At 35.2% G+C, this 70746-nt stretch overlaps 6 protein-coding genes and 2 pseudogenes across 29 annotated transcripts; 3 read left to right on the forward strand and 5 right to left on the reverse strand.

Annotated features, from left to right (window-relative positions):
- The first annotated feature begins 2601 nt into the window (after positions 1–2601).
- Positions 2602–9422, forward strand: LOC107642103 (protein VERNALIZATION 3-like). The gene is made up of 4 exons (XM_016345421.1): positions 2602–2802; positions 3610–3671; positions 3992–4032; positions 9196–9422. The coding sequence occupies exons 1-4, from the start codon at positions 2602–2604 to the stop codon at positions 9420–9422; spliced, it is 531 nt and encodes a 176-aa protein (XP_016200907.1).
- Positions 9423–12609: 3187 nt separating this feature from the next.
- Positions 12610–15864, reverse strand: LOC107644268 (LEAF RUST 10 DISEASE-RESISTANCE LOCUS RECEPTOR-LIKE PROTEIN KINASE-like 1.2). 3 transcript variants are annotated; one of them, XM_088487565.1, is made up of 3 exons: positions 15797–15864; positions 15003–15451; positions 12610–14159 (listed from the first exon to the last, which is right to left on the reverse strand). In XM_088487565.1, exons 2-3 carry the CDS (start codon positions 15388–15390, stop codon positions 13351–13353), a joined length of 1197 nt encoding a protein of 398 aa, XP_088343691.1. In that variant the 5' UTR covers positions 15391–15451; positions 15797–15864; the 3' UTR covers positions 12610–13350. The 3 variants fall into 3 exon arrangements, with proteins under 3 accessions (XP_088343691.1, XP_088343690.1, XP_016203572.1); XM_088487564.1 differs by having other exon boundaries at positions 15583–15803; XM_016348086.3 differs by lacking the exon at positions 15797–15864 and having other exon boundaries at positions 15003–15738.
- A 2598-nt stretch (positions 15865–18462) lies between these two features.
- On the reverse strand, positions 18463–22480 carry LOC107641188 (serine/threonine-protein phosphatase 7 long form homolog). The gene is made up of 4 exons (XM_088487364.1): positions 22371–22480; positions 22196–22277; positions 21543–22117; positions 18463–18553 (listed from the first exon to the last, which is right to left on the reverse strand). Exons 1-4 carry the CDS (start codon positions 22478–22480, stop codon positions 18463–18465), a joined length of 858 nt encoding a protein of 285 aa, XP_088343490.1.
- A 1418-nt stretch (positions 22481–23898) lies between these two features.
- Positions 23899–25658, forward strand: LOC148566076 (LEAF RUST 10 DISEASE-RESISTANCE LOCUS RECEPTOR-LIKE PROTEIN KINASE-like 1.4 pseudogene; annotated as a pseudogene).
- Positions 25659–26127: 469 nt separating this feature from the next.
- Positions 26128–30689, forward strand: LOC110262566 (uncharacterized; annotated as a pseudogene). The gene is made up of 5 exons (XR_015883401.1): positions 26128–26344; positions 26911–27125; positions 28131–28942; positions 29061–29153; positions 29445–30689. The product of XR_015883401.1 is annotated as an uncharacterized LOC110262566 (transcript).
- Positions 30690–30717: 28 nt separating this feature from the next.
- LOC107641190 (wall-associated receptor kinase 5-like) lies at positions 30718–34331 on the reverse strand. 3 transcript variants are annotated; one of them, XM_021102863.2, is made up of 6 exons: positions 33845–34331; positions 33362–33540; positions 32461–33285; positions 32138–32236; positions 31497–31712; positions 30718–31343 (listed from the first exon to the last, which is right to left on the reverse strand). In XM_021102863.2, the coding sequence occupies exons 2-6, from the start codon at positions 33528–33530 to the stop codon at positions 30904–30906; spliced, it is 1749 nt and encodes a 582-aa protein (XP_020958522.1). In that variant the 5' UTR covers positions 33531–33540; positions 33845–34331; the 3' UTR covers positions 30718–30903. The 3 variants fall into 3 exon arrangements, with proteins under 3 accessions (XP_020958522.1, XP_020958521.1, XP_020958520.1); XM_021102862.2 differs by having other exon boundaries at positions 30718–31349; XM_021102861.2 differs by having other exon boundaries at positions 30718–31712; positions 33845–34329.
- Positions 34332–34753: 422 nt separating this feature from the next.
- On the reverse strand, positions 34754–48730 carry LOC107644269 (LEAF RUST 10 DISEASE-RESISTANCE LOCUS RECEPTOR-LIKE PROTEIN KINASE-like 1.1). 19 transcript variants are annotated; one of them, XR_015883406.1, is made up of 9 exons: positions 48214–48730; positions 48002–48109; positions 43677–44168; positions 43001–43431; positions 41853–42867; positions 41593–41725; positions 41255–41454; positions 37516–37894; positions 37226–37430 (listed from the first exon to the last, which is right to left on the reverse strand). XR_015883406.1 is itself a non-coding variant. In XM_088487563.1 (7 exons), the coding sequence occupies exons 6-7, from the start codon at positions 36045–36047 to the stop codon at positions 34890–34892; spliced, it is 1053 nt and encodes a 350-aa protein (XP_088343689.1). In that variant the 5' UTR covers positions 36048–36067; positions 37404–37430; positions 37566–37894; positions 41255–41454; positions 41593–41725; positions 41853–42587; the 3' UTR covers positions 34754–34889. The 19 variants fall into 19 exon arrangements, 11 of the variants coding, with proteins under 11 accessions (XP_088343689.1, XP_088343688.1, XP_088343685.1 ...); XR_015883407.1 differs by having other exon boundaries at positions 41255–41473; XR_015883405.1 differs by having other exon boundaries at positions 37566–37894; positions 41593–42867.
- Positions 48731–53377: 4647 nt separating this feature from the next.
- Positions 53378–55722, reverse strand: LOC148566077 (uncharacterized). Its single transcript, XM_088487365.1, has 6 exons — positions 55243–55722; positions 55070–55155; positions 54799–54877; positions 54647–54706; positions 54322–54496; positions 53378–53814 (listed from the first exon to the last, which is right to left on the reverse strand). Exons 1-6 carry the CDS (start codon positions 55720–55722, stop codon positions 53378–53380), a joined length of 1317 nt encoding a protein of 438 aa, XP_088343491.1.
- Positions 55723–70746: the final 15024 nt, after the last annotated feature.

Genomic DNA, 70746 nt, shown 5'->3' on the forward strand with positions numbered 1-70746 from the left:
TCCAAACTTGACCTGCAAAACTAAGGCCGTACAGAGTATACAAACATATATATATAACCCAAAAGTCTAACTTAAATTTCAAAATAAACACTTATTTCTCTGATGAGCCAACCTCTAAGAAAGATAAAACATACAATATACAAAGCGGAGAATCTATTTACATATATGTACATAAATAAAACACAAACACTAAGTCCTTAAAATAGTTCTTCGCTTCCAAAAGGTCTCTAGTATCCTCAATAAGGTGTCTCACGACCTGCATCTGAAAAAAATAATATATGTATGGAATGAGAATCGAGAATACTCAGCATGGTAAATGTGTTTGCATAGTTAATATAAAAGGTCTCGCGAAAGGCAAAGGCAATCCTAAAATTCTGACACACAGAATTAAACTTAAAGGAATATACTAAACCAGTAGGAAATGCATTCATCATATGCATTTGTATGTTTTGTATGAGTGTGCATTTGTTTTGCCTTGTCTAATTGCTTATATGTGATTAACTACTATCTGATCTGTTTGCAGTAATTGTTATCTATACATGTACTTTCCTTATTTGACTTGTATGTCTTTGCAACTGAGAGACCTTTCGTTTGGCGGAGACGTGACGAGGGTGTTTCCATCGGTGTTTCGGAGGGTTGGAGGAGACAAAAAGTGAAGTGTTGAGTTAAAGTTAGATTTAGAACTTGAATATCTTAGCTAGTTTATCTAATTTCTGGTTCAGTATATTCCTTTAAGTTTAATTCTGAGTATCGGAGTTCTATGATTGCATCTGGCTTTCCTCAAACCTTTTATATTAACTATGCGGGCACCTTTACTATGCTGAAAACTCCCGGTTCTCATTCCATACATATATTATTGTTTTTCAAATACAGGTCGTGAGGCACCTCATTGAAGATACTAGAGACCTTCTGGAAGCGAAGAACTATTTTGAGGACTTAGTATTTGTGTTTTGTTTATGTACATATATGTAAATAGATTCTCCTCCTTGTATAGTTTATGTTTTATCCCTCTTAGAGGCTGACTTAAAGAAAAAAGTGTTTATTTTAGAATTTGAGTTAGACTTTTGAGTTATATATAGATATATATGTGTGTGTATGTATATTCTAGACGGTCTTAACTTCACAGATCGAGTCTGGAACTTGATATTTGTATCTTTTGAAACTCTGATCTTTATGTATATAGTTTATCCTTCTTTTTGATCTTCTTTATCCATTTACGCTTATCAGGACGAGTGTGGTGCGATTTTTGATATGCTTTTGATTAACTTCTTTTTCAAGGCTCCTAGTTATGATTTCTTTCGACTATATTTACATGCATATTTTTATTTTTAGAGGTCGTAGTACCTCGTAACCTCTGATTTACGTCCTAACGTAAAATTCTGTATGGTAGAATGTTACACAATGAGCTCAATAATAATAAGAAGAAGAAAAAGAAGAAGAAAGAGAAAGAGAGAGTTGGTCAAGGCCAAGTGCAACCAAACACTCCCGACACCATGCAAACAGAGACCCAAAACCCTACCCGACCCTAACCATGCCGACTTAGAACCTAACCTTATCATTTTTCCCATAGCTCGTGCTTCTCTTCTGTGACCTGCGTTCGCCGGAGCTAGCTAATACAATAGTTGCACTTTGACGAAGAGAACTTTAAGGACTAGAGAAGTCAGCGTTTTGACCCTCGTAGTTATCGTTGGTCACTCGTTGAGAGACCGAGATCGCGATGAAGAGGTCCACTTCCATGTATAATCTACCTCTATTGCCTGTGGCATCCTTGATTTTGCACTGCCTCTGCTTTTTCCTGGTTCTACTTGAACTCATAGCTTCTCGTTCTCCTTAGTGGTGCCGTTTTGATATGATACCGCTTCTGCTTCTCCTTCTCCTTCTCTCTTTTACTTCAAAGAAAGAGATTTGGTCGACGACGATGGCAACCCTCAATTCTGCTGACGTTGGCGCTGTCCCTTCTCGTCTTCTCTTTTTCTTCTTCTTTTATCATCTTTACTTCTCTCTTTTCTCTCTCTTTTTTTTTTTATATGAATGTGTGTGTGTGATTGTTAGTCTGATTATGTTGATAGAGATGAAGAGAGGGTTAGTAAGACAGAGGTAGTAAAATAAGGGTAAAATTATCAAAAAGATGATTTTAATACTAAATGAAACATTGAAGATGATTTCGAATTAAAATAAAATTAGAAACAATTTCGATTTTGACCCAAAACTATAGAAATCAAAATAGTGCTTATTCCAATTTAAAATTATTTTTTAGCTAAAGTATTTAAATATAAATTGATTGTCACATACTCAATTATTTAAAATATATATATACAAATAAAATTGTTGAAAGAAATTTCATTTTTCAGAATTTCCAAACACGAATAACATTGTTTCTTTTCTTTCTTTCGACCTTTTCTCCATAATTGGTATTCAATTAAAAAACTCAAAAGGAGAATGAATGGGGACCAACCCTACACCCCCCCCCCCCTTCTGAAACTATAAATAGTCCCATATATGTTATACCAAATATAATAAACTCGTAGAATAACACAAAAACAATTTAATTATTTGATAGTTAGTGTTAGTTTTGCACTATATCAAAATTCCAAGTTAGCCATGCCAATTGTTAGTAAGGACCCTCTTGTAGTTGGGCGCGTGATCGGGGATGTTTTAGACCCCTTTGAAAGTTGTATTCCAATTAGAGTTACTTACAATAATAGAGATGTTTGCAATGGCTGTGAGTTCAAGCCTTCTCAAGTTGTCCACCAACCCAGAGTAGCCATTGGTGGAGATGACCTCAGGATCCTCTACACTCTGGTAATATACTACCATTCATATTATGATGTTAAACAGTTTAATAAAAAATATTAAATTAGTTGACGCTTTTTAATTATTCACATAAAGATGAGATTTAACTTAAATATATATTATATTAAGTAATTTAGTCAAATATATTAAAATATTAATAATTTTTAATATTACCTTCACGTGAAAATATTTTTGTGTGAGCCGTTAATAATTTGTTTTATTTATTCGCTTAATCAAATGTCAAAAAATTTGAATTTTATTTTGTACTTACAGCAACTTGTTAGTTGTTAGACAAAGACCTACCAAAAAATAAGCAACATCATAACACAAACTAACATGGATCTCATGAAACTAGAAACTTAGAAAACCTCAGCTCCACTTCCAATGAACGTGGCTCTGCACCTCTACTCATGCTTTTCTATATACACATGCGCATGTAAGACTCAACATCTACAACAATAATAGACAAGACATTGTCACGAAAAAAGAAACCAAAAAAAAAAAATTTGTATAGATTATGTATCTCATTCCTCTTCTTTTGAATTTGGTATTTTATTTATTGAAAAAAAAGCAATATATCAAAACTTTTAGAATTAAAAATACTTCTCTCGTTTTTATCGTAATTATTGTTGAGTATATAATTATCTAATATAACATTTTCATTTGTTAGATATAAAATTACTAATATACTTAAACAATAGTTAAAGTTTGCCAAAACTTGAAAGAAAAATAGTTATGACACGGGATTATATATGTTTAAAACAAATTAAAGTGATTTTAATGACTTAATTAATTCTTATTTAATTTTACTTATAGGTTGCTGTGAACCCAGATGCCCCTAGCCCTAGTGACCCTAGTTTGAGGGAATATCTACATTGGTGAGTTACAATACTTCGCGCCTTAAATTATATTACAACAAGAGAAAGTTTAGGAGGCCAATAATTTTGTTAAAATTTGGCCAGCACTTAACCATCAAAAATAAAATGAATAATTCTATACTATTGAATGTAATTTCTTACCATTAAACACACTTATGATAACTAATTGATGGCTATATATCACCATTTCTGCTACCTCCTAACACTCCTCTTACAACAATTCACGTCTTATATATATATATATATATATATAGTTTTTTCTCTCCAGTTAATACTTTAATTTTACTTATGTAATATCTCTTTGTGTTGATTGACTTCAGGCTGATAACCGATATTCCCGCCACAACTGGACCTAGTTTTGGTACGTGTAATTATTGTGCATCTATCTGTTTATTTAGCATAATCTCGTCAAACATAAAAATTGGCCCTTTATGTATACTAACGGCTCAACAGTGTCAGTGTCTGTTACGTTACTTTTTTATTATTTTTAAGAGATTAATTTTTATATTTTTATTTTTAAAATTATAAATATAAATTTAAAATAATAATATTTAAAAATAAATATAAAAATTTATAAGTTATGTAAATTTTAAAACATATAAAATTTATAAATTTAAATTAAATAAAATATTAAAAAAATTTATTATATCATTATTATGGGTAACAAAATCAAGACAAACATTTATAAAGTAAATATTTATAAACATTATATAAATTTATTTATTTATTTAAGCAACAATTAGGTTTGATACTCCAATCCTAAACCTTTAAATAAGAATGGAAAGATTATGTCATTTGAGCTATGAAGTAAAAATAAAATATTATATTCAAAGTATTTTTTATTTTCATGAATAATTCTAAATTTTATATTCAATTTATTAAATTATTTTTAATTTTATTACTTTTTTTAAATTATTAATTTATACTTTTATTATATTCCTTCACTGTATCACACACTATTAGATATTAAACTATTTTACTTTATTTTTATGCATGATTTTAATTGATAAAAAATATTTTTTAAATTTTAATACCTATTAGATATCACACACTATTTCTAATATTATAAATTTAATATTAATAATTAAAAAATAAATTATAAAAAAATAAAATATTTTAAGTTATTTAATATATATAAAAAATATAAAATAAATAAATTTAAATTAAAAATTAAAAGAAAAGAATTTTGTTGTTATTATGTATAGCAAAGTCAAGATAAAAAATTATTAATATTATTTATAAATTAGTTATTTATATATTAAATTTATTTATTTTCTCAATCCTGTTTAATTTGAAATGAATTTAAAATTTTATATTCATATTCAAAACATTTTTTATACATAATTTTAATAGATAAAAAATTATTTCTTTAATCTTATATTGAACATTTTTAATTATCTTTAATTTTATTATTATTTTAAAATTATTAATTTTTATTTTGATTATATCATCTCATCATATTATACACTATTATTTTCTCGCTATCACTGTTATGTTGTCTTGTTTTATTCTCCTATTTTATTTTCTTCTTCTATTAACCCCGACCGCAATCAATTATCACCATATCATATTACTATTATCGCAACTCTCATTTTTGTTTATCACTTTGATCCATACATATCCATTGTATTAACTTTTGAGTTGTTAAAGATTTATTAAAAGAATTATTTTTTTTTGTTTGATTTAGATATCTAGATGTATAACTATTATAAAGATACTTATTTTTTATACTTACTTGTTAAGCCATATTTTATCATTTTAAAACAAATTAAGATATCAAGCATTCAAAAATTTTGTATAGAATAATTAAATAAAAAATACAAAAAAATTATTAATTATTTAATTTTTTTAATATATAGAATAATTGAATTTAAATTAATTTAGGTATAATACTAAAATCATTATGTTGTTACTATGTGTAACAATGAAGATAAAAATTTATAAATATTTGTAAATTTATTTATTTTTTAATTATATTTAATTTGAAACTGATATAAAGATTTATATTTAAATCACTCTTTCCCTCACATAATTTTAATAGCTAAAAAATTTTATTTTTTATAATTTTATATTCAACATTTTAAATTATCTTTAGTCTTATTATTCTTTTAGAATTTTTTATTTTTGTTTTCATTATTCTTTTTTCTTATCATTATTTATCTACATATGCCTCGCCACCACTCTTATGTTAGCTTGTTCTCTCTTTCTTCCTCCGTTTTTATTCTCTTTCTATCTTCTCTTCAATCGCAATTAGTTACCAACATATATTAGTTCATAATTATTACACTCAAAAGTGAATACTACTTTAAAAAATAAAAGTTAAAAAAAAACTCGTAACTTTTATGTGAATCATTTATACTCCTATAAATATCACGAATGAGTAAATTTAACTTTTTTCTTTATTTTGAATTTTTTTATAATCTAATACATTCAAAGTCACATATTTTTATTTATGATAAAAGTTAAAAATTAAAGTTAAATGACATTAGTACTTTTTGGTTTAATAAAATTAAAATAAAGTACAAAAATAAAGATAAAAACTAAAAAAATAGATGACTTTAGAAAAGGATAATGTATGTTAAATTTTATGTCATTATGTATGAGAACAGTGATTTATTTTATTATATTTATTTTTGTACAAAATAAAAAAAAATAAATTTCATGTCCGTTTTTTATTACTTATATTACTTATCTATAGTTGTTTAAATTATACTCTATCGTCATTGAGTCCTGTTTTCTTTCAACAAAAAAATAGTTATGAAGTTATTTTCATTTTTGATAGGAGTACATCTATTATATCATGATTTTAATAATTAATGTAAAATTTAAAAAATTAAATAAATATATATTTATTTTAATTATATTCAAGAGTGAATTATATATATTTCTATAGTCAATAAATAGACTTAACTTATTCTATAATAAATAATTTTTTAATCATCAAATTTATAAAAAAAATCTCATCTTTTTATTTATCCTAAAAGTTAAACATTAAAACTAATGTTAATAATTTTTTATTAATAGAACTAAAATAAAACATAAAAATAAAGCTTGAATAAAAATAAAAATACAAAATTTTGAATCTCAAAATATAAAATGGTTATAAGATAAAAAAATTACTTAAATATAATTTTTATAAGATATTCTATGAATGAACTCAGATGAATAAATAATTAAATATTATATGTCATAAAAAAAAAGATGAATAAATATTATATGTAAAATAAATTTTGATATATTGGTACAAAAATTATTCTGTGTAAATTTTTTTAAAAAATATTGTCCTGTTAAACTATTTTATTTTTATTCTCTTAAAAGCATATCCATAATAAAAAAATCCACATGAATAATTTATATCCAATAGAAAATTCTTGATAAAGTTGCTGTGAAAAATGTGTGAAAATTTTTTTATTCTGATGGATGGAAGAAATTTTTTTAATAATAAACTTCTCTAGGATAATATTAGAACTTAAATTTAGACGCCAATTGATATTATATATTGTGTAGGTACCTAGAGTATATTAGAAGAGTATGATAAGAGAAAAATTATTCTGTATAAATTTATTTTTTTAAAAATTGTCCCTATTGAACTATTTTATTTTTATTCTTTAAATATATATCCAAATAAAAAAAAATCTGCAACAATAATTTACATCCAATACAAAAATTTTAATGTGAAAAAATGGATAGAAAATTTTTTTATTTAACGTAACTGATGAAAGAATTTTTTAATAATAAACTTTTCTTTAGAAGCAATATTGGAACTTAAATTTAGATACCAATTATCCTTATATTAGGTTTTATGTTATATCTTAGTAAAGTGAGAAGGATGCAAGAGAAGATGAATAAGAAAAGAAAAAAGTTTTTCTATTATGTTAAGATGACAGAGAAAGAGATAATTATAGAAGTTCGGTGATTGTGAATTAATGAGATAAGAGAGAACGTGAATGTATGTGATAAGAGAGAAGATGAGGTAGTAAAAAATTTTTAATATGAAATAATTCACATATAGTGAGATAGATTATTAGGAAGGGCAAAATTGGAAAAGAATGTTGGACACCAAATATATGTATTGGCATTATATATTGTTATAGATATAATACAAAAATTCTAGTGGCAGTAATTTTTAATAATTTTGGTCATTATTTATTAGCACAAATATTAAATTGCCATAATAAATAAATTTTATTAATTTATATGTACAAATTTTAAAAAATATAGGTGCAAATTGTATTAACTCATATATAGGGTTAGAAGTGAACCGAGTTAAGTCGAGTTAGACCAAACTCAAACTCGACTCACGAAAATTAAATTTGACTCACGACTTGACTCATTAACAACTGAGCCTATTTTGTAAGTTCAAGCTCGACTCAATGAAAGCTCACGAGTTGGCTCAAATAATAAGAACATAATCTATAACTCTATTTCAATAAATTATAATATATATATATATATTAAAAAAGATAAATTTTATATATTGTCTATCTATTAATTATAAATTTTTTATTTATATCTTACATCAAAATTATATATAAAAAAATGACTATAAAATTTTAAATAATTAAAAGCATTAATATATATGTCAAAATTATATATATATATATATATATATATGCATTTAATCTATACTTTTAATATTATATATATAATGAAGCCAGCTCACGAGCTAACGAGCTGAGCTTATCCAAACTCAAACTCGACTCATTTAATTTATGAGCTCAATTCCAAGCTCAAACTCGACTCACTAACTCACAAATTCAGCTTATCGAGTTATTAACGAATTGAGCTCAAATTGGCTCATGAGCTGACTTGACTCACTTTCAATCCTACTTATATGTACAGACTCTGATAGATATATGTACAAATTATGAGCTTATTTGAAAAGTATTTAAGTATAAGAAAAGAATTTTATTTTCTTTAAAAAAAAATTCATTTCTATTTCAAATTCAATTCCATGATTTGGAATGACTTTAATATACTAATATAATAGAATTTAATTCTTTAGTTTAAAATAACTCTTATATGAGTTAAATTTTCTTCTTTTATAATTTTGATTTTAACAAAATTATTTTATTAAACATTCACTTATTTAAATAGGGATATTTTTAATATTTGACATCTTAAATTAAATTAGTGTGAGAATTGATTTTAAAATTAGACTTCTTTTAGTCTAATTTGTAAATAAGAAAAAAGTGAGAATTAGATTTTTTAAAAAAGTTTAAATTATTTTTTTTATTTGTTCTAAAATAAGAAAAAAAATCTAATTCTTAAATAAATTTTAATTTATAGATTTTCAAACAATCTCTATATATTTTTTGTGTATAAACACTTATAAATATGGATACAAATTATTGATAGTTATATATAATATATGGACTATGTCTTTTGAAAAATATATATACAAATTAAACGAGTTTGTCAGAGGAATATAATGTAATTAGTAACAATTTTACCAAAGTACAACAGGCAATTTATTTAGTTAATAAGGTTACTAATGAAATGGAATGAATACAATTATGAACAGGTAGCGAGGTGGTAGCATATGAAAGTCCACGACCAACTTTAGGAATTCATCGAATCGTGTTTGTGTTATTTCGTCAAATGGGTAGAGAGAAGATTTATGCCCCAGGTTGGCGCCAAAACTTTAACACAAGAGAATTTGCCGAACTATATAATCTTAGCTCGCCTGTTGCTGCTCTCTATTATAACATCCAGAGGGAGAATGGCTCTGGTGGCAGGAGGTTATATTGATCATTGTTCTTGCTGAGTTTGGTGGGTGTATAGCTCGTCTGTCTATAAATGTCTTCAAACTTTTCGTTGGGATGAGTTATACATCGACAAGAAGAGAATAAGGGAGTGTGTATCTACAAAAGACATTCTGACGCTCAAGTCAGTAAGTGTTTAAGAGGTATAAAAATAATTCTATGAATATAGAATGTAAGACATGAAATAGAAGTCATCATGTAATAATTCTATAAATATAGAATGTATATAGAATATATCTAGAATGTCTCTAGAATGTATATAGAAATTAGTGCCTTTTATAGGCATAGAGCTTGTTTGGGTGAGTTTTTAAGAAAAGATCTTTTTTTGAATTATCTTTTTTTAAAAGATCTTATGAAAAAGTAAAAGTAATTTTATATTTGGGTATCTCATGCAAAAAGATCTTTTTATTTATCAATTATGTTTGGGTATAACAATATAAAAATATTTTTTTGTTTATTTATTACATGAAAAACATCTTTTTTTAGGGAAAAAAGATCTTTTAAACAAAGATGTAAATTACAGTTTCTCAAAAAAATGTTTTTCTGATTTTTTTAGTGCTTTTACTTTTACTACTAGAAATTTGCCAAACACGCTAAAAAATAAAATAAGATATTTTTTCATTAAAAAAAGATCTTATTTTATCAAAATAATGACACCCAAACATGCACTAAGTCAGAACAATGGTCATTAAGTCGGATCATAACTTATAATGAATGATAATTAAGGCCGAGTTATAACTTATAATGCACGATAAAAACTGAGTTATAAGGTGACGGATCATAACCCCCAAACTTTGTGTGCCGATCATATGATTCAGGCTAAGCTTAGAAAATAAAATGATTTATAACTCGATTAGAAGATAAGTGAATAATGATATAGTGAACCCCTAAGCTTAGTCGGATTATTATGTCGGCACTTATTCCAAAAATAATTGAGTGATAAGAGTCATTCAATCAAGATAAAGACCGAATTATAAGGTGACGGATCAATCATCATCATAATTACATAAAAAATAATAATAATCAACAGTAATAAATGATTACTTTCTTTTCGGTTCGAACTCAAGATAGCCGTATGCATAAATTGAACCCAGCCTAGGCTACTGCACGGTTCATTCTTTACATGTTGTGTATTGGCAACAAAAGTTATAGTATGTTGTTTGTTCACAGTAATATAGCTATGCCGGATGTTTTGCATGTTCACAGTAAAACTTAAATTGGAGAGAATTTTGTTCTATATTAAAAAAGATTTAACGAGTTACGCTTATTTTGAAAATTGAAGGTGAAAATAAGAACAAATACTAGAGCTATATACCAGTTGTATATGTTGGCCGGATGATTTATAGTTTCCTTTGGCAATGTCGAAGCATCTGGTAAGATTTTGGGCTTGTCATTAAGGGATGTACCTGATGCTAAGAATGACATTGAGCTTTGAGCTTGAAGCTCCTTGGGGAGAGAAGGATCTCCATTGACGAAAAAACGAGAATCTATGTTTGTCTTTGGCGGTGCATCAGGTGCATCAATCTCTAACAAAATTCTATGAGAAGAACCTAAATAGGAAACAATATATGATTGTCAATATGGTAATTATTAAAAATTATTTTTAATTTAATTTATTAAATACAAATGTCACAATTTTTAACATCTTTTTCTAAAAGTTAACTTTTATAAATTATCTTTAAAAAATAAAGATTTTACCAAACTAATTTATGAGGGAATGATTATATAAAATTTATATTTTATCAAAATTATTTTCTTACTGACCTATGATTAACTACTTTGCATTGTGGATAAATATTATACAAATCAAAGGATGCATTTTAATAACATTTTAACCTAAGTTAAGAGAGTAAGAAGGTAAAATGTTCATAACTTTGTTTGTGAAATCCAAGATTTTCTTAACAATATGAGAGGAAAAAATAGAAAAAAAAATTCTAAATATACCATCATATTACATAATCAAATATTTTTGTTACTGTTCATATTTGGACCAAAGGATATAAATCCAGCCCATTAAATTACTTAATAATGATCAATTTTTAATTTAGGTCGCTACTTATAACTCGGCTCAACAACAAGAATTCCAGTCCATAAGGCCTCGTCCATATAGGTCGGATTTTGATTAAGAAACGGATCACCACAACTGATATTTGATCCGATTTGAAGAGTAAGATTTTTTTCTACTATTTCGGTTAATCACCTGAGACATGGGATAAGCAAATAACCATCTATGATCATTTGAAATTATTTTTAAAGGACGATTAAATTACATTTTTTATTTAATGAATACTTCAAAATTCAGATATTTTTTTCAATCTTATTAGTATCGGAGTTTTTTACAAATACTCCTACCACAGTAATCTCTCACAAAATGCATATAAATTTCGCATTTTCTCTTTCTTCTTCTTTTGAAAATAAAGCTTTAATATCTAAAAGCATTAATATATATTATTAAAGTGCATTTTGATCAAATAGACTAAAATATACATTATTCTAATTTTACAAGAGAGAAGAATTTATATTTCACAAATAATGAAAAAAAATATCATTTAATCATCTTAAAGAAAACAAAGCATTATTTTCTCTAGGAGTAAAAGTAAAAAATAAAAATTTAAGCATATTAATGTCGTCACCAAGTATGTTTGTGACCTTGAGCAAGGTCTCCTTCATATTTCTAGCGGATTGAGCTTGCATATCAATTATAAAGAACCTCAGTAGACAATATGACTGTGTATAAATAATATTTCTTTATAACAAGGTCATTTTTCTTATGAACGTAACATTGTTTAATAAATTAATGAATTAGTAGACATTTATGATTTAAATCAAGAAATCTAGTTTGTTAGAATTTTGTTATTTGGTCATCAGTTTGCTAGAAATTTGAATATTGAAGTTGTTTTTGGGTACTCAATCAAGCTTGACTCCATTCTGCTAGTTTTTTTTGGGCTGGGCAAGTTAATTAAACAAGCCCACAACTTCAATTTTAGTATCTTGAGTTTATAAAATTTGGGATAGTCTAACTAGCCTACAACTTGTTTATTTATCTTTAATCGTGTATGTTGTCAAATTCTCTTGTTATGGTGCAATTTAATCCTTCTTGGAACTGTAGGGAGTAGCTTGATTGATTATGATATTCAGTGGATACTTATAGTAACATTATTTTCTAAAAACTATTTTAACAGGAGAAATTGACTGATTAACTTATTTTCATAACAAATATACATTTGGTTTGGAGAAGCTCATAAAATATACATTGAGATATAGACACAAAAATTACCATTTTTATATCTTGTTTGACAGTAAACTAAATATATGATAAAATTAGTGTCATTTTGCCGTTATCATTTTTCCCCCTACCCCCTTTTACATCTGAGATCTATAAAACCAACACAATAACATCAACTTCAACAAATGGCAAGGGAGCTGATGATCTGATCATTTCCATGGCGGACAGTGGTGAAGGCTGAGGTGCAAAGCAGGGATTCAAGAGGCTGCTTCTCTCGCCACCGGGGGTAGAATCTATGTTGCCACTAGAGTTTCTTGCCGGAGAAGGCTGGAGTCTGAGTTTTGAGAGTATGAGAAGAAGAACAAATGTTTTGGTTGATTTTGGTTAGGGGTAAAAGTACCATTATAAAATATTGATAAGGGTAATCAAGGAAGTTTTTTTATCTAATCGGTGTCCCAATACACAATATCTTTTACAGATGAAAACAGAATGGTTTTGGTAGGAAGTATATAAGATATATATAAGACATGGTGTTTATTTATAGTCGGCAGAGGAAGTATAAGATATAAAAGTGATATTTTACTTTGGTTAAGCTATTTTCTTCTCAAAATAAATCACCATGCTAGCATGAGAGAATTTGAACAATCGTGACATTATTGTAACACCATATAAGAGCATTCTAAGAGCTTCAACAACTTTTAATTCTCACAAGGCTATTCAACACCTCTTCCATGGAAGGTCTCAATTTACTTTGGCTCTGAAGACACTTACACGCCAACTCTGCCACTGCGGTAATTGTTTTAGTATTCCAATCATCTGACTCAAATCCAAGATCTCGGTCAACAATACTCTGGAGTCTCCCACAGCTTATTCTAACCATGGCAAAGTTGGAAAGAAAAGGCTCTCTATCGTCCTCACTATATGCTGGCAGGGATGTTATCAGCTCAAGCAATATTACTCCGAAACTATACACATCGCTCTTCTCAGAAAGATGGCCATGCTCATAGTACTCTGGATCAACATAACCCGGAGTCCCAGCAGGATCAGTGGAAACATGAGTTACACCTTCTGGGAAAAGGCGCGATAATCCAAAGTCTGCAACTTTAGCATTCAAATTTATGTCAAGCAGAATGTTGCTAGTTTTCACATTGCGGTGGATTATGCTAGAACTGTGTAGATAAGCCAATGCTTCTGCAGTCTGTATGGCGATGTTTAGTCGCGTAGACCACGGAGGAGAGCTCCTGTTGAGAAGATGATCTGCAGCGGTTCCATTGGGAATGTACTCTTGCACAAGCAGTACTTCATGGCTCTGAGGAGAGGTGCAGCCATATAGCTGGACAAGATTTCCATGCTTCAAGTGAGATAAGATGGCAAATTCGTTTGAGAACTTGGTGACTCTATCATTGCTCTCGGAATTCTCGTCATGCAACCTTAAACTCCTCAGCATGTCTTTGTGCAACTGCTTTATTGCCACATGACGTCCATCTTTGAGTATTCCTGCATATAAACAAAAACTAGTAAATCTTGTTATATGATGTTGCAGGCAAGTAACTGTATAGAGTTAATAACATGATTCCAATTACTACAACACCAAGCTAAAATAAAAGCTCAGCCATACATGGCTACATTCTTGCCATCGCTTACTAGCAGCGCTGTACATGTGACAATGTAACTGCATCTTGTCATAAATCATCTCTTCTAAAAGGTTAGACCATTAGGCATAGGCATATGAATCATGAATGATTTTATATATTTAACAAGCCTCACACATAAGAGTCTCTTCTTTCGGAGGCTTAAAGTGTGGATAATGCACAAGTCTCTGTTTTGTCTGACGCTAAAATTATACTTTTATTTAGAGGAATGAGAGTAACAAGAATAGTATTCTAAATTTTTCTGTAATACCCTGATACCATGTCACAAACCATTGGTAACTAAAATTTATTTGCTTTTTCTTTCTGAATAATTTTTATTTTGAATGACCCAAGTTACATCTAATTTGAGTTTTGGTGACCATAATTGCAGTTATTCAGTTAGCTTTTCAAATTCTTTTTAAACACCGATTCATATTGTCATTCAAATAATAATCATTTTAGAGGGAGAAAATCGTTTGGATTGAAAGATCTATGGTAACATCTTGAATGATCAACTAACTCATGCTTAAGAAGGTATATAATAAGATGAACTGCAATATAATTATGTTGATGAAGCACACCATCATGCTACAATGTAGGATGCATGATTAGAACAATCAAAGTCCCTAACAACCTAAAATAACTTTATTATAACAAAGAGAATGAAACGACATACTAACTGAAATAGAAGGAATGTAAATGTTCTTACCAAAATAAACTGTCCCATATCCTCCAGATCCAAGTTCCCTACTAGGGTCAAAATTGTTGGTGGCTTCTTCAAGTTCAGAATACTCAAACACCTCATTTATGTGGCAGTACACAGAATCAACCAACAAAAGTGATTGATTTTGATCATGATCACTTGGTAACTCATCAGAGATCACAGGAACCACCGGTTCATCCCAGCTTGTTTGAACCTTAGAATCCAGAGGCTCATGTTGTTCATCATCACCACTGCTTGGTTCCTCAGAATCCAGAGGCACCAATTTGCTTCCCCCCTTCACCTCAGAATCAATAATTGGATGTGAAGCGTGGTGTTTACTTCCACTACCATTAGTGAAGAAGAAACACTGAGATACAAATGAGAGAACTGGCATCACTCACACACACTACTATGAATTATGATCTGTGATCACTGCCTCCAATATAGTCAAATCCCTAAGTTACACATTTAGCAAAGAAATACCTTAATCTTACCAGGGAAAACCGAAAAGAATTGTTAATCAAATTAATCAAGTGATCTAAGTAAAGTAAGAAACTAATTAAGAAAGAAAGAGAAAATTCTCAACTTGAGAACCAATCTTAAGGTTGGAGGGATCAAGAGAATTGGGTACATAGGTTCATACTGGAAAAACTAAAAGGATACCAATTAAATTTGTATCTTTTTTAATTAAAAAAAATGGAAATATGTGATTAAATCATTAAACGCTGATTGTACGCGTAAAAGAGTAGTAGTGTGGATAAAACTGGGAGGAGAGAGAGGGTAAAGAGAAAGTGAGTTACCTGGAAAGACTCATATTGCATGGTCCACCAATACCATTGACAAGTTGAGTGAAATTCAAATTAGTCAATATATGAAATGTTAGATAAGTTGACACCATATCTTATTTAAAATGAATAAATACATATAAATGGGGAAATAGAGTAAGAAAGAAAAGGAAGGAACAACGAAGTAGCATTCCTTTAAGTCTATAACCCGACTACTACTACTCACTCAAGTCTCAAGTCTCAACTCTTAACTGTGCTTGACCACTTGGAATTCCTTCTTGTGTTTTCTCTTTTAAGTTTTGATTTGTTCCATACTTCTTCCCTAGTGTTTTGCCTTGCTATTGATGTGCGTAGGATATGAAAAAGTGACTTGTAAAAATTAGGGGTGTCCATGGATCGGATCGAATCCGTAGATCCGCGGTAAATATGCGCATTCGATTCGAAAATTGCGGATACGATCCGATCTGCAAATTGATCGGATCGGATCGGATCGGATCCGCACCCTTTGCGGATCGGATCGCGGATATCTACTCTACATCCGCGTATCCGATCCGCGGATCCGCAGATCCGCACTATAATAATTAAAAAATTAATAATATATATATGTTTGGTATTATATTTACTTGTTTGTATGTTTTAGTTAGTAATTATTATTCATATATTGTATTATTTTATTTTTGTTATTTAGAGAGAGTTTGATTAAAAATATTTTAGGAATAAATAAGTTTAAAAGTATGAAAGAAATATTTTTATCGAATTCTTTTACATAGAAATATGATTAAAAAGAGAAGATTTAATTATGCGGATATATCCGATATCCGATCCAATCCGCAAATGTGCGGATTGGATCGGATCGGATCCAGCACTAAAAAGTGCGGATATCATATCCGATCCGATCCGATGAAAATTGTGCGGATCGGATCGAATTTTCAGCCATATCCGATCCGATCCGATCCGCGGACACCCCTAGTAGAAATAAATAAATAAACTAGAACGAGACCTGTGCGATGCGCGGAGCGATAAATTAATGATAATATAATAAATATTAAAAATGACTATGTTTTGTAAAATTAAATTAAATATGTGCAAACTAAAGCTAAATTTAAAAGGTGTTTTATTTAAAATAATTTGTAGTACAAAAAATTTAGATGTTAGAGTTATACAAAATGACATTTTTATTTGGTGGTTTGATTTTTGTATTTGTTTTAGTTAATGGAGTTAGTCTTCTTATGTGGTGCTCATCCTCCTTTTTCTTTATTGGTTATTGTTAGAGTTGTTGCTTTCTTCTTTCTGTCGTAGGTTCTTGTGAAGGCATGTTCTTTATAAATTATTGAGTTGTATGCACTTTCTATTGTGTTGTTTATTCCATCTTTGCATGTATATTCTTCTTCCGAAGATGTATCTTGAATTTGTATGGTTTTCTTTCTCCTTAATCTCTTGATGGGTATTTGATCTTCGTCTGATGATATTAGTGTTGGCAAAGTTGGTTTCTATAATCAATGAATAATTTAAATTGGAAATAAAAATGATGTCTTAAATAAGTAATTTTTTTTAGAGTATTACCTATTTTATTTGTTATAATGGGTGTTGAGGTTCAATATTTTTTGTTAGAACAAATGTCTTGGTAATACTGTATTGTTGAGAACCTTTTTTGAGATTAAAATAATTTACTTTGACTTCAAATATAAGTGTAAGGTTGCACAAATTTTTTAATTAGGGTGGTGTTTCAATGTCATTACTTTTCTGGAGTGTCGTTAGATTTAAAGCAGTTGTGCCTAACAATTTTTTTCTTTGCCATCAAATAGTAAAAAAGTTGTTATAGCACTTTGATCTGAAAACTTTAATTGATTTATGAACCTAAAATAAGTATTGGATTAGTAACTAATAATTTGATAGATGAGATTATGAAAAGTATATAGAGTTACCTTATTGTTGGATATTGTGGTGTTTGATTACATGTGTTACAAATATAGTTGTCTTCTTTTTTATGTAGTTTGAAAATAAATTTTTTGTGCTAAATTTGATATTATTTGAAGGAATAGTGATAAGAGACTTATATAAGTAGTTCAAATAGTATGAAATTTGAATATTTGTAACATAAAATTTATTATGATTAATAATATTATTATGACATTTGTAATATAGATGTTTATTACATTTAATGAGTTATTTATAGAAATTAATAAATTAATTATTGGGGTTATAAATTTATTGTATTATTTATAACGGTGAAATATAATAAACATAGGAATATGAATTCAATATCTCTGTAGGTTACAAATTTCGTTACAAATTTTTATATATTTTATTTTTTTGTTGATTTGGAAATAATAGATGATTTGACAAAAATTAAGTGGTTGATTCTAAAATTTTGCCAAGTAAGCAATGTTGCTGACATGTCATTAGTAGAAAGAGAAAGATGTCTTAAAAGTAATGTGGGTAAACTTATGAACTCAAGAATTTGGTTATGGGGTAAACAGTGGTGTATTGGCTGAGAATGGGGGAACATAGTGTATTTACACATGGGTGGACGTGTCAGGTAGAAGGTCAACACACGGGGGGCGTGGAACATGCAGCACCACGCCAGGGGCGTGGAGCACACGTGGCAGTGTCAACACAGCACGCCGGGGGCGTGGAGGCCACATGGCAGTGCTACACGCAGCATGTGGGGGCGTGCTGAGTCAGTACGCAGTGGGCGTGCTGACACGTGGCAGTTCCTGGTTGGCTAAGGCAGACTGCACGCGGTGGGCGTGCTGAGTCAACACGCGGGGGGCGTGCTGACACGTGGCAACACGTGATTGGATGAGACACGCAGCACGTGGGGGCGTGTTGAATGCTTCCCTCTATATAAGGCAGATCTTGGTACCATTTTCATTCAGAATAAGTGTGTGCCTTGAGTGTTCTTTGAGTGTGTTGGGGTATAATGGAGGGTACCGCAAATTTGGTGGTGTATCACAATGGTGAAATAGTACAGAATACTCATGAGAGAGTGAGGTTTGTGTGCCATAATCCGTTTTTATTTGTGGTTACGTGCACTATGACGTTAATAGAGCTTCAGAACGGTCTCTTTCAAAGCATGGAGAACGGTATGTCGATGCGAGTGAGCAGAATTATGTACCGGAATCCAGTTGTAGTTTTTGGTGGTCTAATACAATTTGATACCATACCGATCACTGACGAAGCGAGTATGCAGAATATGTTTCAAATTCACCGGCAGACTCAGATGTGACAGCCACAGATTGAGTTGTACGTTGAGTTTGAAGCCGTAGAGGAAACAGGGATTCAAAATGATTTAGATATAGAAGATGATAGAGTTGCAGTGTACGAAAGAATGCATAGTGACAGCGAAGAGGACTTTGAAGCCACTTATGAAGCTGGCGACGAAGACGAGGATGGTGATGTGTGAGTTGAGGCAGAAGCGGACAATGTAGTGGTTCATCCCTCGAGCAGTCAACCGATGTGCGTTCCACCTTTTATGCGTGAGTTAGATCTCGACGCCATCCATGCCCCAGAATTTTCGGAATATGCAAACATAGGTACGTGTTGACTGAATAATAAGTTTTTGCTAATTTATACTTTGGATTGATAAATGAATGATGATTTCGGCTTTCTGTAGGCATTGCTAATCCTGAGGACGGAGAGTTCCGGATTGGAATGGAATACAGTTCTAGAAAGTCAGTCGTCGCAGCAATTAGAAGTTACACTATCTCTAGAGGAGTTGACTATGATGTGTATGAGTCTGAACCACAGACGTTCTATGCAAAATGCAAGATGTATGGGCGTGGGTGCGACTGGCTTATCCAAGCCAGCTTGATACGGAAAAAAGGTTGCTGGGAGATACGCAGAAACAACGGTAGGCACATGTGTACAATGGGAATGATTTCACAAGATCATTCCAAGTTGGACTCGGATACAGTTGCTGAGGCGATAAGACCATTGGTCGAGACTGACCCGTCCATCAAGGTGAAATCTATAATAGCGGAAGTCCAGTCAAGGTTTAACTATACCATCAGTTACCGAAAGGCTTGGTTGGAAAAGCAGAAGTCCATAGCGAAGGTTTTTGGTGGTTGGGAGGATTCTTACCAAGCCTTGCCATGGTGGCTCTCGATCATAGTTCAGAAGATGCCTGGTTCAGTTGTCCAAATAGAAACACGACCACTGTACAACGGGAATGAGGAAGCGCACGGTGTAAAAATACTTCATCGTGTATTTTGGAGTTTCAATCCATGCATTAGGGCATTCAGGCATTGCAAGCCCCTAGTTCAGGTTGACGGCACACACCTGTACAGAAAATATAAAGGTACATTTCTAGTCGCTGTTGCACAAGATGGGAACCAGAATATTGTGCCTATCGCTTTTGCCTTGGTGGAAGGGGAGACAGCTAATGCGTGGCATTTTTTCTTAGAAATCTGCGAATGCATGTTGTTAGAAAAGACGGAGTGGGTATGATCTCCGACCGGCATGAGTCAATCTGGGCAGCAGTAAATCGTTCCGGAGGTGACTGGCAACCTCCAAGAGCATGGTGGTTGTTTTGTATAAGGCACCTCGGCAGCAACTTCCTAAGGGCATTCAAAGTCCCTCACTTGCAAAAGCTTGTTGTCAACATAGGATATTCAAGAACGGTGGAGGAGTAATCTACCTGTGTTGGCGCTGGTCCGAGCAACATATTATCGGTTAAATGAACTGTTTACACGGAAGAGTGCCGAGACTCACAAACGGAAGCGTGCTGGATTTACTTACTCAGTATTTGCACAACAGCGGATAGAAGCAAATATACAACAAGCTGGGAATATAGTTGTGCACTGGTTCGATAGACGAAATGAGGTATTTGAGGTGCACAAAATGACTAGCGGAAAGGTGTTAGTTGTTGATCTTGCGCGACGGACGTGTAACTATGGGCACTTTCAGGTTGAACGACTACCATGTCGCCATGTTATTGCTTGTTGTGCTAACCAGCGTCTCGATTGGCAGTTTTATGTGCATGATGTGTACAAGATCACAGAGGTTCGTAAGGTATATAGATTTGAGTTCACACCATTAGGTGATCCCGAGACATGGCCTGCCTATGAGGGACCCACATTGGTCGCTAATCCCGCCTTGAGGCGAACGTCGAAAGGTCGGCCCAAATTGACCAGATACTTGAATGAAATGGACTCACACGACATGCGTGGTCCTCGGATATGCCGTCTCTGTGGTGCTCAGGGTCATAGTCGGAGTCGATGTCCTCAGCGTGCTGGACCGAGTGGTGCGGGAGAATGATTTTTAAAATTGTCGTGTTTGTATTTTTAAATTTGAGTCTTGTCTAAGTGATGCTTTTGATGTTAATCGTGTTTGTATTTTTCAATTTGAGTCTATCCATTGATGTTTAATGTCAGGTTAATATTATCATCAACTGTTCTCGTGAATTAATTATACAACAGATTAACTACCGAATACATAGGTCAACAAATAAAACATTAAATACGAGTTACATTAACTTAATACTTAAAATTAAAGCTAAAAATCCTAAACCCAAGCTCACTTCTTTCGTACCAACCAGTTCAGTCCCTTACCCATCATGCCCTAATCGAACCGCAACGGAGTATACCTATCAGGTAGATTTTGCTCCGTCCGTAGGTCATATGGGTGACCTGGAACTGAGTCATCCACACCCAGAGTGGCCGACCCGGACTGACCCTGGTGACCGTGCTGAGAGTGCTGCGAGTGGTGGCTGTGCTAAGAGTGTCGAGAGTGGTGGCTGTGCTGAGAGTGCCGAGAGTGGTGATTGCTCTGAGAGTGGTGACTGCCCTGAGAGTACTGAGAGTGGTGACTGTCCTGAGTGTGACGGCTACCATGACTGTGGTCCGGTGGCTGTGGTATATAATAAGGAAACAGCTCAAACACTGCATGCTGAGGTGGACCTTGAGGTGCAGGTGGCTGTGGTGCAGGTGGCTGTGGATGCTGAGGAACGTACTCAGACAATCTTAGTATATGTCCGTACGAGGCCACGTACCAATCTCGGTACTCCACCGTGGGTAAAAAGTCCCAGGTTGGAACGGGGTACTGATCCCGCAACCGACTGTTTCGCCTATTGGCCCACTCTCCTATCCATGTCCTATGCAAAACTGTCCAGTCATGAAGTTGTACTCCGCGAAGAACGATGCAATGCTGGTCGAGCGGAATGTCCCTTGCTTCTCGCGGGGGAGGTTGTGCATACCCAAACTGACGCATCACTCGATCCACAGGATGCCATTCGACACACTCAAACGACAACAAAGGAACAACGATGTCACACACCTCAAGATGACCATGCAACTCGTCCGGTATGATCAATCCGTCGTACGGCCGCCACTCAAACTGCCACGTATTATTGGTATATTAGAACCCTAACATTAATATTTGAAAATACGAATCACAAGAAACATAAATATTTACCTCCTGCATGTAGTCTATATCATGCCTGAAACTCGCAACGGTCTTCGATAACCACATTGTTGTCCGTTCCGAATGACTCCACCTGAAACATGATTAAGTGAAAAAATTTACATAAGTCACCGTAAATCCAACATGCATCGTTAATATAACGCAGGACTAAAATAAGAATTATTACCTCATGGCAACTGGTATTTCAGCCGGTGGAAGGGTCTGTCTCGGTACGGGAGCAATACACGGCATTCGCTCCCATGCCCAAACAAACAACAGATTCAGAGGGCCATCCATCTCCTTTGTATCATATCGTGATGCACGGCATAGTGCTCTGTAAAGATGTGCGAGACATGCTGAACCCCAACTATATGTATGGATCCGCTCGAAATCGCGAAGTAATGGTAGATACTTCGCATGGGTGTATGCGGTCGACTTATCCGTGAATAGGGTCGACCCTAACAAATAGAAGATCTGATATCTGACGTATCTCCTAATGGACTCCTCAGTGTCCAACAGCTCTGCATCTCTAATACGTCGAACCCAACCCAACTTTATATAGGATTTCGAGGAACGACTGACTACTGGTTCACGACCAAATATCGCGATGCTCTGACTCTGCAGGAAGTCGCCACTACTATCAGTCCATCCACTCACAGGCTCTCCATCAATGGGTAGGCCAAATATATGAGCGACATCTTCCAATGTCACTGTAACCTCACCGACCGGCAATACAAAGGTATGAGTTTCCGGCCTCCACCTCTCAACCAGAGCAGCTAATAAGGGGTGAAATCCTCTTATCACCCCAATCCTAGAGACGTGGTAGAATCCCGTGGCGCGTAAGTAGTTCTCGACCATCGGGTTCCACGTCTGGGGCGGATCCAATTTACGTACCAACAAATTCCTGTTTGGCTGCATAAACAAAGATAAATCTGTTAGATTAATTAAATAATAATTCTTACAAATAATAAATATTCACATATTTATTTTAATATCTTATTTATTAAAATATTTAACAAATATTAGCATATTTATTTATTTTCAACGAAATATTATTACTCATTTAACATTTATTTATTTTCAACGAAAAAAATTTATTTATCTAATATTTATTCATTTCTTTAAATATTATAAATACATATATTTATACTTACACTTCTTTTTTTAAATAAATAAATAAATATAAACGATCTTTTTCCGAATATTAAATAGAATATTTAATTATATGTTTATCAATCAAAATACTTATTTATTTATTTATTCATTAGTATACTCATCACAAAAAATATAAAATATAGATTCTATTATACTATTTTATATCATAAAATTAATCCTATTATAAGAAAAAAAATTATATACTTACGTTTATATTTAAAATAATAACATATAATATTATTTAAAATTTTATTCTAAAATAATTCATAAAATACAAAAAAATAATAATCTTATTATATATTTATACCATACTAACAGTGACAAAATTTAAAAATTTTAAATACATAAAAAAATAAAATTCATCAACTTACATAAATTAGATGATCCAAATAATTGATAATATGTTCTTTTGGTGCTGTATAATTACGTACCATTTTTAAGTCACTACAAACTAATAATATTTTTTTTTCAATAATTTTTTCTTTTTCGTAAACCTGAACCCTCGCTACTAACTACTGCTACGAATACCCTCTTCTTCTTTTAATGTATTATCAGCACACTCTTTCTTTTTTAACACACCCTATACCCGTTTTTTCCCTCTCTCAGTAGTAACCCCCACACTCATTGTGCTTCAATGGAAGGGAAGAGATGGAATTTATACTGGGGTTGAGGTCTCTTACTGGTTACCGGGGTGGGGGGTTGCTTCCCCCCGTGATACTGCTGCAGCATTGGAACCCAGCAACCGCTTCACGGGTTCCGCAGCACCACGCCCCCCGCGTGATGGCAGGGGTCTGCCACCATTGTCCGGTCGCCACTTAACCACGCCCCCGGCTTGTTGATGGGGAGCTGCTGACCGGCTCTGTCACCACGCCCCCGGCGTGTTGACCACGTCCACATTTCAGCAAAACACCTCATGCACCAATATTCACCCAATACACCACCATGAGTTCCATAAGAAAAATAATTTCTGAAACTTTTGCGTCTACTTTTATATATTAAGAATAGATTCTTAGTTTAGCAATTTTCTTTTACAAGTTTTGCCTTACAACAAGTTCCTCTTTGAAAAACATGCATGTCATAACTAATTGTGTTTATTTGTGTGGGCAAGTTTTGAGCTTGAAGGACAAATTCCAAACCCTTATGCCATAACATAATTCTATTAAGAAAATAAAGGGTTAAATAATCCAAACGGTGTCAATGTGCGCTAGAATTGAACGATTAACCAGAAACTTTAGTTTGCTTAGAAATATATATCTAAAATGGAATCTATCATATCATTCATAATTACACTGTATTACTTTATTTTATGTCCTAATCAATGTTTTTTTTCTTTTCTCAAATGATTAGCATGTATACAGGTTCCAACTGTTTCTAACCAAATGAGGTGCGTCCCTTCTGCTTGGTTCCAATGCTGCACCTACAACTACAAGAAAGAACCAACCGAGTATTTTAGTCCCTCTAGGATACTTGGACAGGGAACCTTCGGCACAGTATTTCATGGTAAGCTTTGCCATGCATGTTACTTTAGCAGAACTTAAAGATGGATGAAAGACCGTGTGAAAATAAACACAAGCTTCAACAGTTCAAGAATGAAATCAAAGTCTTAAGTCAAATAAGCCATCAAAATCTTGTTTCGTTTTATGGCTACTGTTACCATGGTCTTGAACTCATGCTAATATTCCAAAACATTTCATGGCAGCCATAAAAGACATAAAGCACTCCACTACCTTTGCATACAGGATTGAATATAGCAATTGAGGCTGCAAGTGCATTGGCTTATCTTCACAATTCTGGCATTATTCGCCGTGATGTAAAATCTGCTAACATTCTTTTGGATTAAAACTTCTGCATTAAGGTCGCAGATTTTGGCCTTTTGCACACTCTTCTGTTGGTTGTTTCAACTTCTTCACAAGAGGTTACTATTTACTATTTAATGGCTATATGGACACTCTGTATTTCCAATATTACAGGGTTAGTGACAAAAGTGACATTTAAAATTTTTGGGGTGGTTTTTGTCTGAGATCTTAACATCCATGAAAGCTTTGGATCTGAATAGAGATCAGCATGAAGTTAAAACTTAGTCTTATCATGAGCAAAATCCAAAACCAAGAATTTTATGAGCTGGTGGATCCATGCCTTGGTTTTCAATCTGACAATGAGATAGGAGAAGCCATAACAGCTGTGGCAGGGTTGCCATTCAGTGCCTGCAATGTTCTAAGGAACTAAGGCCATCCATGAAGCAGGTGCTAGAGACCCTTCAGGGCATAAAGCACAGAACACGGCGATTTTACCAAATAAGATAGCATCAATTAGGCTTGGTTGATAACCGTCTCAAAACAGAAATACCAAAATATAAGGAGATAGAAATCTGCTTGGAGTATGAGAGAGTGTAGAGGTAGAAATAGAGTCATAACCTTTGAGTCTTGTCTCTCCCTTATGCCTTGTATGTTCTATCTAGAAACCCGTACCAAGCATAGGGTCCAAGTTAATATATTTTGCTTATTTGTTCTTCCTTCATTCCATGGTTACATGAATTCACCAATTAAGTGATGTACTGTGTAAACAATTCATGCATATCAACTCATAATTCATCTGCGTACCGGAATGTCGTAAGTATATTTTCCATATAAAATATTTTACATGTGGTGTACCACGAATCTGTTTCTGTACCAGAAGGCAATGCGTTCCATATAACTATGCTTCGTACTTATATGGCTTTCTAATGCTTCTTTTCTCCTTCATTGTTTCTTCCAAATTATATCAGCTGAACCAAATAGCGTGTCATTATCACTTGACAACTTGCAATAGCGTGTCTATGTGTTGACTGCTGACTTGCTTTACACTCGTCTTGGTCTTGCTTTGTCTTTTTATGGTGCTAAAAATCGCTTAAAAGTACTGTATCTTAGGATTAAGCAGTATTATTTTTGTTTTATTTATTTGCTCTTAATTCCTTTGGGAAGATCATTGTTGTTACCATTTTATTAAGCAACCTCAACGTTTCTAGAGGTATGTTCTGTTCTTAATACTTTCTTTTCACTACTTTCTTTGATGTTTTGTGGTTTGAAAAGTATGATATGTTTCCTTGTATCAGTGCTGCTATTTCATCTAACTAAACGGGAATTTTCTTTGGTCTTAAATTTATAATTTGTATGAATAACTTTTCATGGACCTTACAAAGAAGGAATTAACACAAAGATATATTGAAATATCCAATTACATTTTGCTTTTGGTTACATGACCCATTCAAAGTAGTTTCTTGTCCTGTTGTAATGTTATTGTGCATTTCCCTTGACTATGTGTTCTTTGACAGTTTTTTTATTTCCTATTTTAATTTCTGCACTACCAGGGATAATTTATCCATAGTTACTAATTCCTGAAAAATGTTAGAAGGTTAGAATTTGTTTTTGGATTTATTTATCAAAATGATCAAGAAATATATTTTCGCTCTTAATAAGAAGTAGGTAACTATTGTTTTCTATCTAGCAATTATTCACTCTTTTTCTGTAAAAATTCAAATGATTTTATTTATTTATTTATTTTTCTAATTATGTGACATTGTTATCCTTAAGCAGAACAAGTGGCCATACTTCACTTTGTACTGACCTTATGAGGTTGTGTAGTGATCTCTTTCAAAGCTGCTTCCCCGGAACTTCTTCTGGCACATCTCCAAATGATTCAATTCAGATAAAGTGGCCAATCTTATCCTACCGGGAACTTGCAAAAGTTACAAATAATTTTGACCAATGTAATATGCTTGGAAAGATAGGCTTGGAGAAAGTTTACCATGGTAAGAGAATAAGGAATAGTTGTTATATGCACCTACATGGTTTTACATTCTCAGTTCTCCATTGTTCACTATCAGATGAGATGTGAATACAATATAAGTTGAGTCTATATCTCATTGAATGGTTAATAGGGTACTAGTCATCTCAGTGTTTCACTCTCAATATGTAGCATACACATCACACGTACGAAAGAAACTCGACATGTCTTTGGATCCTGGTAGAGTTGTGTTAGGCCTCCAACAGCTTAGATAAAACTTTGTCGCATCCCAAAATATAGCCATGATGCAAGGCTGTCTTTGAATCCATGTAGGGTTGTGTTAGGCTGAAGACAACCAACATAAAACTTTGTCGCATCAATACTTAGTGAAGGTTTCCCTAAGCCTTAAGAAGGGGGTTGAGTCAAGAAATCAAAGGAAATATAATACTTTAAAATTGTTAGAGCAGTAAATCAATAATACAGGAGATTATTTTCGTTTTTGTCTTGCATCGAAATGACACTAACAAAGATGAGGGAAGAAGATGAGACAACCATATATCCTGGTTCAGTCTCCATAGGCAATGAGACCTACATCCAATCTTCACCACAAACTATGGTGAAATTTTCACTATAATCAAATATATTACAAACACCAATCAAAAAGTTCAAACCGGACTCTTAACACCTAAGCTCAACCTAGCTTAGAATTGTTAGTCACGATCCGGTAATAGGAGATTTTCCTCAATGAATGCTGATATGCCTGAAATATTGCTTGCTGCATTATTGGTCTTAGAAGATCTTTCCTTTTGTTGACCTGCAATACCTGAATAAGATATTGATGCACACAAGTAAATAAGAACTATATCAAAGGTTTGTCATCATCAAGGTTTAGTTATTCAATGAACTCAACACTTAGAAGCGGCACGATGACTTCTTTGATCTATGTAGTCAATCCAACTTAGTGGGAAAAGACACATATGAAAGAATATATGGTTTAGATTTACTTTCTTCTGGTGGTATACACTTGTAGACAAAAAGAATGGGCGTGAGGTTGCAATTGAAAGATATTCCAATAATGAGATGCACATATTCCAGCAGTTCCTCTATGAAGATTTGATCTCAAATATCTTACCTCATAAGAATCTGGTGTCATTTCATGGTTGTGCCTTTCATCATAAGGAGTTCCTGCTAGCACATGAATACCTCTCAAATGGCACTCTTGCTTCTTATCTTCAACTTGAAATGTCACAAAGCAGCACACTGCATTGGCTCACTAGATTAGACATTGCAATTGATGCTGCAAATGCATTGAGCTATCTTCATTATCATGGCATCGTCCATCGCAATGTAAAATCCCACAATATTCTGCTAGACAAGAACCTTTGTGCTAAACTTGGTGGCTTACATTTGTCAAGGAAACTTCCAGAAGGAGTTTCAATCGATGATACCTATGTTACAAGTGATTTAGTAGGGACACGTGGTTACATAGACCCAGAATATGTATCATATGGCAGGGTTGGTGCCACAGTTGATGTTTACAGCTTTGGAGTGGTTTTGTGTGAGCTTATATCATCAAACTCGCTAAGTATTGGAAAGGTTGCGAGGAAGAGAGTATTGCTACAATTTTAAGCAAAAAAATTGGAAGCCAAGATATGAACAAGGTGTTGGATCCAAGACTTGGCTTCCAATCAGACCATAAAATCAAGCAGATGATAACTGCTGTAGCAGAGCTTGCACTTGAGTGCATGAATTCTCCACAAGAACTAAGGCCAAACATGGAACAAGTGCTAGAGATCCTCAATGGTATAAGAAAAGAGAGATTTGAAGTAAACTCAGAAAAAGGTTTGAGATCATTTTCTTTGTCCCTTTTAATCCTTCATGGTTTTCACACAGTCGTTTTGGTGTTAGCATAATTAACAAAGGGTTAACTACTTCTTTATTATGAATCCATCTGTCTCAGCTTTTAAAATCTTCCACCATGCTGAACTTGAAGAAGCAACTAAACATTTTGACACTTGCCTTGGAAAGGGAGGGTTTGCCACTGTCTACTATGGTAAGATGCTAACAAATGACACCTTTTTTCTGCATATATTTAAAGAAAAAAAATTTGTACCAATGGGACCTTATTCTCTTAAAGATTGTCGTATAAAAATCCCCACTAGTTTCAAAACTCAATCTCTGTGATTGTTTCAAATTTTAGACAATAACCTTTGTGAGCTATGCTGTAATCAGTCAATAGAGGGATAGAGTTATGTTTGGCTAAAAGTGAAAAATGGAGTAAAATTTTCATAGATGAAGTTGATTTGTAAAGTTTTCTGTTTTAATGATGTGCATTTGTGATTAGGAAAACTTAAGGATGGGCGCGAAATTGCAGTAAAACATTTCCACAACGAGATAGAAAAGTCCATCAATCAATTCATGAAAGAAATAGAGATCTTAAGTCTCTTGCAGCATCAAAATTTGGTGTTACTTTATGGCGGCAGCTCTCGTCACAGGAAGAACCATCTTCTAGTGTATGAGTACATCTCCAACGGCACCCTTTCTAAATGTCTTCAAGGACCTTCCAGTGAAAAGTTATCATGGCTTACTAGATTGAACATTGCCATTGAAACTGCAACCACGTTAGTATATCTTCATGATTCAGGCATCATCCATCGCAATGTGAAAGGAAGCAACATTCTCTTGGATGAAAACTTGACTGTTAAGGTTGCAGATTTTGGACTCTCAAGGTCACTTCCAAGTTCTATTACACATGTTTCAACCATGCCAGTGGGAACTCACGCTTACATAGATCCGGATTACTATGAATCTGGAAGAGTCAGTGATAGAAGTGATGTCTACAGCTTTGGCGTGGTCTTGTTTGAGCTCATATCATTGAAACCACCTAGCTTGTTGGATGATGGAGAGAGTGTTACTCTAGCCAAGTTTGGAATCACTAAGATGTTAAACAATGCAATGGAGGAGCTCGTGGATCCAATTTTCAAGTTTGGTTCAGATAAAAAGTTGATGGGAAATGATAACAGCTGTGGCAGAGTTAGCATTTCAGTGTGTGCAGTGTCCTAAAGATCCTAGACCTTCTATGAAACAGGTGCTGGAGACCCTAGAAGGAATAAAGAAGGGAACATGGGGATTCAACCAAATAACATAGTCTTAATTTCAGATTTCATGAAGTTCTATTCAGTTACGTGATGGTTATAATTCACAATTTTCATGCATGTAGGAAGAAATAATCCATCAGATCTAGGGACAAACCAATCAGACTTACATGTCACTCAACAACAAACAGCAGAGCTTGGTGCTCTTAAAAAGATGAAGCAATTTCAATGGATGAAATTTCATCAGTGAAAGTCAAGGAAAGAAGATTCAACCATTAATGGATTTTAAATGTTTTAAGTCAAATGAGCCATCAAAATCTTGTCCATTTTTATGGCTACTGTATATTACATGGTCATGAGCGTATGCAAGTTCTTCAATACATTTCTAATGACACTCAATTTCAAATAGGACTTTTGTAGAAGAATGATCATTATATTAAAGAAGAGAATAACAATTAACGCAATAGAATGATGTAGTACTCTAACAGAATTCAAAGTAGTAGCACCACGATATGCCATAGCTTGTGTCTTCAAAATTATATATTGCAAATAGATATATAAATATATGCTACATCTCAATAAACTTTGAACGATAAATTTAACAGAAGAAATAGAATTATGCTTATAGGATGAGTTCAAACTGTCAAGAAATGGTGAATAAGAATCAGGTAACTGGAGATATAAATATGCAATAGCAGAGAATTGAGACTAAGTTATCTGGTTGAATCCCCATGTTCCCTTCTTTATACCCTCAAGGGTCTCCAGCACCTGTTTCATGGAAGGTCTAAGCTCTTTAGGACACTGAATGCACTGAAAGGCCAACTCTGCCACTGCTGTTACCATTTCCGTTACATCTTTATCTGAATCATAGCCAATATCTGGATCTACTAGCTCCTTCAATGTGTTATTTAACAGTTTGATTATTGCAAACTTTGCGAGGCCAACCGCCTCGCCGTGTGGGACATCCCTCCAAAATGCAGGTTTAGATGATATGAGCTCAAACAAGACCACTCCAAAGCTATATACATCACTTCTATAGGAAACCCTGCCTGTTTGGAAATATTCCGGATCCATATAGGCATTTGTCCCTGCTGGAGCTGTTGACACATGAGTAACATAATCTGGTTGGGACCGTGAGAGTCCGAAATCTGCAACTTTAACAGAAAAAATTTCATCCAAGAGGATATTACTTCCTTTTACATCACGGTGTATGATACCTGAATCATGAAGATATGCCAATGCAGTTGCAGTTTCTATGGCAATATTCAATCTAGTAAGCCATGGTAGCTTTTCAATTTTACCTCCATGAATATGTCTAGAGACAGTGCCATTGGGGACGTACTCATAGACTAGAAAGAGTTCGTTATGTTCACCAGAGCTGCGGCCGTAGAGTGAAACCAGGTTTCTATGGTGCAAGAGTCTTAAGATCTCGATTTCATTCATGAATTGCTTAAGAGAATTTTCCCGCATGTTGTGGAAACGTTTTATTGCAACTTCAAGTCCATCTTGAAGTTTTCCTAATATCAGTGGCAAGCCAAAAGAACAAATTATGCATACCTATTGTTCTTAAGTCTCATATGTTGTGTGAATTGTGATAAAAATATGAGAGTTCTTACAATTGTAAGTTGATAAGTAGTGAAATTGAATGTGGGTTGGTCAAAAATAACAACAGAAACTAAGCATAAGGTTGTAAGAATGTTGGCTTGTATGTTTGACATAGTAGAAACGGTGAGAATAAAAACAAAGTTAAAATAAACTTTCATAAAACCATATATATGTTTAAATTTATGCATTTAATCAATCATAAAATTTCCATCTCATATTTCATCCCCAACCAAACATCTCTACTATAAGTATAAAATTGTACAAGAATATGAAACATATGAGCACTATTTTATTCTTTAAATATATGCAGGAAGGATTTATAGTGTTAGCATGTTACCATAAAATACGCTGCCGAACCCTCCCTCTCCAAGGATCCTATCTCGACGAAATTGCATGGTAGCTTTTCTGAGATCAGCATAGTCAAAGATTCTGAAAGCTGGGAAAGATGAATGAAAGGAAAAAATAGTTAGGTGCATGTCTATTGCATACAAGTCACTTTTTATTCATGACTTTGTTCAACAATACATGTCGTTGATTAGATTAAGAATGTTTTAGACCATTATTCATTGATTATAGTACACTTTAATATGTGCACTAAACCAACATAATGGGTGGAATCCATTGAAGTGGAAAGGGACAAAAGTCAAAAAGGTTGTGCACCTTCTATTGTTTTATATCTCTCTAGTCTCTTGCCATTGAGGATATCTAGCACCTGTTCCATATTTGGCCTTTGTTCTTGTGGAAATCCCACGCAATTAAGTGCAAGCTCTGCCATTGCAGTCATCACCTGCATGATCTTATGGTCTGATTGGAAGCCAGTTCTTGGATCCAATACCTTGTCCAAAGCTTGATTTTCAATATTTCTGCCTAAAAGGACAGCAATACTTTCTCGGTCACAACCTTCCCAATACTTAGCAAGCTTGGATGATATCAAATCGCACAACACTACTCCGAAGCTATAAACATCATTCTTGGTGCTGACTCTGCCATGAGACACATACTCTGGGTCAATGTAAACACAATTTTTTGCTATATCACTTGAAATTGAAACAATGCTGGTGGCATTGACAGAAACATCCTCTGGAAGTTTCCTTGATAAGTGCAAGCCAGCAACTTTAGCACACATGTTCTTATCTAGCAGAATATTGCTGGAGTTTATGTTATGGTGGATGATGCCATGCTTGTGAAGATAGCTCAATGCATTCGCAATATCGATGGCAATTTCCATTCGAGTAAGCAAAGGTAATGTGCATTTATTATGTTGGATTTCACATTCAAGATAAGCAGCAAGAGTGCCATTGGAGAGATATTCATGTGCTACCAGGAATTCCTCATGATGAAAGGCATAACCGCAAAATGTCACGAGATTCTTGTGATGCAGGATATTCGAAACCAAAATTTCATTGAGGAACTGCTGAAATATTTGCCTCTTGTCATTGGATGATACTCTTTCAATTACAATCTCACACCCATCTCTAAGTTTGCCTGCATGTACTTACTATCAGAAAAGAAAATCTACTCATAATGTTCATTTCATATATATATAGGGGTAGTCTCTTACCATAGTATAGATTCTTCAAGCCTATCTTTCCAAGACAATTACGTTTATTAAAATTATTTGTTGCTTGTGCAAGAATCAAGTAGGGGAAGATTTTCCCCTTTATCTGAATAACACCATTTGAAGAAGTGCTAGTGAAGCAGCACTGAAGAAGATCACACCTCAACCTCATCAGGTCATTACTGTATACATGCTCAAATTTAATTATTCTATTGATTTTTATGGAATTTCTATTTAAAATACCTAAAGCAATAATTTTTTAATTAAGCATACCTACAACACTGCTCAAATCAAGAAATGCTAAGTTATTTAAAATGAGCATGAGTAAATTGAAAAAGCAATGAGTTAATCACTGGATCATTAAGTAGAATCTATCACGCAATGAAAATTATTGATTTAAGGGTGAACAATCCTTGAAGGATTCAACTTTCTGTTCGCCAAAATAAATAATAAAAATAAAGATTATAGTTGAAGGCAGACACATACTTTCTGGAAAGTAAGAAGTTGCTGAATGAAATGGTGACTCCGATTTTCTACGGAAGAGAATTGTGGAGAGCAAGCAATTGTTAACCTAATCTTGAGATCGGTTCTAAGTGATATTCACTATTCAGTGCTTGACTTATTTGATTCAGTGCTGCCCTGTTTTGCAGAGAAAGAATTGCATATTCGTTTCACAAATAGTCATCGCTACACAATTTTAATTTTTCAACATCACTTTTAATTAATGTATCAAGATATTGAGTGGTTGTGAGTTCGTCGCTGCTGCTTCCTGGAGCACACCACTCAGAAATTTCTCATGCTTTGCATAAGAATTTATCAGCTTGCTGAAAAGTCACATATTCTAGACTCTAGAGTATTAGACCTCAAAACTCAACATATCCTAAAATAAAAAACTATAAAAGCAAAAAAGAAAATGTTTTTCCTTTCTGTTTCTTTTTTGTTTTCCCAAGAAATTTGAAAGAAGAGAAAAATACAGAGCACCTGAAAGGTTTAGACTTTAGAGTCATCACTAGTTTGCACATTTACATTGGAGTTCGTCCACAATTATTTCCAGCCAAAATCCATAAGACTGCAAAGCACAAAAGAAAAATCTTTTTGGAGTAATGCTAGGAAACTAATTATTTTTAACTAACTCTCACTCAATTTTTTTGAAATTATTTTATTTATCCTAAATTTTAGATTTTAAATTATAAACTCTTAATCTTAAATCTTAAATTATAAACCCAAATTCAAAAATTAGTTAATATTGACTAATTAAAAGTTAGTTTACTATATTTTTTTATCTGTTTATTAACCTTGAATAGTAAGAAGGAATATTGTCATTTTTTAATTAATAACATAACATTTCTATGATATGTTATTCCCAAATAAATATGAAAAATAAAATAATGAGAATTGAGGATAATTTAGATAAATTACATAAAAGGGGAATAACATTATCAGTTTTGGGAATGACAACATCACTTGTCTGTCTAATATTATAGAGACACACACATCTTCTAAATGAAAATGATAAAATCAAAAACCAACACTATGTTATTTGGTGAAATCCCCATATTCCCTTCTTTATACCCTGCAGAGTCTCTAGCACCTGCTTCATAGATGGCCTTAGTTCCTTAGGACATTGCAGGCACTGAAATGCCAACTCAGCCACAGCAGTTATAGATTCTCCAATCTCATTGTCTGGTTGAAAACCAAGGCATGGATCCACCAACTCGTGCAATGCTTCATTTTGGATTTTGTTCATGGCAAGGTGAGACAGTAATGGTACCTCATATGGATTCCATGTATCATCAACCGCTGGCAACGAAGATATAATCTCGGCTAAAACCACGCCAAAGCTATAAGTATCACTCTTGTCACAAACCCTGTGAAATTGAAAATAGTCAGGGTCTATATATCCATTTGTTCCTTGTGGAGCAGTTGAGGCATGAGAAGCAAAAGTAGCAGCCTCTTTTGAAGTTGAAACAACCAAAGGAAGCGTGCGCGAAAGGCCAAAATCGGCTACCTTAACACACAAGTTATCATCCAAAAGAATGTTGGAGGATTTTATGTCGCGGTGAATAATTCCTGAATTATGAAGATAAGCCAATGCACTTGCAGCCTCAATTGCTATGTTCAATCTGGTATGCCAGGGTACTAGAGTGCCTTGTTTCTTACGCTTTCCATGAAGATGATCGGCCAGAGTTCCATTGGAAACAAATTCAAATACTAGCATGAATTCATGGTCATGGCGGTGACAGTAGCCATAAAATGGGACAAGGTTTTGATGGCTCAATTTGCTTAAGACTTCTATTTCATTGACAAACTGTTGAACTTTCTTGTCATTGTTTTCGCGCAAGGATTTGACTGCAATCTGTCTCCCATCTTGAAGTTTACCTAAATCGCAAAGTTAATAAAAATAAAATAAAATAAATACAATCACCACCAAAGAGACAAGACAATCAGAATCTTTATTATTATTATTATTTGAAACCCTCTTACCATGATATACTATGCCAAAGCTTCCCTTTCCGAGTATCCCAGAGGAAGCAAAATGCTTGGTGGCTATTAAAAGTTCTTCATAGGAGAATGTATGAAATTGGAACCCAAAATCTGAAGAAAATTGTTGAGGGTGGTTTGAAATCTGTTGAGGTTGGTTCTTCCTTGTAGTGTAGCATTGAAACCAGCTAAACGGGACACACCTCATCAGGGGTAGAAAGAGTTATGCTGCAAGCAGTGCAAATGCATTTGAGGGGAAAAAAATGAAAGAGAAAAAAACATAGATCTCTAAACAAATAGAGATTCTAATTAATGGTTATATTGACATGAGCTTAAGTTTTGTTAAGTAAACAAAATTAAAGTCTATGAAATGATCAGATATCCTTCAAAGAATACATCTATAATTACTAAGCATGGAAATAGCTACTCCAAGATTAGCTGATATCTCACACTAATTAAGGATTTCAAGAATATATTCTCAAGCTATGTAAAATTTTTAATAGTAATCATGTATCTACAAAAACACTTCTACCACTAAGTAATCATTACAAGGGCTAAAAGAAAATATAAAAATAAGAATGTGAGTTCATATCTAAAACAAATCAAGTGCAGGACAGATTAATTAAGCTTTGCAAAACAAGAAACAGAACAAGGAAGAAAGGTACCGGATATGGATCATGCCAGAAGTAGGCAGCACATAGAAGATGGTAATTTAGGTAATACTAGTAGTCCTCTTGAGAGAACAAAAGAAGGAACTAGAAGGAAATGAGGTAACAATAATTTCACAAAAAAGTGACAGTTGATTTGCTGGTTTCCAAGAAATTAAAGAGGGACTACTGGACAAGATGAATGAAAATAAGACAATGACACGCGTTTTTATTATTTAGCTCCAAACTTTAATTTACTTAATTAATTGTAAATTTATGGTCAACATATACCTTGGCTCCCATATCATCATTGGATAGCAAAGTATGTCAATGAGAAAAGAAAAATCGGATTATTAATCTTTGCGTGGGCCACACTCTAATTTGAACCAATAACTAATATAAAAAAAATTAATTTTGATATACTGATAATGTAAAATATTTTACACTGATGCAATTATATCCGTTCTTTTAGATGACCATTTACACAATTAGTGAAAATAGTAATTACTTTTGATGATATGACATTACGTAATTGAATGCATGTGTAAAATTGTTTTACACTGACAATGCATCAAAATTAAATTTTATAAAATAACTCATTTATCAAAGATTTATGATATATAATTTAGGGTTTGGAAAAATAAGCTACGGTGCTGCATTGAGAATGACCTTAGGTAACGACATCGGTAATAGTGGCAGTAATGGCAACAACAATGGGTCTTAATTGACAACTCCGGTGTTTATGATACTATGATAGTACATATCACTTTATTAATCTTACCGAAATAAGTTCTTATTGTTTTTGTGCTAAACAGAGGTGTAGCAGAATTGTTCACACTTCATAAATCTTGAAGATAAATCTTTCATTTTCAGAACTAAATTGAATTGTCAAACAGTTTAGACATAGCCGTACTCACAATATTCTTATACTCCTCTATGAATCCCTACACAAAAATACAAAAACATAACATCAAAATTCAGAAATATTCATGAATAAAGTGGAAAGAGAATAATCATAACAACACATACATTTTATCCCTTGTAGGATTAAGCACGAGTTGCTTCCACGACAGACTTACTTGGTAAACCTCTTACGGTGATTGCTATTTGACAAGCTCGTCACCGAGCCACAGGCCTGATCCTTTTCATAGTCCTTGCTTCATTAAACGCTGCTTTACTTATAACAACTTCCTTTGCTTTTAAACTCAAAAGTGTTGCTACAATTTGCTCCTGCATGCTGAAAGTACTATCTTGATAATGCCTTCACAGTTCACAGGCTCGATAAGGCATGACTTCTAATATTCCAAGTGTTTTCTCATATGATGGTCCGCGAATCTGATAAATCACTCTTCGCGCTTTGTCGGCCAACATACAAATATTTCTTCCAATGTCTTGTCACTCTCCTGCCCTGCAGAATCAAATCACAATGGGTTATATATTTTCCAAATTACGACTTACTAGATTTACATTCAATACTTAATGGAATATTCAGTAACCTCCGAGCTGAAGATTACAATGTATCCATTGTTGTATGCTGCTATTTTTGCCCACCAATAAACTGTTTGTTAATAACTATGTTGCAAAGATACAGCTATTTTTGCTAAAATATCCTTACAGTACCGGTACACGTCAAATATGTACCAAGTACATTTGAATATGCACCGGACCAAAAAAAAAATTTGGCACTACGGCTAAGTCAGATTTGGGTATGTATTTATATCAAAATAGAAAAACTGCATTGTTTTAGGAGTTTTTTTTATTTTTCTAAACCGGACCTTTTGTTTTCAGGGTCATTTAACCTTTTTATCTTTTCTTTGATAGCTTAACCTTAACCCAAAAAATGACCATTAGTCTCACTTTCCAACTCCTGTGACAATGTAACCTCTAATCCTGGCATTGCCTTGCCAAAATGGAAGACCGATGACAGCAATCATGAGAGCACCAAAACGCGAGCCACATAATAGAGCACAATAGCACCCAGAATGACGTGAGAGAGGCAACGCCTTAGAGTCCAAGCAGGGCAACGACTATCAAAGTTAGTTTCCTTCCCCCTGGTTTGCATTTGTTCCATATTCAATGTCTCTTTCTTGCTTTTTTATAATATTCCCTTCCTCCGATGGAAATTTGGTTCTCTGGCTATTTTATTTCGCATTTGTTCCATCTTCAATATCTCTCTCTTTTTTATTTTGCTCTTTTCCTCTTGAATATTTGGTTCATTTCATCATTTGTGAAGCTTTCTGGTTATTTTATTATATATATATATTTGTTTTTTTTTTCAGGATTATATGTTTACTTTTTTCTTGAATTTTTTTTCATTTATTTCTTTTTGCGGAATTTTTTTTATTCTTATTCATTGTTTTGAAATTATTTATCAAATGTTTTTAGAAAGACCAGATTCTAACACTAATAGTGGTAGTGAAAGTGAGTGTAACTTAATAACTAACAAGTATGCTACTAGAAAATCTAAAACAATTGTCCTGCAAGATAAAAAATCTGAAAAAGGAAATGTAAGTTGGCGTTGCAATTATTAGTGGTTGTTTAAGGAATTTAATTCTAGAGTGAAGACTCATTTGCTAAAGGAAAAGGGATTTGGAATTGGTGTTTGCTCACAAAGTTCCTTGCTACTGAAAATCTAAAACAATGGTCCTGCAAGATAAAAAATCTGAAAAAGGAAATGTAAGTTCGCGTTGCAATTATTATAGTGGTTGTTTAAGGAATTTAATTCTAGAGTGAAGACTCATTTGCTAAAGGAAAAGGGATTTGGAATTGGTGTTTGCTCACAAAGTTCCTTGCTATTTCACAATTCAAATGCTCCCGAGCTTCATATTAAAAGCCTTCATCAAAGGTCTATCTACCACTCTTCTTTTCTTGCCCCTCAGGTTTTCTAGGTAGATTTTAACTTGTAGTTCTATGAACTTGAACAATTTTTGTCTTCTCAACTGATTGTTTCTCTATTTGCTTCATTTCTTCAAGATAGTCAGTATTGACTTATGAGTAAACATTAATTCCAAATCCTTTTTCTCTGAACAACTGAGCCTTTACTCTAGAATAAGATCCCTTGTAACAGCCACTATAATAATTGCAATGCCAAAGTACATTCCCTTTTCCAATTTTTTTACCTTGCAGTACAGTTACATAAACCCAAAGAGGACCATTATTTTCAGATTTTCTAGTAACATACTTGGCATTTATGAAGTTAGACTCACTACCACTATTAGATTGCGTTTACTTTCTGGGACTAGGACTGAGACTGAGACTAGGAGATTGGATTAAGTATTATGTTTGGTAATCAGAGAGTGGAACTAAAATTTCAGTTCTAGGACACAAAATTTCAGTTCCTAGGTAGCGTTTGGAAGAGATACAGAGACTAAAAGTCTGAGACTGAGAGACAGAGACTGAGAGACTGAGACTGAGAGACAAAAACTGAAATAAGTCTCAGTATTGTGTTTGGTGTAAAGTGAGAGACAGAGATTAAAATAAGAATGAAACTCTAATTTAATTTGCACAAAAGATAAAGTTCGAATTCATTAATTGAAATGAGAGTATTTTAGGTGTAAAATGTTATTAAAGTTTTAGTTTCTATCTCCAAATATTTCAGTCCTTTGTGTCCCCACTTTTTGGAAGTACTTAAATACTGAAATTTTGGGAATAGAGATTGAAATTTTAGTACCAGTCTCTGGGCCAACAAACATAATACTGAGTCCCAATCTCCCAGTCTTTGTCCCAGTACCTCAAAACAAAGCTACCTTAATACCTCCAAAAAAAAATGGGAACGCAGAGAACTGAAACTTTAATAACATTCCTTTCAAAAATACTCTCATTTATTTAACTTTTCAAATTTCAAATCTGTCCTTCAATCTCCATGTTTATCTTAAATTAAACATGATACTGAGACATAACTAAGTTCAGTATATTTTACACCAAACACAATACAGAGACTTAATTTAGTCTGTGTCTCACAGTCACAATCTCTCTTCCAAACGCAGCCTTAACGTTGGTTTGGACAAACTTCTACAAAAATATATTTTTTCAAGTGATTTTTTTTAAAAAAATCTTTTAGAAAAGTAAAAGTAATTTTATGTTTAAATATTTCATGAAAAATATTTTTTTATCTAACAATTATGTTTGGATGTGATAATATAAAAGTACTCCTTATTTATTTATAATGTTAAAAACATCTTTTTTAAAGTAAAAAAGATCTTTTGAGAAAAAACTGTAAATTATAACTTCTAAAAAAAAGAGGTTTTTTTTTTTCTAGTGCTTTTATTTTTACTACTAAAATTTTGGCAAACACATTAAAATTTTTTTAAAAAATCATCAAAAAAATATCTTTTTCTAACAACCTAAATTATTAGAGATATAACCATTATCAACTTAAACTTTTAGGAAGAGTGGTTTTATGACATGATATCAGAGTTCTATGTCCGAAAGGTCAAGAGTTCAATTCTTGGTGAGCCATGACATGGTTTCATGACACTAATGACACCCAAACAAGTTCTTAGTATTAGAATCTAATCTTTTTGAAAATATCAGATAAATAATTTCAAAACAATAAATAAGAACAAAAGAAAACATTCAGCAAAAAGAAATAAAAAACAAAATAAAAAATAAACATACAAATCCTAAAACCAAATAAATAAATAAATAAATAAAATAGCCAGAAAATTTCACATACGATAAAATGATCCAATTATTCAACATGGGAAGGGCAAAGGAAAAAAAAAACGCAAGAGACATTGAAAATGGAACATAAGCAAAATAAAATAACCTTGATAGTCATTGCTCTGCTTGCTCTCTGAAGTGTTGCCTCTCACATTTTGTTACCCCGCGTTTGGGTTGGGTGCTATTATGCTCTATCGCCTGTGGCTCGTGGTTTGGTTCTCTCGTGGTCGTCGTCACCGGACTTCCTTTCTGGCAGCGGAGTGAAAGGATTGGAGGACACACCGTCACAGAGGTTGGAGAGCGAGACTAATGGTCATTTTTCATTCTGATGTTAGTAAAGTTAAGCTATTATGGAAAAATAAAAAGTTAAATGACTCTGAAAACAAAAGGTTAAAAAAATCTCCAAAAACACTACACTTTCTCTATGTCAATATAAATACTTACCCAAGTATGGCTTAGCCGTACCTAGAAGATGTCCAAAAATTATCTTTTTGATCTAGTGCATATTCGAACATTCCTAACATGTATTCAACACGTATCCATACCCGGTACGAGTACTTTAACAAAGTAGCCATATCTGTGCAATGTAACCCTATGTTACTAACTTTTACCCCTACAATAAAAATTTCTGGTACATCAAGGTATCATTATTGATTGCAACCATGAATCAATCTGAAAGAAGCAGTAGTATTAGTTATGGTTACTAGTGTATGTAGCTCCAAACTAGGAAGTGGTAGCATGAAGAGCACAAGTGGTTGAAAGCTGAGACAGAGAAGCATCGGGTTCCAAAGCTCGTGTGTTGTTCCCTCTTCAGTTTTCTTCATCCAAATACATAAGAATTGTTCTGTTGGGGCATGAAATCAAATGGCTCTCTCATTCTCTCAACTGGCGGTTAATCATCCTCTCCCTCTCCTTCATTGAAACCAACCTCCACCTTGTTCCATTTCCAGCCGATCCCGATGTTCCCATCCCTATTCATGGGATACCTGCTGCCATCCCTACTCACAATCCTCATCACCGATGGTATCACCTCCAAAGTCTAAAATCCCTAATTCTAGCATCTCCTTATATATTCCCATAAAACCCTAAAAATTGACTTTTGTGCAAGCCAACAGCAACATGTACAAGCAAGATCAATATTTGTTTCAGCTTAAACGTACTTCCACTCTGATTTTCTCTCTCAAGATTTTCTCATATGCTAAAATATCAAGTCAAAATTTCCTATTGGTCTTTGCTAATAGACACTTTCAGTGCCCAAATAGTTTACTCCATACATAGGATTCAGGCGCCATCCAACCCATTACTTTAAAGTTTAAACCACCCACTTTTCCTCATCCATTTCTGGGATTACAACATCCCTCATCGCACCTGCATATTTCGGTTCCAATGGTGCTCCACACTGTGCAAATAATTCAACCACTGCAGGCAGCATAATGTAGTATCTCCTTAACTCATTCACCAAAGGCTTATTATTTTGTTGATCTTGAACATGATAGACATATACTGGTGGTACCAAATCACTAATTCTAGCTTCCTGCCATGCATGCTGCCCATCCCTCATTTGGTGTTTGTAAGCTTGACAATTTCGAACTCGATGACCTTTTGGTCCAACTTGTACTTCTGGACAATATCCACAAGTTTGGACAGCATATGTTTCCATCAGTTTTGAAGATCCACTACACATTTTCTCCCAGGCTTTCATGCCTCCAACAGCAATGACTGCAAAAGAACATGCACAGGTCAGCATGGTTAGTTTCTGTAAATGATAAAGGATGGAATAGAATATGCGTGTCTGAAGAGAGTGGCTAAGGACCAAAAATTAAAAAAAAAAAAAAAGAATTTTTTCTGCAACCTTTGATATCATTAGAATATAGCTCTGCAGGATGTGTGTCTTTATCCATTCTCTTTCTGTTATACCGAAACCCACATGCGTCTATATCTTCTCCAAGAGAAAAATCTTTTGGAAACCGTTTCTCAAAATCAATCATCTTGCCAGCAATGGAGTAGACAGGAAAAGTCCTTCTCCTGGTGGGGTACTCAGGTATGTCAAAGCCAGCCTGGATGCATAATTCAACAATCGCTGGAATTCGGTCAACTTCAAGCATTTCCTTATGTGAAACAGCCCTCCCTATTCTGTCATACAAATGAAATGACTCGACAAGTGGCAGAACATGTTGGATACCTCCTCTGACCCAAGCATGCTCTTTGCTTGAAAGGCTTCCTTGAACGTCACAAGTTCTAATTTTATGGGGTGGATGGCCAACATGAACTTCTCCGCATAAGCTGCAAGGACTCCAGTGTCTCAAATAACATTGTAAAATAAAAGAATGCAAAGGGATGAGAATAAATTATTCACTTGTAATAGCTCCTATTTGCACATTAACAAATCCTCTAAAACACGTGTTGAACAATCATATTTAGTTAAAAGGTTAAAATGCTTGATGTTGAAACTCAGTATCACACTTGAATAAAAGGTCCTACCTACAAGAAGCTAAAAAAGCTCAGATAACCACAACGAAGAGAGTTACCTGCATGTATAAATAGCAGTGTACTTGATAAGTCTTGAAACAGTAGATAATAGTTCAGTTCTTGCAGCATAAACTTCACGAGCAACAGGAACTAAATGTTCAACCAACAAACCATTTTCAGGAGGTTGTAAAATAATCTCACGTGCATTTTGTCTTTCCTTTCTCTTCAGTCTAGCTTCACGCTTTAGCTCATTAAAACTTCTCACAGGTGGTTTTCTCTCAGATTTCTTGAGCTTTCTTGGCAGCTCATTGCAAGTAGGCAAAGTTGAGTACAAAACACCAAAATGCCTATTTATGCCTTTGAGTCGGGCGACAGGAACATGTATAATTCCCTCAAGGAGATTACCAACAGTTGGTACATGTTTCAACAGCATTATTTGTTACCAAGTACATATACACTAAAAAAGTATTCCAATTAAGCTTCTACTTCGTCTCTGATGTCAATGGAATATCAAAGCTTTGCAGATAGCACGATCATAGGAGCATTAGTACCTTAAAAAGTAAAGTTAATATTACAAATTTATCAAATGGATCACAATAACAATAATTAGGAGGCTCACTTTAAAAGAATGGATGGTTTTTAAGATTCTAAGACATTAAACAGAATGGATGATTTTTAAGATTCTAAGACATTAAAAGTATTTAATGTCAAACCATTTCTTTGATAAATATTGACCAAAGAGGGAAACTATCAAGGATACATACTCACCAACAGTCGAGAAAACTTTTTGGTGAACTATTGAAAAGTCATTAAGGAGATAATTCTCTTCAAAACTGATGGAAGGAGCGACATGCAACAGGAGGCAACGAGAAGATTATTTATCGTGTACAAAACAAATAAAAAGTAATAAAAAAAAACTGAAATTTCGTAAACCAAATCAGGACAAACTAAAGGCTGGGTCAATAGATTAAGGCCCAGTTTGGGTAAACAACTTAATTAAGCTCTTTTGGGGAAAAAAAAAAAAAACTTAAAACATAAAGACTTATATTAAAAGCAGCTTATAAATAAGTTATTTTGTTTTTGGGTAAACAACTTAATTAAGCTCTTTTTAATAAATAGGAGTGATAAAATAACTTTTGAAAAAGAGAGCAGTCATATTTTTTTACTTCTTCAAAAGCTCTTAAATAACTTTTCGGAAAGTTAAAAGCATCTTTTAAAAACAGTACCAAACAACATTAATTTGTGACTTTTCATAATTCAAAAGCCAAAAAGTAGCTTTTGCCACTTTCCAAATAGGCTCTAAGTACAATGATGGAAACAGGAAAAAAAATATTGCCCAGCAAGACCATGAACAATTCAAGACATACAAAATTTTGCATAATATCAAAACTAAGCAAGATTCACACCCAACCCATGACACCCGCATGGAGCATATATGACCACTGGAGGAGCACTCAAATCTATTTAAAAAAATGATTATGGACTCTTTCAACCAATGTATGTAAGATAGTACCTGACTAACGCAAATAATCTAGAACAGCAATATAACATGGACTAGGGCAGTACGAGCTTATGAACGATGATTTATTTAAATATCAAATTTCAACATCCAAAATTCAAATAATAGTGAAACTGCAAACTGGACAAACTCCTATTCAGAAACTGGAGTGTTGAATATATAGAACAAAATAGAATTCATATTCTAGATGCATAAAGTCCCAGTGGAGCAAATGTGAGCACCAAGAAAAAAATCACATTTGAAAAGATGGACTCAATTAATTTTCCAGATTTATAACAGCAATAAGGAGGACACCTGACTTGTGTCTGCAGAGTGGAAACAACAAAAATCTAATAGAACCAATAACCCTGAATATTCTATAGATTTAAGCTATTCGTATCACATCAGTCACCGCATTTTGCAGATTAAACTGAAATGCCCAAAATAATAATAATAATGAACTGAATGGCATTCATAATCTAGATCTGTAGAGCCCAATGGAGCAGATGTGAGCACTGAAAAAAAGTTGCATCTGAAATGATGGACTCAATTAATTTTCCAGACTTGTAGAGGTATCAATAAAATGCATTGAGAAGGATACCTGGACTTGTGTCTGGAGATAGTAAATATCCAATTGAAGACAAAAACACTTCAAACATTCCATACATTTGAGTTATTTGTATCTTATCAGTCAAGCATTTTACATGCCTTCTGAAAAAAAAAAAAAAATTTTGACTCTCGACATAGTGAGATGTCATAAAAATTGGATATATAAATCAAGGTTAAAGTTATTTGTGTAATATTATGAATAATGAACACTTCCCCATAAGATAAATAAACTTCCTATCAAATGATTCAATTAAATATTTAAATGTGCTATGTTTTACAATTTTTTTTATGTGAGAGTTGAGGCTACATAACCTGAAAAGGCTAGACATACAGGGATAACCAAAATTTCCAAACTTTGACAGAGATGATACACAAAAAGTTCCCATCTGGTAGGGGTAAGGTTGGGAGCTGCAGAGAAACTTTGGAGACAAAATTTCCGCACTACATTACCAGCAACTTTTGCCAAAAATATATTGTACACTGAAGCTTTCAATCATTAAACATCAACATATAATACAAATCATATTCACTAATGACACTATATCAAATAGTGAAAAGGCAGATCACACAAGAGAGGACCGTGATATATTCGATAATATTCATTGATCTAGCTGGTTATATGACTTAAGTATCAAAGCACCATATGCAATTCATCTGCATCCAATAGGCCAGCAACTATTAGGGCACTGTTTAACCAGTAACATTTGACTCTTCCAGAAGCAACTAGTAGGAACTTAAAGCAATCCACATCACATTGACACAATGAAAAATCAACTACTCTTGAAGAACACTGTCAAGGAAACAATCATTCCCAATATCAAATCTTCCACAATGTATGCATCACAACATCAATAAAAAATACTTTAACCAGCAAATAAAACAAAACTTGAGCCAAACTGAAATGAAAAAATGGTGGACATTTGCAGCAACGTTATCATGTAATAACATGAACTGAAAACATATAACTGCAAAGCAAGCTTAACACGAAAACTAGGCAAACCTTCAAAGCACGTGCAGCCATCGCCCCTTCTTTCTTTCATATTTTCTCGAATAAAAGAAAAGAGGAGAGGGAAAGGGAAACCCACGGCAATATAATGTTTAAGATAACATCTTTGTACCAAAATTAAGCTGTACTCATTTAAGGTGTTAGCAAGAGGACATTGTTAACCAAAAGCAACTTGAATCTGATTCAGCAAAGGCCAAAAGGAAATTTTGACTGGAAATATCGGAGTCTTGAGAACATTTGGAGAGAAAATCAGAAATATTGGAAGGTATTTGAATCACCGCAGATAATGAAATTAAAAACCTCATCACTGTCATCAGTAAGCAAAATAAATGGTACAAGCTTAAATAATTAACAATATAATACAATGCTCAGAAAAATTTTAGAAAAAACAGAAGCTAAGCTTATAGTAACTAAGAAAAAATTTACAGAAGCTACACCTACACACAGATATTCCGCCATTAACAATTTACAGTTAGAAATGAGTCAAAGCAGTAAGAAACAGTGAGAACTGAAGCAGAGGAGGCTACACCTATAGATGGTTGCGGCGGCGGCAACGACGGAGGGAAGCAGAGGAGCGACACAGTGCGGCGACCAAGGAGAGATTGACAGAGTCAAGGGCTGGCGACAGTTGGAAGGCGAGGAAGAGATTCACAGAATCAAAACCTGAGTGTGATGAGAGAAAGAGAGGCGAGGGTTGAGACTTGAGAGAGAGAGGAAGTGACAGACTATAGAGTATAAACTATAGAATGAAGGTGAGGCAGAGGAAGTGAGTGTGGCTGTGAGAGTAGGGCCGGCTAAATTCGTGGGCTACGGATTTTGGTTAGTCGAATGGTCAAATCACTCATTCGCTTAAATAAATGTTGGAAGTTCGAATTCCGTCTTGTATATACAGCAACCCATTATCTAGTGACAGACTTTTAAATGAAACTCCAATCCGCGACGAATTAATAAAAAATAAATGAATCAATCTGCGAGTATATATGGGCCGAACTCAAATGAGTCGGATTGATTCATTTGATAGGCTTGTGTGAAAGAGTGCAATTTGAAAATTTTAATATTAGGCTTCTCAGGAAAGATTCAAGCTAAATCAAGTACTGTGGCAAAAGCCCAAGCAATAAGACAAGCATTAATCATAGTGAACAATCTACAAATAGGCAGAACTCTAATAGAATCAGACAACTTAAAGCTCATTCAAGCAATCAAATCCAAGACAATTATTGGAGAAGCATTAGCTATCATCCAAGATATTCAAATTCTAATGGAGAATTTACCTGAAAAGGGAATGACTTGGACTCCCAGGATAGGAAGTCGTCTAGCTCATGCAGTGGCAAAGGCAGCGGAAGCAGAAACATTACGTTCGAGCTGGAGTACTCAACCACCTGCAGACATACAAAGCATCATTAGAAAGAAGGCTCAAATGTGAAGTAAGAATTAGAAAGACTAATGGGAAAAATCAAAATAGGTAAAACGAAGAGGTTTGAACCAGGGAATGAGGCAGGGGAGTCAGAATTCAATCCAGATCGTTTATGATCTGAGGCAGAGAGCCCGCATGCAACCTAAGCCGACGCGGTCACACGGGTAGGTGTTCCAGGTTTGAGTATCAACCGGATCTTCACAGGTGGGGTTGAAATTGAAACCGGGGATATGAAAAGAGCTGGAGCTGCGGTAAGATGAGACAGACGAGGTGTCAGCTGCGGTTAAAGCGGCGGCAACCTATGGAGGTTGTGGATTCGGGCTGCTGGGCGAGGGAGGGCGTCGACGGCGAGGTCCCGACTGCTGCTACGGAGGCAAGACGGTTGCGATGGCGGCCCAGACACGAACAGTCGTCGGCGGCGTCGCTATCACGCAGGGGTCCGATCACCGCGCTGGATCGCTGAGGAGAAGTGGCCGCATCGAAGCCTTGGCAAATACAGCATCTCTCTCGTGGCAAGGGATGGGGAACATGGATGGATTCCGGGTCGGTTAGGGGCATGGGTCTCTGTTCTGAACTGGGCTGGACTGTTGGCCCGGCTCCCTGTCCAAAAAAAATTATATTTTTCATAAAAAATTAAAATTAAAATGAACTATTGAACTAATTTTTTATATTTTTAATAAATAAATAAATTATGAAATTATAAATATCTAAACTAATGTAACTTTTTTTTTAATCATATCATACTTTCTTTTTTTGTGTTTGGTCGATCATTGTATAGTAATTAAATTGGGTGCAAAATTTTATCATAATGGTCATATTTTGTGCAAAATTTTTTTGTGCTAGATGAAAAGTAAATTTTTTAAACCTTGCTATTTTCCTGGAAAATATTTATTAAAGATAAATATGTGCATAGTTAACTAACTATGTTGTTTTTATGAATGGTATATTAATACCATAAAATATCTAAACTAAAAATTAATTGCTTAATAAAAAGAATATGAGGTTTTTAATAATTTTTTTTGAAAGATTACGAAATCTTTAAACCAAAAAAAAAAATATTTTCTTCGACTTTTGATATTTAATTTCATGAGACTAGTTAATCTATCTGTCTTCAAAACATACTTACGTGATACGTTAATCAGTAATATATCCTCTATTTAATTTTTATAAGTAAAAATAATTTAAAAATCACTAATATTTTTTAATTTTACACCGTATATTTATCTAATGTATTTGAAAAAATAATAAAAAATAAAAATAAAAACTAAATGATCTTGATAATTATCCTTAAAAGACAATGAGACTCTAAACAAAAAAGAATTTGTTAATTCTAGTTGGTTCTTAATGGATAAATCAACAATTTAATATGTCATGTAAGTTTATTCGAATAATATAGATAAAAAATAGGACAAAAAACTAGAATAAGCCAAGGCAAGAAATGTGTAACCTAAATACGCCAAAGTGAAAATCGTTTCAGCAATAAGCCAAACGTGAATTTTATGTAATTCGAACCAGGGTGGTTCGAAATACAAACCTTAATAATTCGAACCAGGGTGGTTCGAATTAGGTGAAGAGGAGCTTTGTGTGTAATTCGAACCAATGTGGTTCGAACTACTAACCCAAGTAATTCGAACTCCTCTAGTTCGAACTATAGCCAATTGTGCAACGTATGTAATTCGAATCAGGCTGGTTCGAATTACCCTTGGCATGGTCCTTCATAAATCGAACCAAGCTGGTTCGAATTAGGGGTGATTCGGCTATATAAGGAGTTCGAATCACCCTCATTCGAATTATTATTCCTTCCCCCTACCCCACCAAATCTCAGAGAAAACGACACAGATTCTCTCCGAGGAAGACCTGAACGGAATACTCTGCTGATGGGGGACGATCCGGCACGGTTATATCGCTTGAACGGAGTCGCTCATATAGCCGGGGTCATCAACGATGAGGTTAGTACGGAAATATTTTTTATTATAGCGGTATTTGTGACTTAGTAGTTTTGCATGTGGGTTAGATGGTGGTATATGTTAGTGGTTTATGTAGGTGGTTTATGTTAGTGGTTTAAGTTAGCGGTTTAAGTTAGTGGTTTATGTTAGTGGTTTAGGTTGGTGGTTTAGGGTAGTGGTTTATGTTAGTGGTTTAAGTTAGTGGTTTAAGTTAGTGGTTTTTGTTAGTGGTTTATTTTGGTGGTTTATGTTACCGGTTTTTGTGAGTGGTTTATGCAAGCGGTTTATTTGAGTGGTTTAGGGTAGGTGATTTTCGTTAGTGGTTTTATGTTGGTGATTTGTTTGACTTGTTTGATTGTAGTTGTTTTACGCTAGATGTTTTATGTAAACCGGTTTAGTTAAGGTTTTTCTTGTTAGTGGATCTCGTTAAGCCGGTTTATGTTAACGGCTTAGTTGTGCGGTATATGGGTTTGTTTTCCAGTTGCTTATCTTTAATGTAATGTTATGCGGTTTTATTTAGCAGAATGGTTTGTTGATGATTTATCGCGTTGCTTACGGTTGTGGTTGGTTTTTAAACTGGTTTTAACTATGCGGTTCATTACTACTCGCAGCCCCAGCGATGCATTAGGAGCATGCGGCGGCAGCAGGGCATGCGACTTGATGATAGATACGTTCCGTACTTGCAGATGGCAGGTCTATACCATCTTGCAAGGTTGAACGACCGATGGTTCCGGCTAGACGAGGCCCTTGTCAGTGCATTCGTAGAGCGATGGCGTCCCGAGACGCACACGTTTCATATGTCGTTCGGAGAGTGCACTATCACACTCCAGGACGTGGCATACCAGCTGGGTTTGCCAGTGGACGGCCGTTACGTGAGCGGGTGCCTGTCAGAGTTCCATATATACATCGAGGGTGGCCGTCCAGCCTGGGTCTGGTTCCAGGAGTTGCTCGGAGTTATACCTCCTCCTAGTCAGGTTCAGAAGTACGCCGTGAACTGCAGCTGGTTTCAGGAGACTTTTGGCGAGTGCCCGGAGGATGCAGATGAGGAGACTGTGCGCCGATATGCCCGTGCGTACATCATGATGTTGTTGGGCACGCAGCTGTTCGCGGACAAGTCCGGGAACCGGATTCACATCAGATGGCTTCCGTACCTAGCGAGGCTGGAGGAGCTGGGTACCTACAGCTGGGGTTCTGCAGCACTGGCTTGGTTGTACCGTTGCATGTGCCGAGTGGCGAACAGACATGTCGTCAAGTTAGCCGGCCCGCTTCAGCTACTTCAGTCTTGGATCTTTTGGCGCTTTCCTCGGTTTAGGCCTGCAGGATATGAGACGTTCAGCTAGCCGTTGGCCTCGAGGTACTAGAAACGGCCTTATCTGTTTCAATTTTACACACATCACTGCATTTCATTAATAGTCTATTGCATACTCTAAACACATATTTCAGTTGATGTAACACATGTGTATGTTGCAGATGGTCAGGTTACAACCCTTCCGGGAGCGAGAAGGGTCCTAGAGTGGCGATGTGGAGGCTCAGGATAGACCGATTACAGGACAGGGAGGTGAGTATGCAAGTTAACAAGTGTCCTTTTATAAGCAAGATTTTCTATTTGGTTCCAACAGTTGCCCTGACAAGAATGGCTTCCTTGTGTTGTGCAGTTCATATGGATGCCGTACAGTAGCCCCGACGTACTTCAGGTTTTGCATCCGGAGGTTTTGGAGCCTCGGCATATGGCGTTGTGGCGCTCTGTGACCGCGCTGATCTACTTTGCTGTCATAGAGTGGCATCAGATAGATCGTGTTCTTCCGCAGTTTGGAGGGGTTCAGCCCCCTCTGCTTTCCGTCCTGAACATCGACTTTCTGATGTCCAAGGATGGTAGAGGTGGTGATCGGTGGTTCCCGTCTTATTTGGAGAAGTGGCATCTCTACTGGGACTCTCGTCAGGAGAGTGTGCTGAGGTTCGACGTTGTTGCCGACCCCGGACCGTCGCATGAGTTCCTTGATTGGTGGAGTCAGCATGGGAAGAGGTTCTTGTCTCCGGACACACAGCTGGGGGATCCTAGAGCAGTTTCGGTTCCAGTTGAGGCGTCACAGCGAGGTCCGGGGCGAGTTCCTGACATGGATCGTCCTGAGGACGTGCCGGACAGGCGTAGGGTTGAGAGGAGGATGGGTGTGGGGACACGGCGGAGCCAGCGTGAGTTTAGGTGGCCTGATCATGGTATGGACGATGATCACGACGCCGGTCCAGTTAGAGGCGGACGACGAGCTCAGGGAGGTAGGGCGAGGGGGCATGCTGACCGTGGGGACGACGACGATGATCAGCATGGGCCCGTTGGCGGGGGTGGTTCAGGGGCTGTTGCAGCTACGGGTACTAGTACACACGATGGCGGTCATGTGGATGAGTGGTATGGTACAGGGATGGGTGACGGGGCTGACACGGGTGACGCTGGACTTGGATCGGGCCCTCTTGGACATTACTTCGTAGGTGTGCCAGCCGATGACCAGCCTGAGCAGGGGGGTACACCTTGGGTTATCCCGGGTTCACAGTGGTCAGACTTTATTGGGTCCGAGACGCTTGTTGGGGACTTCGGGAGTCCACGCTTCCTAGAGGAGATCAGCGCCATCATGCAGGGGAACATCACTCCCCGCAGTGGTGGTCAGAGCTCAGGCACACAGGCCCCGTTAGATGTTGATCTGAACGAGCCTCCATCGTCATCTGGTGGTCAGTAGTTCTGTCTCGGAGGTACCCCTCCATCCGCCTTCACCGCTGCATCACAGTCTGTCGCAGGGGTGGCTGCGGCACCCCTGCATGTTGCGCCACCTGCACAGCCTGCCCCGCAGGAGGATGGGGATGACATCGAGGATGAGGAGCCGTTTATCCGCCGAGGTCAGAGGGCACGGGTAGCCCGTCGCTGTGGTACTGGATCGCATCTGTTTAGATGATGCACGTTTCATGTATTTTTTTCCTATGGTTCAGTCGTGTATGATAACGATATGTACTTTCCTTGTTATGTTGTAGTCTATTTACCTATGTTATTTGTTATTTGTGTTGTGGGACATTGACTATTTATAATCATCGAATCATGAAACAGTTTAGTGTTTACCTTTGCATATTAAAATTTGCATCGACGGAACTTGTAGCAGTATTCATAATGAAAGACAACATATTCATTACTACTCACAACAATCAAAGTACAATGTATAAAGATCAAACAGTTACATACGTGCTAAGACATTGCATCTAACAGGAAAACTAAAATGTAAATAATAGTAACACTAACTACATGCCCACTAATGACGTCCTGCCTGAGACGATCCTCCAACCTGTGGGCAACAACGTCGTGTGTGTCCGGGTTGGCGACATAGGCCGCACCTCTTTGGCCGATTCGGATCTGCCTCGTCCATATTCGTCCGTATCATTGTGGATCTAGGACGACCCTCTCTCGCACGCCTCCTGTCAGGGTCCGGAATCACCGTGGGCCCGTCGTAAGGTGGCCAGAAGCCCTCCGGGATCGGAGGTGTGAATCCCATCCGATACACACTGAACACCGAGCTAATCTGATAGACGCTGTGAACGTAAGAGGTCCAGGTGAGCCGTGAGTAGGCACAGCATGCAAGTGCGTGCTGACACGGGAAATGAAGCGCCTGGAAGTACCCGCAGTCACATGTCCACGATGCAAGCGATACTCTATAGGTACCCAAGGAGAAAGAACCAGTAGGAGTGGTCTCTGCTACGGTGAACTCGGAGTTATCCCGGTCATACAACGTCACCGTGAAGCACCTGGCCGTCTTCAAGTTGGCCTCAATACACTTCACCAAATGCTGACTGAATTGTTGTCCGGTTCCCATCTGCGCCTCAGCCTCTCTCCCCTTGCGGACAAAGAGTTCCGCAAGCCTACAATATGTTGCCTTCACCAGGGATGCTACAGGGAGATTTCTGACCCCCTTGAGGATTGAATTCACACACTCGGAGATGTTCGTCATCATGTGACCAAATCTCCGACCCTCATCACGATGCTGAGTCCACAAGGAGTAGTCAATCCGGTTCGCCCAGTCACACATCGCCGGGTCTTCAGACCGAAGAATATCAAACCAGTAATCAAATTCAACCTCGGTCTTCGCATACGCCGCATTGACTAGTAGCCTCCTAGCATCTTTGCCCTTGAAGGTAAGGGCAAAATTAGCCGCTACGTGTCGTATGCAGAATGCACGGTACGCAGATGGCAGTAACCAACCTCCGTCTGGGGCCTCAAGCGCAGCCTTGATGCCGTTGTGCCTGTCCGATATTACCAGCAGACCGGGCTGCGGGGTCACGTGCTCTCGAAGATGCGAGAGAAAGAATGTCCAGGACTCTGCATTCTCACCCTCCACCAGGGCGAATGCGACTGGTAGAATGTTGGAGTTCCCGTCCTGTGCAATTGCGATGAGCAACGTTCCCCCATACTTCCCATACAGATGTGTGCCGTCAATGCTGACTAGCGGCTTGCAATGACGGAATGCCTCGATGCACGGAGAGAAAGTCCAGAAAAGTCTGTGGAAATACGCTTGAGACTCGTCCACCTGTCCTCCAACTCGAACCGGGCTCGTTCTCAGGACCGCAACACTTCCAGGCATCGTCAGCTGGAACCCAACACCCACCTAGGGATGTCATTGTATGACTCATCCCAGTCACCGTAGATGAGGGCAATAGCCTTCTGCTTTGCCATCCATACCCTCCTGTAAGTCGGCCTAAAACCAAAATGCGCTGCCGTGGCGTTTAGGAGCACCTTTATGCTCACGGATGCGTCAGCCCTAACCATTGGCATAATGAACGCCGAAATCACATGATAATCCAAACTCCTGTGGTCGCTAGAGATGGATGTGGCCAGGCAAGTGTGAGGTCCGTTGTACCGTTTGACCTCCCAAAGACCCTTGCGCTTCCGGAGACTCAGTCGAATCAACCATGTGCACCCATTCCCAAACTCGGAACACTTGCCCACATACCTGCGGTGATCGGACTCCAGCACCTTGTACTGTACCCCTCGCCGGATGCTGTAACTCTTCACACTTAGCAGGGCCTCGTCTTTATCCTGGAATTGCTGACCAACCTAGAACTCTGTCAGACCAGCAGTCCCTTCCGCATCTCTAGCTCCGAATCCAACAGCGTGCCCTAAAACCCCCTCATGCCTCATGGCGTCCAAGTCCAATGAGGAAAAATGTGGTGGATACTGCTGTGTGCCAGAGCTAGAACCACCGCCTGCCAATGCAGGACCAGTCGCTCCAACCTCGTCGCCGCTGTCATCCTCAATCGTATCCGGCTCGACGTCGTCCTCATCTGCATCACCCAAGACTCCGTCTTCGACGCCAACCGGTGGAACGCCCTCTAAAGCGTTCGGCATAATATCAAAGGATCCTGCATCGACCCCTACGCCGTCATTCAGATCAACAGCAAAAGACGGGGAGGCGACAAGTTGGACCGCTGGCTCGTACACTGGGACGGAGGAAGAAGCCACGGCAGCCCTGGAACTGGAGCCAGCTGCCGTGGCTACATTGGTGGTATTCCGTTTGGAACCCCCTGAGCTGGATACCACATCAATCAGCTTTGCGAGCAACTCTGGTGTCCTCACCTCCGGAAACTGCCTCCGACAAAGAAACATGACTTGCAGGTCCTCATCACTACCAATCGTGAGACAATCATACTTCACCGTATCGTGCAGGATCGTGACTGGAATGCGATAGAAAAACTTCTTAACCCGCTTCGCACCTTCCAGGCCAAGTTTCATCAGCACAGATCTAACAAGGTCATCATAGCTTGTCGTTGGATTCACGACAATACAGAGAGGATCCTTATCTGTGAACTTCACTCCGGAACAAGTTTTCCTCTTAATGGATCCTCTGTGGTGAACCAGAACAACAAAACTCTCCTCCCTAGCCATCTTACTGGTCTAATGAGACCAACTCACGCTTAGAACGGTTATATAGAGGTCTATCTCCCACTAATTCGAACCGGCCCGGTTCGAATTATGGTTTGTGTAATTCGAACCAGCACGGTTCGAATTACTCAGGCCAGATCTCTCTCTATAATTCGAACCTCCCTGGTTCGAACTATGTGCAGCCAAGGTTCGAACCAACCTGGTTCGATTTATGAAGAAAATTTTGGTGGGAGTTCGAACCACATTGGTTCGAATTACATTCAAAGCTACTCTTCTCCTAATTCGAACCACCCTGGTTCGAATTACTAAGGTTTGTAGTTCGAACCAACCTGGTTCGAATTACATAAAAATAGCTTCTGGCTTATTGCTGAAACGATTTTCAGTTTGGCGTATTTACGTTATACATTTCCAACGTTGGCTTATTATGGTTTTTTGCCCTAAAAAATATTGACAGATGAGCTAATCAGTCTCATAAAAATAAAGATCAAGAACCAAAAAAGATTTTTTTTTTTTGAGTATTTTGTTGTCTTTCAAAATAATTGTCAAGACATCCTGTAAAGTTTTTTCTCTAATAGAAATGTGACCAAAATAAAAAAAGCAATAGGTATAACATTGGTCTTCCTTGAAAAAAAATTGGCCTCCATACTTTGGTACTCTTTTTACCCTTTTTATTATTGTTTTTATTATTTTAATTTATTATGATAGAAAAAAAAATTAGTCTATTTTATGGGTTATATACATATATTTAAATAATATAATTATATTATCTATTTTTATGTTTTGACATATATATATATATATATATATATATATATATATATATATATTAGTTTTATTGTTGTTTTGAAAAATAAAAAATAAGTCAAAATTACTTATAAATTTAGACCTTAATATGAATAAAATCAAGTTTATTATTTTATTTCATTTGAAATTTTAAAGTTTAATAGGAATCAATAGTTAAATATAAACAGAGACTAAAGATCTTATTTCTTAATATATTAAAATCACCTTATAATTCTTACCAATCAAAGAATTGTTATATTTTGATTAAGAAAAAACATAAAAATACCACGCATTAGAATCTTCAATAACAAATTTTAGGATGATAACTGAGAATTGCATAAAAATCAAGAATTAAGGTCTTTCAATTATGCTTATAAGTTTAAATTCATTTTTATTTTCATATTTTTTTAATAATTTAATATAAATAATCTTAAGTTAAGAAATTCAAAAATTTTAACATATTTACCAATAACTATTTAAATTTTAAGCACGCCACTTTATTTTTTTCATCTATACTTTTACATATATATGTTTTTTTGATAATTTCCCAAACATATATTTAAGTGAATCAATATATAAAAAAAAAACTCAGTTTAAAAACATTTTTTTGTATTAGTTTAAAAACATTGTTATTAATTTTTTTAAAATTTTAAATAATTCTTCATAATTGATTCCAACCAAATCCAACAACATAAATAAAAGAACCATGAACTATCAATAATCAGGTTATTGAGTGATCCAATAAGATAGCAAGATTAAAAAAAAGACCAATCATTAATAACAAATTATTTAGGAGGAGAGAAAGCTACGCCACTTTCAGCTACTGTAAACATTGACACCGCTTCAAGCCTTCAATTGAAATGTTCGGACATAGCAGATCCCTTGGTATCACTTAGAGCAAGTCCTAACAAAAAATTCTCTCTAATCCCACTTTTCATAAAAAAAAAAAGTTACATCAATTTTTATGTAATAAATAATAAAAAAAAATAACCAAGTTGGGTTGGTCTAGTGGTTAGTTCACTAGTCCGCTTAAGCAAGTGTCGTAAATGGAGCTCCGTACCGCGACGGATTAGTCGTTGACCTGCCGGGTTGAAGAATACCGTGGGAAATAAAAATAAAAAAATAATAGTAAATAAAAATTAAAAGTATTTTTTTACTTTCTAATAAGAAAAATAAATTTTGATCTTTATTATAATTTATATTTATTTTATTTTATTTATTTTAGGCCCAATTATGATTTGACTTATTTTTATTTTAGTAAACTTATGAATTAGCATTTTAAATCTAAGAGGTATAAAAATCTTGTAGCTACTTTTTTTTTAATTGATTAATAAAAATTTTGTTTGAGTTTTTTTAAAAGATTTGGATGTAAATAGAAGAAAAAGAGTAATTTCTTTAATTATTGCATCAGAAAATTAAATTAAAATAAAAATGTCCTTTTCTTTGATTTTTATGTTATCGTAAATTCTGTTTCATATCAAACTTCCTCTTTTTTGACACAAAAACAAAATAGAGACTAAATTTTTTTTGTCACTAGAATTGCTCTTAGTAAATTGACAAGACGCCTGAAATCCACGCTTTAACTTGTGAATATTTTGTTGGATCTACACTAAAAAACTTGTCTACTTATATATCATATATAATATATAACTACACACCAATTAATACATCACTATACTATAATTAGTAATAATTATTAATTCAAAATTCACAAATACATCAGCATAATTCACCGTCTTAATTAATCTCTATTAATAATTTACAAGTTCACATTATCACGATAAATTTTAGAATGTTATTTTTAATAGTGTTGAATAAAAATTAGATAAATTTTAAATTATTTAAAAATATTTTAGATAGGTTTAGAATATTTTAAAATGTCTCCAGAGATCTTGCAAAACCCTAAAAGTCCTGAAACATTTTAGAAGAATGTAGTATATATAAAAATATAAAAAGTGGTTTAGAATAATTTTAAAAAATTTAAATAAATGTAGTAAGATATTTGTAAGAAAAAATTTGGTAATTTAAATTGGACCATTAATTACATTTAGTTCTAACTTTTTATTTGGGAGGTAAATGATTATAAATTGAATGTGAGAGTTTTGATCTAAAATGTGTAAGTCATTTGTAATAAATATTTGTGTAGTAAAATATTCTTTTCACCAAAAGTTCTTTTTCTCTTGTGTTCCTTTATATGTTTAGCTTTCTTATTAAAAGATTGTTTTGGTGAATTTTTAAGAAAATATCTTTTTTTTTAATTATTTTTTAAAAGATTTTATAGAAAAATAAATATAATTTTATGTTTGGATATCTCATACAAAAAAGTCTTTTTATCTATCAATTATATTTGAGTATAACATATAAATGTACTTTTTGTTTATTTATTATGTGAAAATATGTTCTTTTAAGGAAAAAAGATCTTTTAAAAAAGATGTAAATTAAAACTTCTCAAAAAAGTTTTTTTTCTATTACTTTTATTTTTACTGCTAAAAATTTAAAACACGCTAAAAAATAATAAAAAATCAATAAAAAATATATTTTTTTATCAACTTAATAACACTCAAATAAACACTAAATAGTGAGAGTTAGATTGACTTGGTTTGAACTAAAAAAATTAAATAAGCTCAAGTATTTGCATAATAACTGTTGGTGGGTCCCCAACTAAGTAGGGGCCACACATATTAAAGAAAAAAAAATAAAGTAACCACGGGGAGAAGAGAGAGAATTACACCTCTCATATTTGAAACAAAGAAAACAGAGGGAAGAGAGAGTTCTTCAGCGTCGAGAGAAGAAGAAAATTTGGGCAAAAAGGGCAAGTTATTTTTTATCCGATTGAACCAGTAAACTTACTTCATTTCTTATGAAATTCCAGTATGTTATTCCTGGTGTAAAGATGAACATTAGGATATAACTTGCTAGTTGTATTGTTTTCTCTTTTTGCCTGATTTGAGATACCCACTTTGTGGAGGATTTATGTTGATTCCATCAGTTTTGGTGATGTATTTTGTTGATTTTGTTGAGATGTCCTAGTATCACTAGAAAGACTGATTGTGTACCCATTATTCTGATAGTGGAAGATATTTCTGGACTAGGTCCTGTGAGTTTTTTGTCCCTCTTTTGGAGGTTTTTCTACATTAAAATTATGGTGTCTGATTATTTAATTTTTGCCATTATATTTGCTGCTTGAAGTATCTTTGGTATTGCCTATTTTAATTGCACAGGTTGTGGAAAAATTATTTTTTGTACTTCCACTGTTTGACAGGTTCTTGTTTGAACCATTGTTGAGTTTTTCCCAACAAAGTGGTATCTAGAGCTTTGGTTGTTTATCTCTGTGCTGATTAAAAAGAGAAAAATACTCATGGACCAAATATGGTCAAATTGAATTCCCAAAATTATTCGATTTGGAAGACCCTCATGGAAGACATGTTGTATAGAAAGGACTTGTATGATCCTGTGGAGGGGGATAAATCCAAAGGTACCAAATCCGATGCTGAATGGAAGAAGCTGAATCAGAAGGCAGTTACTTTAATTAGGCAATGGCTTGATCTTAGCGTGTATCCATATGTTGACACCGAAACGAATGCCGAGAATATGTGAAACAAATTGAAAGAGTTATATGAGAGGAAGAATGTGCAAAATAAAGCATTCTTGATTAGGAAGCTTGTCAATATGAAGTATACTGAAGGTAAATTAATGCCGGAGCACTTGAGCATTTTTCAGGAGATGGTGAACTAACTGACAAATAATGAAATCACTTTGAATGATGAATTGCAAGCCTTGTTGTTGTTGAGCTCTTTGCCTGATAGTTGGGAAGTTTTGGTTGTGACACCGACTAACTCAGCTCCAAATGGGAAGTTGACATTAGTAATGGTTAAAGAGAGCATGCTGAATGAAGAAGCCAGAAGAAAAGAGCGAGGTTTGACTAATGCGTCCTCCCAGTCAGAAGCACTTGTTTTAGAGTCACGGGGGAGAAGTCAAAGTAGAAAACCTCACAATTCTGACAAGTCAGAGAGTCGAAGCAAGTCAAAAAGAAAGTACAAGCCAAGAAAAGAGTTCATTTGTCACCATTGTGGCAAGTCGGGGCATATCAAGAGGTATTGTAGGTTCTTAAAAAGAGAACAATCAAGGAGAAGAAATGAAGATAAAGGTAAAGATAGTGATAAAGAAAATGCTGCTATTGTTTATGAAGATGTTCTTATCACATATGATAAAAATTATGCGAATCTTGTCTGTGATGATTTCACTTGGATTATGGACTCTGGTGCCTCATGTCATGTCACTCCGAGACGTGAAATTTTCACTTCCTATACTGCTGAAAATTTTGGCAAAATCAAATTGGGAGATAAAGGAGTGTGTGATATCATTGGTATAGGTGATATGTGGCTTGAAATCAACATGGAATGCAAGTTGCAGTTGAAGAATATTAGGCATGCACCAGATATGCAGTTCAATCTTATTTCTGTGAAGGCATTGGATCAAGAGGGGTATTGCACTTCCTTTAGTAGTGAAAAATGCAAGATTACCAAAGGAGCTCTCATTGTTTCTAGAGAAGACAATAGTCTCACTACTCTCTACCGGTTGCAGGCAAAGTTGTGCAAAGAAGAGGTGAATGTAGCTGATGATTCCTCTTTTGATTTGTGACATATACGTCTTGGTCACTTGAGCGAGAAAGGACTAAGCGTCTTAGCCAAGAAACACTCACTTCCCGTGAAAGGTACAACTTTAAATACTTGCACTCATTGTTTTGTTGGAAAGCATGCTAGAGTATCATTTCATAGTTTTGGACCTCATAGGAGATCACATGTTCTAGATTTAGTTCACACTGATGTTTGCACTATGGATGTTAAGACATTAGGTGGTACATCATATTTTGTTACTTTTATTGATGATTATTCTTGAAAAGTGTGGGCTTTTATTTTGAAATCTAAAGACCAAGTGCTCAGTATCTTTAAACACTTTCATGCAAGTGTTGAAAGAGAAACAGGAAGGAAATTGAAATGTGTTCGAGCAGATAATGGAGGTGAATACAGGGGTCCATTTGAAGAATATTGTAAAGGACATGGGATCAAGTTTGAGAAGATGGTTCCTAAGACTCCTCAACATAATGGAGTTACAGAGAGAATGAATCGCACTATCAATGATAGAGTCAGTTGTATGCTCTCTCATACAAAGTTGCCTAAATCCTTTTAGGGTGAAGCAATGAGGACTGCAGTAGATCTGATCAACCTTTCTCCTTCAGTTCCACTAAATGGTGAAGTTCCAGAGAAAGTTTGGAGAGGGAAAAGATGTCTTCTATAGTCACTTGCGAGTGTTTGGCTGCAGGGCTTTTGTTCACATTCCAATAGATGAAAGGTCTAAACTTGATGGAAAGTCAAAGCAGTGTATCTTCATGGGTTATGGTCACGAAGACTTTGGTTACAGATTATGGGATCCGGTGAGCAAGAAGATAATTAGAAGCCAAAATGTGATTTTTCTTGAAGACCAAACTATTGAAGATCTTGAGAAGACAGATAAGCCAATAACTGTTAGACGTTCTATTGATGATGAACCTGGTCCTTCCACTAGACCTCCTGTTGATGGGGGAGATATACAAGTTGATAATGATGGTGATGATTTGCATGATGAGCCTACACCTCAACCTGAGGTGTCAGATGTTGAAGTTTCACTTGAACCACCAGTTGAGCCTGAATTGAGAAGATCTACTAGAGAGCGTTATCCTTCTTAGAAATACTCTCCTCATGAGTATGTGATGAACATTGAGACTGGGGAGCCAGAGAGCTACCAGGAAGCTATGTCTGATGAGCATAAGGAAGATTGGCTGAAGGCCATGTAAGAAGAAATGAAATCCTTGCATGAAAATCATATGTTTGAATTGGTGAAGTTACCCAAGGGTAAGAGAGCATTCAAGAATAAATGGGTGTTCAAATTGAAAGCGGATGAAAATGTCTCACGACCAAGGTACAAAGCTCGATTGGTTGTGAAAGGCTTTGAGCAAAAGAAATGTATTTATTTTGAGGAGAATTTCTCTCCAGTTATGAAGATGTCCTCTATTCGAGTTGTGCTTGGATTGGCAGCTAGTTTGAATTTAGAGGTTGAGCAGCTTGATGTGAAGACTGCATTCCTTTGCGGTAACATAGATAAAGAAATTTATATGGAGCAACCAGAGGGTTTCGAGGTTAAAGGAAAGGAGCACCTTGTATGCAAGTTGAAGAAGAGCTTATATGGGTTGAAGCAAGTTCCAAGGCACTATACAAGAAGTTTGATTCCTTCATGGAAGATCATGGGTATAGTAAGATTTCTTCTGATCATTGTGTGTATGTTAAAAAATTCTCTAATGGTGATTTTATAATTCTCTTGCTTTATGTTAATGACATGTTGATTGTTGGTCATGACACTAAGAAGATTGAAAGTCTTAAGAAAGACTTGAACAGATCCTTTGCTATGAAGGATTTGGGTCCTGCAAAGAAAATCCTTGGCATGAGTATCACTCGTGACAGGAAGAATAGGAAATTGTGGTTGTCGCAACAGAAGTACATTGAGAAGGTTTTAGAGAGGTTTAGCATGAGTAATTCTAAACCTGTTAGTACTCCACTTGCTAGTCATTTCAAGCTGAGTTCGCAGCAATGTCCTACAAGTGAGAAAGAGAAAGCAGCAATGAAGAAGATTCCATATGCATCTGCAGTTGGCAGTTTGATCTATGCTATGGTTTGTACCAGGTCGGATATTGCTCATGCCATTGGAGTTGTTAGTCGGTTTCTCTCTAATTCGGGCAAGGAACACTGGAAAGCAGTGAAGTGGATTCTCAGATACCTTAATGGTACTTCCAGAGTTTGTTTATGCTTTGGGAGTGGCCAACCTGTGTTGGATGGTTACACAGATACAGATATGGCTGGGATCTTGATTCAAGGAAGTCTACTTCTGGTTATATGATGACTTTTGCAAGGGGAGCTGTGTCGTGGCAATCTCGACTTCAGAAATGTGTTGCTTTGTCTACTACAAAGGCAGAATACATTGCTGTTGTTGAAGCTTCTAAGGAACTCTTGTGGATGAAGAAATTTCTATAAGAGTTAGGCATCAATCAAGAGAAGTTTATGTTATTCTGTGACAGTAAGAGTGCTATCCATCTCAGTAAGAATCCGATGTTTCATTCCAGATCGAAGCACATAGAGGTGAGGTATCATTGGATACGTCAAGCGCTTGAGATGAAGTCATATGCACTTGAGAAGATCCATACTGATGATAATGGTTCAGATATGATGACTAAGAGTTTACCTACAGTGAAGTTTGATTCCTGCAAATTAAAGAGAAAGCGGGCTTGATGGAGTAGCCTATCCCCACTTGAGTTGGTGAGGGAGAGATTTGTTGGTGGATCCCCAACTAAGTGGGGCCCAGAAATATTAAAAAAACAATAAATAAATAAATAAATAAAGTGGCTAATAGCCACGGGGAGAAGAGAGAGTTCTTCGACGTCGAGAGAAGAAGAAAATTTGGGCGAAAAGGGCAAGCTATTTTTTATCCGATTGAACTAGTAAATTTGCTTCATTTCTTATGAAATTTCAGTATGTTATTCCTGGTATAGAGATGAACATTGGGATATAACTTGCTAGTTGTATTGTCTTCTCTTTTGCCTGATTTGAGATACTCACTTTGTGGAGGATTTATGTTGATTCCATCAGTTTTGGTGATGTATTTTGTTGATTGTTGAGATGCCCTAGTATCACTAGAAAGACTGATTGTGTACCCATTATTCTGATAGTGGAAGATATTTCTGGACTAGGTCCCGTAGATTTTTTGTCCCTCTTTTGGGGATTTTTCAACGTTAAAATTCTAGTGTCTGATTATTTAATTTCTGCCATTATATTTGCTACTTGGAGTATCTTTGATATTGCCTATTTTAATCGCACAGGTTGTGGAAAAATTATTTTTGGTGCTTCTGCTGTTAGACAGGTTTTTGTTTAAACCTTTGTTGAGTTTTTCCCAACAATAACAATAAAATATGTCTAAAATTATGATAAGAGATAACTATTAATTTGGTACCCGAAAGATTCAAATGCTGACTAAAAAGACTCTGAGAGACGCAAATGATAAATTAGCCATCAAAAGATTTAAAAATTTGACAAAAATGTCCAAATGTTAATTGATCACGTTTATGTAAACAGAAAAATACTTATGTGACTAACAGAATTAATGACTTGGCACCAAATCACTACCTCTCACTTTCATGTCATCTCTGTCTCACCACCACCACCATTAATCCTTCCCTTATTGAATTTAGCATTTTTTTTTTATCTCTCTTTCTCTTTTTCTGTATATTTCTCTTCCTCACCACTATCATACTCACCACTATCATTAATCCTATCCTAAATAAATGATAACATTTTTCAAAAGGTAATTCATCATCCCATCAGATTCATCCATCATCAAACAAAGTCCTTTTTTTCCAAAAATAAAAAAGAAATAAAAACACAATATCTTTAAAAAATATCAATTAAAAAAACTAGAGAAAAAAACCAAAAATAAAGAAAGAAAATAAGATAGAAAGAAGGAGGAAAGATGAAAGTGACAACAAAGAAAAATTGTGTTGTTGCCGCTGTTAATGTATTCCATCCTTCGTCTTAGATTCGTGTTTCAAATCTATGTCCAGGACATACTAAACCATGACTCCTCTCTTTAGCACCGTTTAAAATAGGCTCAGTAACATAAACACACACAATGTAATATGAGAGAGAGAGAGAGAGAGAGAGAGAGAGAGAGAGAGAGAGAGAGAGAGACCTCTTCCTCCATTTATACGAGTCGGACCTTTTTCATGAACGTGTGAGGAGATTCAAAAGAGTAATAAAGCAGAGAGAGATAATAAGAAGGAAAATGACCATGCTATGTCATAGAGGAAGGACATGAGACTAGTGGCATCGAGAAAGAGAAAGACGATGATGATAAAGAGACATGCAGTGGAGATTTGAGAAATGAAGAGGAGTAATAGAGGGAGTAAAAAAAGGAAATAGAGATAGAGTTTTTTATTTGAATTTTTTCTTTTTTATTATTTTCAAATAATAAAAAATATTATATAATATTATTTTAAAATAATTAATAATGCCATGTAATTATGAGGTTAGCCAAGTCAACAATTTTGTTAGTTACGTAAGCATTCGTTAACGTAAATATGAGCAAATAAACATTTGAATGTTTTTGTCAAATTTTTTAATTTTTTTAAAGATTAATTTATCTTTTACATCTTTCAAAATCTTTTTGTAAGCATTTAAATCTTTTAGGTACTAAATTATAGTTATCATAAAAACCTCTATTAATAATCAGATAAAGATTGTACTCAGCACTCATTTACGTTTACATATATGACTCATGTGACAATTATTCCCAATTTTACAACTATAAGACTTATAAATTAGTCAATCATTGCTAACATTTTGAAAAAATTACTAAGAGAATAGAACATAATAAAATTTATAAACTTGTGTTTATTGAAAGTTATATACTATAAAAAAAAGTAGAATACTTATTGTGCATACCTTGATCCGAGCTCTAGGGTCGGGTCGGCAGAAGACAGAAGGACCGACTTCATGAAGGGCTCCCTCACCACTAACCTCTTTTTAAAGAGTTCGGAAGACCACCAGGAGGCCCAAAGAGGCCTAATACGGCGAGGCCACCGCCCGCTAGAAGGCGGTGGTCAAAAGATATAATCTTACCCACAAGATATAAGATAAGATAAGAATTTTATCCCAAGGGAGATCACTAAACACTACTATAAATACACTGGAGTCCCTAGGTATAACTCATATTCCAATTCTACTAAAAAACCTGCTAAAAGCCCTTGCTGACTTAAGCATCGGAGTCTCTTGCAGGTACCATCACCCAACCCCACGAGGAGCTCGGATAAGGCGGCACCTCAACATCTGAAGGTCGAAAACCAATACTCGGAGAAGACCCGGATCTCGCGTCCGGTCCGAACTCAACGTTTCAGGTAACCCTCAAAATATTGGCGCAGTTGCCGGGGACAAAATGGCCGAGCTAATGCACTCTCAAAACTGGCCAGCACCAAGTCTGGGGACAATAACAAAAGCCTCATCCAAGAAACTTTGCAGCACCCGTCAGCTTCAAGGAAGGACGACGTATTAAGCATATCGAACCAAGACCAAGGGTGGATGACCCCTATAATCAACTACCTCATGAGGAAAGCGCAGCACTACACTCTAGTACACGACGTCCTGTACAGAAGAGGGATCTCAACACCCCTCCTAAAATGCGTACCGACCTCCGCCACAAAGGAAGTCTTGGAGGACGTTCATAGTGGCATATGCGAAAACCACCTCAGAGCTCGAGCACTATCCAAGAAGGTGATCCGAGCTTGCTTCTACTGGCCGACCCTACAAAAGGAAGTGGCCGATTTCGTCAGAACATACCCTCCGTGCCAAAAACACGCTAACTTCCACATAGCCCCACCTGAAGAGCTCATTAGCGTCACCTCACCCTGGTCGTTTACGAAATGGGGACTCAATCTCCTCGGACCATTCCCCCAGGGATCAAGACAAGTCAAATTCCTCATTGTAGAAATAGACTACTTCACAAAGTGGATCGAGGCAGAACCCCTAGCAGCCGCCACTGCCCCGCGAAGTCGGAAATTCCTATATAGAAACATTGTCACAAGGTTTGGGGTCCCCTACTCCATCACCATGGATAATGGAACTCAATTCACCGATACAGGTTTCAAAAACCTTGTAGCCAAGTTAAAAATCACATGACCGGTACTTGCTCCTTGTTAATGCTTGGCATTTATTTGAGTGACTTTACTTGATTGCTATCAAGTATATCACTTTTTGTAACAAGTACCTCTACCATGTGACTTTTTCTTTGTGTTTCATGATGAATAAGTGGTTTTCTTTTCATTAATGGATTGGTTGTTGTTTATTGTGCTATTTTATATCAATCTTGAGCTTTCACTTGCACAATTTCAATATCCAATATGTGCTACATTCAATTCACTCTTGTTGTAGTTGCCTAAGTTTGCTTGTGTTTAATTGTTGCTCATTGATAAACCACTATTTTATGGTTTATCTTGTGCTCAATTGAGTGGTTTTCATCAACTCTTTACCCACTTATTCATACTATTTGCATGGTTTTACATTTGCCTTCCTAATTATGTGCTTTGATTGAAAACATGCTTCTTTGGCCTTAAGTTCCCTATGTTTAATCCTCTCTTATTACCATTAGATGCCTTAATATGTGTGTTAAGTGATTTCAGAGATTACAAGGCAGGAATGGCTCAGAGGATGGAAAGGAAGCATGCAAAAGTGGAAGGAATACAAGAAGTTGGAGAAACTGCTAAGCTGTCCAGCCTGACCTTTTCACACTCAAACGGCTATAAATTTAGCTACAGAGGTCCAAACGACGCGGTCCCAGTTGCGTTGGAAAGATAAAGTACGGGGCTTCGATTTGATATATAATATGCAATAATTTCCCTGACGCTAGGTGATGTGAACGCGTCATCCACGCGGACGCGTCGCAGTGACAAAAATCAGCGTGTTTGAATTCGCAACCAGCGAATTCTGGGCTGTTTCTGACCCAGTTCTCGGCTCAGAAAACACAGATTAGAGGCTATAAAGTGGGGGAATGCATCCACTCATGAGAATAAGCTTTCATATTCATAATTTTAGGAGTAGATGTAGTTTTTAGAGAGAGAGAGGTTCTCTCATCTCTCTTAGGATTAGGATTTAGGATTTCTCTTAGTTTTAGGAGTGACTCTCAATCCCAGGTTCAATGTTCTTTTACTTTATATTTATCTCTTACTTTCAGATACTTTAATGCTTATATTAGTTATGTTGCCTATTTGGCTTATGCTGCATTCATGATTTTCTTAATTAATATTATTTGAGGTATTTCAGTTTAATATTGTTTTCTTTTATTTATGTTGCTATTGTTCCCAATCTGAAGACGTTTTTATTCTAGTAGATTTACTTTTCTCCTTTTGGTCTTGGTTAAGAAATCAGTAACTCAGGAGTTATCTTAGCTCAACATAATTGACTACTGTTATCTTTGCTAATTAAATTGAACTTCAATAATCCCAACCTTTTCTTAGAAAATAAATAGGATTCGAAGGTCAGACTAATTAGTTCCTTGACTTTCCTTTATCTTAGTAAAGGTTAACAAAGTAGAATTAAGATTCAATTCTCATCATCATTGATAAGGATAACTAGGATAGGACCTCCAATTTCTCATACCTTGCCAAAAGTTTATTTACAGTCATTTATTTATTTTACTTGCCATTTAAATTGCTTGTTCTTCATTTACTTTATTAAACTATTCACTCCTCATTCTCAAAACCCCCAATTTACAAGACTCATAACCAATAATAAGAACACCTCCCTGCAATTCCTTAAGAAGACGACCCGAGGTTTGAATACTCGGTTATCAATTTCAAAGGGGTTTGTTACTTGTGACAACCAAAACGTTTGTATGAAAGGACTTTTGAAGGTTTAGAAACTATACTTGCAACGAGGATTTATCCTTAAATTTCTAGACCACGCAAAAGTTCTCTCATCAAAATGGTGCTATTGCCGGGGAATTACAAACGTGTGCCTTATTATTGGTTATTGTAAATATTTGCTTTTTGCTTGTTTACTTATTTTTATTTTTGTTTTTTCGTAAATTAAGAGATTATTGGTTTTTATTTTAAAATTTTTATCTTATCTTATCTTATTTCAAAAATCAAATTTCAAAAATTCAAATTTCAAAAATTTAAAATTCAAAATTTCAAAATTTACAATTTCAAAATTTAAAATTCAAATTTCAAAATTTAATTTTCAAATTCAAAATTTAAATAACCTTTTAATTTAAATTTATTTTTATTTTTGTTTTTAATTTTTATTTGCTACTATGAACTCTACCCCTTTGGCTTTGAGTCTGGTTATAATTATGTTGCAGGAAGAAGAAATTACAATGAGAACAGGCATCAAAGTTGAAACAATCAAAGATGGGAGGAGCCACAAGGATTTGATCAACACTCATGGCAACAACCACCTCCAATGGACTATCAACAACCACCACCATATGCCTATGAACTCTCTCCTCAACATGACTTTGGACCACCATACTCACAAGCCCCTTTCCGCCATTCACCTCCATATGACCCTAACCCTCAACCACCATACCAACCACCTTATGAGCCATATGAACCATATATAGAACCACCCTAATTCCAACCCAATTACTCACAAGAACCACCACTTCAATATTCACCATCTTCATATCCATCAATCCAAGAGCACTATGATCTTATTTATGAAAGCCGAGCGCATCAAGAGACAAAGGATCGTTTCAAGGAAACGGTGGATCGATTTCAGGCAACCATTCGTCAATTGGAGCAAGCGATAAATCAATTAGCTTTCCGACGTTCGGACACTCAAGGAACCCCATGGCTTCATGTGGACAATCTAATGAAGAACGTAGCATGAAGGAGATACTAGAAACTCCAGTGGACAGTACAGAGCATGACTTTGTACTGGAACAAGTGGAGGAAGCTGTAGTTACTGAAGAGGAAGAAGTGGTTGCAGACTTAGGAGATGCTGAACCTCAATGGGAAAGTCAGGTTATAGAACCTCCTTCCAAGGCGATTGAAATTGATGTTGAGGAGGGTGTACAACCTCCAAGGCATATCACAGTTGAAGACTTGGAAGAGGTTGATCAAGAGATGGAGATCAAGAAAAAGAAGCACAACCTCCCATGCCCTTGGAAAGAAATGAAGAGGAGATTGAATTGGAAGAAAGCAACCAAGAGGAAGAGGTTGAAATTGAAGAAGCTTGCAAAGAGGTGGTAATTATCAGAGAAGAGCACAAGGGAGTGGAGCTTGCAATTTCATTAAAAATACCTCCCCCTAAGTTGCCATCATCCTTCACAACATTCAAGTGGGTAAAATTCATATCCCTTAGCTTTCTAATCCCACTTGAATATGGGCTA

The sequence above is a fragment of the Arachis ipaensis genome, chromosome B5, assembly GCF_059453495.1.
Source record: "Arachis ipaensis isolate K30076 ecotype BB chromosome B5, ASM5945349v1, whole genome shotgun sequence".
Lineage (NCBI taxonomy): Eukaryota > Viridiplantae > Streptophyta > Magnoliopsida > Fabales > Fabaceae > Arachis > Arachis ipaensis.

Excerpts from the sequence above, each read along its gene's own strand:
- LOC107642103 (XM_016345421.1), top strand. The coding sequence starts at position 2,602 with ATGCCAATTGTTAGTAAGGACCCTCTTGTAGTTGGGCGCGTGATCGGG. Across the intron at positions 3,672-3,991 it reads TTGAGGGAATATCTACATTG|GCTGATAACCGATATTCCCG; the intron begins GTGAGTTACAAT and ends GATTGACTTCAG. Across the intron at positions 4,033-9,195 it reads CACAACTGGACCTAGTTTTG|GTAGCGAGGTGGTAGCATAT; the intron begins GTACGTGTAATT and ends AATTATGAACAG.
- LOC107644268 (XM_088487565.1), bottom strand. The coding sequence starts at position 15,390 with ATGCCAGTTCTCTCATTTGTATCTCAGTGTTTCTTCTTCACTAATGGT. Across the intron at positions 14,160-15,002 it reads ATATGGGACAGTTTATTTTG|GAATACTCAAAGATGGACGT; the intron begins GTAAGAACATTT and ends GTTTATATGCAG.
- LOC107641188 (XM_088487364.1), bottom strand. The coding sequence starts at position 22,480 with ATGGATGGCCCTCTGAATCTGTTGTTTGTTTGGGCATGGGAGCGAATG. Across the intron at positions 22,278-22,370 it reads GAAATACCAGTTGCCATGAG|GTGGAGTCATTCGGAACGGA; the intron begins GTAATAATTCTT and ends ATCATGTTTCAG. Across the intron at positions 22,118-22,195 it reads ATATAGACTACATGCAGGAG|TTTGAGTGGCGGCCGTACGA; the intron begins GTAAATATTTAT and ends AATACGTGGCAG.
- LOC107641190 (XM_021102861.2), bottom strand. The coding sequence starts at position 33,530 with ATGAGGTTGAGGTGTGATCTTCTTCAGTGCTGCTTCACTAGCACTTCT. Across the intron at positions 33,286-33,361 it reads CTTGAAGAATCTATACTATG|GCAAACTTAGAGATGGGTGT; the intron begins GTAAGAGACTAC and ends AAGTACATGCAG. Across the intron at positions 31,713-32,137 it reads GTTCGGCAGCGTATTTTATG|GAAAACTTCAAGATGGACTT; the intron begins GTAACATGCTAA and ends CACTGATATTAG.
- LOC107644269 (XM_088487558.1), bottom strand. The coding sequence starts at position 44,050 with ATGCTGTTGAAACATGTACCAACTGTTGGTAATCTCCTTGAGGGAATT. Across the intron at positions 43,432-43,676 it reads ACTGCTATTTATACATGCAG|CTTATGCGGAGAAGTTCATG; the intron begins GTAACTCTCTTC and ends GAGTCCTTGCAG. Across the intron at positions 42,868-43,000 it reads ATATTCTAATGATATCAAAG|TCATTGCTGTTGGAGGCATG; the intron begins GTTGCAGAAAAA and ends GTTCTTTTGCAG.
- LOC148566077 (XM_088487365.1), bottom strand. The coding sequence starts at position 55,722 with ATGTTTCTTTGTCGGAGGCAGTTTCCGGAGGTGAGGACACCAGAGTTG. Across the intron at positions 55,156-55,242 it reads ACGCCATGAGGCATGAGGGG|GATAAAGACGAGGCCCTGCT; the intron begins GTTTTAGGGCAC and ends CAGCAATTCCAG. Across the intron at positions 53,815-54,321 it reads GCTTGAGGCCCCAGACGGAG|AGACCACTCCTACTGGTTCT; the intron begins GTTGGTTACTGC and ends TCACCGTAGCAG.